Source organism: Aotus nancymaae, unplaced genomic scaffold, assembly GCF_030222135.1.
Source record: "Aotus nancymaae isolate 86718 unplaced genomic scaffold, 86718_ANA_hifiasm-v0.15.2.pri h1tg000200l, whole genome shotgun sequence".
In the NCBI taxonomy this organism is placed as follows: domain Eukaryota; kingdom Metazoa; phylum Chordata; class Mammalia; order Primates; family Aotidae; genus Aotus; species Aotus nancymaae.
The window spans coordinates 99,418-171,506 of NW_026988615.1; the positions used below are offsets into that span (position 1 = coordinate 99,418).

General features: G+C 45.8%; 3 pseudogenes; 2 read left to right on the forward strand and 1 right to left on the reverse strand.

Annotated features, from left to right (window-relative positions):
* Positions 1-9,783: 9,783 nt before the first annotated feature.
* On the reverse strand, positions 9,784-10,298 carry LOC105733684 (myosin regulatory light polypeptide 9-like; annotated as a pseudogene).
* A 503-nt stretch (positions 10,299-10,801) lies between these two features.
* Positions 10,802-30,224, forward strand: LOC105733683 (solute carrier family 2, facilitated glucose transporter member 3-like; annotated as a pseudogene).
* An 18,153-nt stretch (positions 30,225-48,377) lies between these two features.
* Positions 48,378-49,352, forward strand: LOC105733685 (proline-rich nuclear receptor coactivator 1-like; annotated as a pseudogene).
* Positions 49,353-72,089: the final 22,737 nt, after the last annotated feature.

The window sequence follows — 72,089 nt, forward strand, 5'->3', positions numbered from 1 at the left end:
GCATCTAAAACAGAGCAAGCTCAAGATGTAAAGAAGATTGAGAAATTCCACAGTCAACTAATGCGACTGATGGTAGCCAAGGAATCCCGCAATGTTACCATGGAAACTGAGTGAATGGTTTGAAATGAAGACTTCGTCATGTACTTAGGAAGTAAATATCTTTTGAAGTCGAGAAAGTGTTGGGTTGCAGTGAGCTATGATCACACCACTGCACTCCAGTCTGGGTGCCCAAGTGAGACCCTATCTCTTTTTTTAATGTAATTTAAAAAAAATTTTTTTAATAAAATTAAGATGGGATTTCACCATGTTGGTCAGGCTGGTATTGAAATCCTGACCTCAATTGATCCAGCAGTCTTGGCCTCCAAAGTGCTTGGATTACAGGCATGAGCCACCACGCCTGGCCATAAGACCTTATTTCTAAAAAGAAAAGAAAAGAAAAGACCAGGTACAGTGCTCATGCTTGTAATCCCAGCATTTTGGGAGACCAAAGTGGGCAGATCACAAGGTGAGAATTTCTACACTAGCCTGGCCAACGTGGTGAAGCCCCATCTCTACTAAAAATACAAAAATTCATTGGATGTGGAGGCACATGCCTGTAGTCCCAGTTACTTGAGAGTCTGAGGCATAAGAATCGCTTGAATCCAGGAGGTGGAGGTTGCAGTGAGCTGAGATGGTGCCACTGCAGTATTGCCTGGGTGACAGAGCAAGACTCAGTCTGAAAGAAAAAAACAAAACAAAACAAAACAAAAGAGCTATCTGTTGAAATTAATACAATTCCTTGTGGTGTAAGTCAAAAATAAATGACATTGAAATGAATAAATCATGAGATGCAACAAATTCACAACAAACTTCAGAGTGAAATGACAATCAACAGCACCAAAAATTGGTTATTTGATGAAATTAATAAAATCATCTGGAAAGACTGATCAAATAAAAAGAATGCACACATAAATAATATTACCATGAAGGAAATATAAGTTTATTGTACTTTTATCTTTAAAGGACATATTTCTTTTTTTGTTTGTTTGTTTTTGAGATGGAGTCTTGCTCTGTTGCCCAGGCTGGAGTGTAGTGCTGGGGTCTTGGCTCACTGCAACATCCCCCTCCCATGTTTAAGCGATTCTCCTGCCTTAGCCTCCCAAGTAGTTGGGATTATAGATGCCTGTCACCTCCCCGGCTAATGTTTTGTATTTGTAGTAGAGATGGGGTTTCACCATGTTGTCCAGGCTGGTCGGGAACTCCTGACCTCATGATCCACCCACCTTGGCCTCCCAAAGCACTGGGATTACAGGCATGAGCCATTGAGCCCAGCCCTAATGGATATATTTCTAGAATTACACACCTTACCAAAATGGACTCAAGAACTAGAAAGCTTAAATAGTCCTTTACATAGGTGCCTATAGTCCTTTACATAGGTGTCCACATGTTACAGTGTGCCTAGGATAGTTCTGAATATGTCCCTGACCTGGCACAAACATTAGAAATTCCCCCTTGTGGCCAGGTGCAGTGGCTCACGCCTGTAATCCCAGCACTTTGGGAGGCCAAGGCAGGTAGATCACGAGGTCAAGAGATCGAGACCATCCTGGTCAACATGGTGAAACCCTGTCTCTACTAAAAATACAAAAATCAGCTGGGCGTGGTGGTGCATGCCTGTAGTCCCAGCTACTCGGGAGGCTGAGGCAGGAGAATTGCTTGAACCCAGGAGGCGCAGGTTGCAGTGAGCTGAGATCGTGCCATTGCACTCCAGCCTGGGTAACAAGAGCAAAACTCAGTCTCAAAAAAAAAAAAAGAAAAGAAAAAAGAAATACCCCCTTGCACCACATAGTACTCTTATTTAAACCACATATTACATGGTTTCTCTACTTAAGATCTTATAAACAAATCTGGAGACAAGTCACATATCTAAGAAAATACACATAACAGATATAACTGAAAAATTATTGGTATTGGCCAGGTGCAGTGCTTCAGTAATCTTAGCACTTTGGGAGGGGCAGATCATGAGGTCAGGCAATTGAGACCATCCTGGCCAACATGGTGAGAGGTCAAACAGGCAGGTAGATACAGTGTACAGATCTAGAACTGGAAACAGAAGATGTAGGTTGAAGATATAAACAAGAATTATGGGCTGGGCACAGTGGCTCATGCCTGTAATCCCAGCACTTTGGGAGGCCAAGGCAGGTTGATCAATTGAAGTCAGGAGTTTGAGACCAGCCTAGACACATGGTAAAGCCCAATCTCTACTAAAAATACATTAAAAGGTCAGGTATGGTAGTGTGCACCTGTAATTCCAGCTACCCAGGAGGTTGAGGTGGGAGGATTGCTTGAACCCAGAAGGTGGAGGTTGCAGTGAGCTGAGATCTTGGCACTTCACTCCAGCCTGGACAATAGAGTGAGACTCCATTTAAAAATAAATAAGTGAATAAAATAAACAAGAATTATGATATATACAGTAGGCCCCCTTATCCACAGTTCTAAGACCCCCTAGTGGATGCCTGAAAGCACAGATAGTATCAAAACTAATATAAACTGTGTTTCTTCCTGTGCATACATACATACCTCTGATAAAGCTTAATTATTATTTTTTTTAAAGATGAGGTTTCTCCATGATGGCCGGGCTGGTCTTGAACTCCTGACCTCAGGTGATCCACCCACCTCAGTCTCCCAAAGTGCTAGGATTACAGGCATGAGCCACCGTGCCTGGCCTTTAAAGCTTAATTTATAAATTAGATACAGTAAGATGTTAACAATAATGAATAATAATATAGAATAATTATAACAATATACTGTTCACAATTTCATAGGTAGAATCAATCTTTTTTTTTTTTTTTTTTGAGATGGAGACTTGCTTTTGTTGCCCAGGCTGGAGTGCAATGATGTGATCTCAGCTCACTGCAACCTCTACCTCCTGGGTTCAAGTGATTCTCCTGACTCAGCCTCCTGAGTAGGTGAGATTATAGGCACTGGCCACCATGCCCAGCTAATTTTTTTATTTTTAGTAGAGACAGGATTTCACTATGTTGGTCACGCTAGTCTCAAACTCATGACCTCAGGCGATCCACCTGCTTGGGCCTCCCAAAGTGCTGGGATTACAGGCATGAGTCACCACACCTGGCTGATAGACTCATTCATACCACAAATCTTAGCAACCTCAGCATATGATTGATTCTTTCTTTCATTGAGACTTTTTTTTTTTTTTGAGACAGAGTCTCACTCCATCACCAGGAGCCAGACTATAGTGCAGTGGAAGGATGTCAGCTCACTGCAAACTCCGCCTCCTGGGTTCAAGCAATTCTTCTGCCTCAGCCTCCCAAGGAGTTGGGACTACAGGTGTGCTCCACCATGCCCAGCTAATAGTTTTTTTGTATTTTTAGTAGAGACGGGGTTTCACCATGTTGGCCAGGATGGTCTCGATAGCTTGACCTTGTGATCCACCCGCCTCGGCCTCCCAAAGTGCTGGGATTACAGGTGTGAGCCACCGCACCCGGCCATTCATTGAGACTTTTTACCTTTTCATTTAAAGGGAGAACTTCATAGCTTCTCTTTGGAATATGTGAATTACTGGCTGGGCATGGTGGCTCACACCTATAATCCCAGCACTTTGGGATTACAAGGTGGGTGGATCACCTGAGGTCAGGAGTTTGAGACTAGCCAGGCCAACATGGTGAAACCCCATCTCTACTAATAAGACCAAAAACAAAAACCAAAACTGGGCATGGTGACATATCCCTGTAATCGCTTGAACCAGGGAGGTGGAGGTTGCAGTGAGCCAAGATCACACCATTGCACTCCAGCCTGGGCAACAACAACAACAAAAAGGGAATATCTGAATTAGCAACACAACCATTCTTGCACTTTGGGGCTATTTCATAAAATAAGGTTTCCTTGAACACAGGCACTGTGATACCATGCAAATCTGATAACCGAGATGGCAGTGTGTGTGTGTGGGTGTGGGTGTGGGTGTGTGTGTGTGTGTGGGTGTGTATGTGTTTTGAGACAGACTTTTGCTCTTGTTGCCCAGGCTGGAGTGCAATGGGGAGATACCAGTTCACCGCAACCTCCACCTCCCTGGTTTGAGCAATTCTCCTGCCTCAGCTTCCCAAATAGCTGGAATTACAGGCATGTGCCACCACAGCCAGCTAATTTTGTATTTTTAGTAGAGACCTGGTTTCTCCATGTTGGTCAGGCTGGTCTTCAACTTTTAACCTCAGGTGATCTGCCTGACTCAGCCTCCCAAAGTGCTGAAATTAGGCCATGCGCTGGGGCTCACGCCTGTAATCCAAGCACTTTGGGAGGCCAAGGTGGGTGGATCACCTGAGGTCAGGAGTTGAAGACCAGCTTGGCCATCATGGAGAAACCCCTTCTCTACTGAAAATCCAAAAATTAGCTGGGCATTGTAGCAGGTGCCTGTAATCCCAGCTACTCAGGAGGCTGAGGCAGGAGATTCAATTGAACCTGGGAGGCAGAGGTTGCAGTGAGCTGAGCTTGTGCCATTGAACTCCAGCCTGGGTGACAAGAGCAAGACTTCCTCTCAAAGAAAAAATATTTATTTTTAAGAGATGGCAGGGGAGATGGCATGGTAGTTCACCGTGCTGTTGTTTCTCCTGAAATCCTGAGCTCAAGTGATCCCTCTGCCTTGACATCCCAAACTGCTGGGATTATAGGCCTGAGCCACCACACACAGCCAAAAATTTTCTTTTGTTAGAAAAAAATTTCTCTTGAAATCCACATCTTTTTATTCCTATCACTCATCATTTTCTTTTACAGAATGTGATAAAGTGTAAGGAAATTTCTGACATTCCTCTAAAGAGCTCTCTGTATTGGTTCTGTGCCTGTTGGTGATTTTTGTCCCCTCATTCTCTCTCTCTTCCCCACCCCCTCAGGCCATTCCAATGCAAGTCACCTCATTCTCTCTTGACTATTCTCTAATTAGGCTTTCACATCCTACCTCCACACACTCCTCTTCTGAGTCATATGTTAATGACTTTAACATTGCAAAATAATAAAATGGCCATTGGGCATGGTGCTTCTTGCCTGTAATCCCAACATTTTGAAAGGCTGAGATGGGCAGGCCACCTGAGGTCAGGAGTTCAAGATCATCCTGGCCAACACGGTGAAACTTCACCAATACTAAAAATACAAAAGTTAGCCAGGCTTGGTGGTGCACACCTGTAGTCCCATCTACTTGGGAGGCTGAGGCAGAATTGCTTGAATCTAGGAGGCAGAGGTTGCAGTGAGCAGAGATTACCCCACCACTGTGCTCTAGCCTGAGCAACAGAGTGAGACTCCATCTCAAGAAAACAAAACAAAAACAAAAACAAAAAAATGCCGGGCGTGGTAGGAGGCCGAGACAGGCAGATCACTTGAGGTCAGGAGTTCAAGACCAGCCTTGCCAATGTGGTGAAACCCTATCTCTACTAAAAATACAAAAGTTAAAAGGACATGCTTGCTTGAACCTAGGAAGTAGAGGTGTCAGTGAGCACACATGGTACCACTGCAATCCAAACTGGGTGATGGAGCAAAACTCCATCTCAAAAAAAAAGAAAAAGAAAAAGAGAAGAAATCAAATGGCCAATTTCCAATCACCCCCCCCCTTTTTTTTAAGGGTATCATGGTGGTGGGTTAGGGGTTTGGATTCTTTTGGTTTACTTTATTTTTTTGTTTGTTTTGTTTTGATTTGTTTTGTTTGTTTGTTTTGTTTGCTCTGTAGCACAGGCTGGAGTGGCATGATCTAGGCTCATTGCAACCTCTGCCTCTAGGACTCAAATGATCTCCTGCGTCAGCCTCCCAAGTAGCTGGTACTACACTCGTACCTCACTAAGCCCTGCTAATTTTTGCATTTTTGGTAGAGACGAGGTTTCATCATCTTGGCCAGGCTGATCTTTGACTCCTAAGCTCAAGCGATCTGCTTACCTCAGTCTCTGAAAGTGCTGAGATTACAGGCATGAACCACCACACCTCACCTAAATATATTTTAAAATACTCAACTCGGCCGGGCACGGTGGCTCAAGCCTGTAATCCCAGCACTTTGGGAGGCCGAGGTGGGTGGATCACGAGGTCAAGAGATCGAGACCATCCTGGTCAACATGGTGAAACCCCATCTCTACTAAAAATACAAAAAACTAGCTGGGCACAGTGGCGCGTGCCTGTAATCCCAGCTACTTAGGAGGCTGAGGCAGGAGAATTGCCTGAACCCGGGAGGCGGAGGTTGCGGTGAGCCGAGATCGCGCCATTGCACTCCAGCCTGGGTAACAAGAGCGAAACTCCATCTCAAAAAAAAATAAATAAATAAATAAAATAAAATACTCAACTCAAGGACCAGGCTGAGATGAACATTTTAGTACCTACTTTTTTGTGAACATATGCATGCATTTCTGTTGAGTGTATACCTAGGAGTGGAATTGTTGGCTCAGGGGTAGGTATATGTTCTCAGGGGTAGGTATATGTTCTAATAAGTGTTGCCAAACAATTTATCAATTTATTATTATTATTAATTTTTAAGACGGGGTTTCACCATGTTGGTCAGTCTGGTCTTGAACTCCTGACCTCAGGTGATCCACCCGCCTTGGCCTCCAAAGTGCTTGGATTACAGGCGTGAGCCACCACGCCCGGCCTAATTTTTTTATTTTTAGTAGAGACCGGGTTTCGCCATATTGGCCAGGCAGGTCTCGAACTCCTAACCTCAAGTCATCCGCCCTCCTCCGCCTCCAAAAGTGCCGGGATTACAGGTGCGAGGCACAGCGCGCGGCCTGAAAGGACTCTCTAGCCCATCTCACCTAGGGCCTTCCCAGCCCCGCTGGGCCACTTGCGGCGACATCCGGGGTCGGAGGGCGGGGGTCGAGGGGTGAGGGGCTACGGCATCTCTTAAGGCAGAAATGTTCACACCCTCCTAATTGTGGCGCCAAGGGTGGTGGGGCCCGGGACTGTTTCCCCTTAAAGGGTTCCCCCCGCCCCGTCACAGGAGGACGCCAGAGGGGATGCCCTGAGGGACCCCCAGCAGCAGCCCCAGCGGGACTCTGTGGTGCGAAGGTGAGAACCCGGGCGGGGCGGCGTGACCCCGACCGCGAGCGGGACCCTTGCTTGGACTGCAGGTGAGTGCTTGCCGTGCTTACTGAGGGCGCCCGAAGAACCAGTCACGTTTTGCGACCACATTAAAGGACCATTCAAAGTCGAATCCTAGGCTTTTCAAGGTAGTTACTGGGTCCCAACGGCTGCAGGCGCGGCGGCGGCCTGGGGCCAGCGCAGAGGCGCAGCGGCCCGGGAGGCGCGCGGTTGAGTGAAGCCGCGAGGCGCAACCGCAGTCGCGGGTTTTGGGAGGTGGGTTCACCGCGCGATCCCTGCAGCCGGGGGTGGGGGAACCTGGAGTAGAGGTGGGCAGCTACTCGGAGGCGGGCTGGCCTAAGAGGGAAGGGTCCTGCGGCTCTGGAAAACCCGCCTCGGAGCCTTGGAGAGGAGATTCGTGGTTTGCTGAGTACCTACTATGTCCCGGACTCCTCTCTAGGTGCTGGGATCTCATAGCAAATGAAGCCACCGCAGCCCTTGTCTTCCTAGACTGTATATTCTAAGAAAGAGACAGACAAGAAAATGCATAGATATGGCCGGGCACGGTGGTTCAAGCCTGTAATCCAGCACTTTGGGAGGCTGAGGCGGGTGGATCACGAGGTCAGGAGCTCAAGACCAGCCTGGCCAAGATGATGAAACCTCGTCTATACCAAAAATGCAAAAATTTAGCTGGGCACGGTGGTGGGCACCTGTAATCCCAGCTGCTTGGGAGGCTGAGGCAGAGAATTGCTTGAACCCAGTAGGCAGAGGTTGTGGTGAGCCGAGATTGCACCACTGCCCTCCAGCCTGTGGGACAGATCGAGATTCCGCCTAAATAAAATAAAATGCATAGATATGTAACAGAATGCCGTAAATCTGTAGTAGGGCTAGGAAGTGGGAAGGGGACTGTATGTTGGGTTGGAATTGGGGAAGGGGTCAGTTTGAGAGGCCTTTGTAAGGATGTCTTTTGTCTGGTGACCTGAAGGAATTGAGGGAGCCTTGGGAGCACGATTCCGGCGGAGGTAATTGGACCCCGGAGGTGGAACCGCCTTGGACTTGAAAGAAACCTACCAGGAGTTAAAGTGCTGTGGGGGTGGGATCAGCTTTGTAGATTTTTGCAAGTTGACAATTGGAATCGTCTTAGGAAATTACAGATCATTCATTTATTCAGTGCTGGATTCATTCAATGATTTATACCTGAAGTGTGAGAGAATGGGAATAAGGCTAAGTGTCCTTGGCGAAATACTGTTATTAGTTTTGTCCCAGTTTAATACACAGACTAAATTTAGAATTTCCTTTTTTTTTTTTTTTTATTTCGAGACTGAGTCTCACTCTGTCACCCATGCTGGAGAGCAATGGCAGGATCTTGGCTCATCACAACCTCTGCCTCATGGGTTCAAGCAATTCTCCTGCCTCAGCCTCCCGAGTAGCTGGGATTACAGGCAAGGGCCACCACGCCGGGTTAATTTTGTATTTTTTGTACTTTTTTAAATGATTTTTTTAAAGACGGGGTTCACCATGTTGGTCAGGATGGTCTTTAACTCCCTACCTCAGGTGATCCACCTGCCTTGGCCTCCAAAGTGCTTGGATTATAGGTGTGAGCCACCACGACTGGCCTAATTTTGTATTTTTAATAGAGATGGGGGTTTCTCCATGTTGGTCAGGCTGGCTTCAAACTCCCGACCTCAAGTGGTCCACCCAGCTCAGCTTCCCACAGTGCAGGGATTAGAGGCATGAGCCACACTGGCTGAATTTCCATTGGTTTTTTTTTTTTTTTTTTTTTTTGAGACAGAGTCTCACTCTGTCACCAGGCACCACACTGGAGTGCAGTGGCACAATCTTGGCTCACTGCAACCTCCGCCTCCCTGGTTCAGGCAATATGCCTGCCTCAGCCTCCTGAGTAGCTGGGACTACAGGCGCAGGCCACCACACCCAACTACTTTTTGTATTTTTAGTAGAGACAGGGTTTCACCATGTTTGTCAGGATCGTCTTGATCTCTTGACCTCGTGATCTGCCCGCCTCGGCCTCCCAAAGTGCTGGGATTACAATCTTGAGCCACCGTGCCCGGCCTAAATTTCCATTGATTTTTAAGAAGTGTTAATTTCAGTTAATTTTACAGATTAGTAAACACTACCTCACTTTTTTTTTTTTGTTTTCAGTGCTCAGCCCTCTATTGGAGATTCTGCCTCCTCTGGAACAGATGTCTTCTTGAGCACATTCCCAAGGTGGGTGGCCACACTGGGTGGGTGTGCACTGGTGGCCTGACAGGGTGTAGGGGAGGAGTCTGGCATCCTGTCCTCTGAGAGAGGACTTGGGTGAACTTGGGTTTGGGTGGGGATGCATGTGAAGTGGTATTGGATCCCATGACTAAGGGTCCCTTCCTCCTGGAGGCACACAGGACCCCTTCTTCCTTGGGGAGCAGCCTAGGAATGGTCTCTCTTGGGGGCCTTCCCTCAGTGCCACCAGGTCCTGCCCTCCAGCCCATCTTTTCAGAAGGCAGTCTTTCCTTGGAGGGGTCAGAGACTCCAGCCCAGGGCTCTAGGGTCACGGTGTGAACATCTACCTCAGTCCTGCACTTTGCTTCTCTTGGCCTGATTTCTCCATTGGGAGCTGGGACTCTAAGCCCTCAAAGGGAGGATCCTCTGAGAGAGGCCCATGGGCAGGGAGCTGGTACAGAGGATCATGCACTGGGAGGGCTGACCAGTGGGAGTATGGGGCCGGGGCATTGGGAGGGCTGGGGTGTCCTAGTTAGCTTTATCCTTGGAGCCATGTTTAAGGATGCAGGTGAACACTACCAAGTTGAACTTGCCCTTGATATCATTGGGTGCCCCCCAGTACACCTCATCCACTTCCTCATCTGTGAAGCTGTCACCCAAGGTGGCGAGTAGCTCCCAGAGGTGGTCCTCATGGATGAAACCTGAGGCATCCTGGTTGAAGCAGGCAAATGTGTTTTGGATCACATCCTGGGGGTCCCTGCCATTCAGCTCCCAAAACATGGTGAGGAAAGTGGTGAAGTTGATGGGCCTTGCGCCTTGCTTATTATACTCTGCAGGTATTCATTCTTAGGGTTCTTCCCCAGCCAGGCTGGCTTGTCCTTCAGGTCACCCTTGTGAACGAAGCCTTCACAGTTCTGGTCAATCATGTTGAAAGCCTTCTTAAACTCCTGGATGTGGAGCTGGTCAAACATCGCGAAGACATTGGATGTGGCCTGCTGTGCTAGATTCGTGGTGGTCTTGGCTTTGGTCCACTTGCTGGACATTTTGGCTTCAGGTGGGTGGGGGATTCACTGGGTGCTTGGAGCTGGGCTGGTCATAGTACCTTACTTTTTTTGAAAAGTATAAGTGTTTGAGTTAAGAGAGTTGTGAGGTTTTTTGGTTTGACTTTATTTGTTTTTCCCAAGTGAGAATGACCTAGAAGATAAGAACTAGCTGACAGAGGAACAAAAAGAGTGAGTTTGGGAGTGGGGAGGTAGCAGAGAGAAAAGAAAATGAAGTAAGGAGGATGTGGAGCAGTGACAGGGACAGTCTGTCCTAATTCTCCTCCTCCTCCTGATAGACTCAGGAAATAATACAGGTGTTCAACAGAACATATCTCAGCAGACCCTCAGAAGTATCAATCCAAGTCAGGAGAGCTGGTAGAGGAGATTTGATAACTGGTTAAGCAGAATCATGATTTCCAGCTTCACTGCAGCTCACTGAGGCTGTTTAGGCTAAGGTGATGCTATGAGGAGAGGTGGCTTGTTCTAGGTGTTTTAAATTTTATATGACAAGGTAAGCCACATTAAATCACAGAATTTTATGACAGCAAGATGGCCTAATCCAATCCCTGCTCATTTTGCAGATGGGGAAACTGCTGGTGGGTGACAGAGAAATGACTCAAAATATACGAGAGGTGTTTTTACCTCAACTTCAGCTGTCTCTCCTCTTATTTGATAAAGTGTTTCTCACTGGCTACTAGAATCAGCTTTATTGAGGATCCCAAAATTGAGTTTATGTAAAACATCATTGGAATTATGTGAATTTTCACTTTCTTCCATAAGTATTTATTGGAGTGCCCATTGACCAGGGATTAAATCACAGCCTCTTCCCTCAAGGAGCTTAAGTAGATGGAGTGAATGAATAACTAGCCAATTACAATTTACAGAAAGCAGTACCTTGAAGAGAAATTGGAGAGTCAATTCCTAGGATAGCAGAGAGATAGACAACAGACAGAATGTGAGTATTAAAACTGATGTCAGCACTGGGCATGGTGGCTCATGCCTGTAATCCCAGCACTTTGGGAGGCCAAGGTGGGCAGATCACCTGAGGTTAGGAGTTCGAGACCAGCCTGGTCAACATAGTGAAACCCATCTCTACTGAAAATACAAAAAATTAGCTTGCGTGGTGGTGGGCACCTGTAATCCCAGCTGCCTGGGAGGCTGAGGCAGAAGAATCACTTGAACCTGGGAAGTGGAGGTTGCAGTGAGTAGAAATTGTGACACTGCTCTTCAGCCTGGGCAACAGTACAAGACTTCATCTTTAAAAAAAAAAAAAAAAAGAGCCAGGTGCAGTGGCTCATGTCTGTAATCCCAGCATTTTGAGGGGCTGAGGTGGGTGGATTATGAGATCAGGAGTTTGAGACCAGCCTGGCCAACATGGTAAATGCCCATCTTGGGCCGGGCATGGTGGCTCATGCCTGTAATCCCAGCACTTTGGGAGGCTGAAGTGGGCAGATCACCTGAGGTCAGGAGTTCAAGACCAGCCTGGCCAACATGGTGAAACCTCATCTCTTTAAAAAGAAACGCCCCCCACCACCACCATCTCTACTAAAAATACAAAAATTGGCTGGGTGTAGTGGTGCACTCCTGTAATCCTAGCTATTCAGGAGGCTGAGGGAAGAAAATTGCTTGAACCCAGGAGGTGGAGGTTGAAGTGAACTGAGATTCTGCTGGTGCACTCCAGCCTGGGTGTCAGAGTGAGACTCTGTCTCAAAAAAATAACAAAAAAAACTGATGTCAGATATCAAATTGGTTTGTCTTGGTTATGTTGATAATCACAATACCTATCATCTTCCTAAATCTTTCCTGTTTTGCTATTGTGTAATATACATAAATGGTGGTGGGAGAGACTATTCCAGCCAATACACTTGGTACATTCCGCAGTTCTTTTTATTCATAAGTAATTACTCTTTGCCATTTGTGGCCTTTTGTGCTTTAATGTTATCTGAAGAATAAAAATGATAAAATATTGGCTGGGCACGGTGGCTCACGCTTGTAATCCCAGCACTCTGGGAAACCAAGTTTGGTGGGTCACCTGAGGTGAGGAGTTGGAGACCAGCCTGGCCAACATGACATAACCCCGTCTCTACTAAAAAAAAAAAAAAAAAAAGAAAATTTAGCTGGGGGTGGTAGCGGGTGCCTGTAATCTCAGCTATTTGGGAGGCTGAGGCAGAATTTCTTAAACCTGGGAGGCGGAGGTTGCAGTGAGCCAAGATTGGGCCACTGCACTCCAGCCTAGGTGACAGAGCGAGACTGTTTTTTTTTTTTTTTTTTTTTTTTGAGATGGAGTTTCACTCTTGTTACCCAGGCTGGAGTGCAATGGTGTGATCTTGGCTCACTGCAATCTCTGCCTCCTGGGTTCAGGCAATTCTTCTGCCTCAGCCTCCTGAGTAGCTGGGATTACAGGCACGTGCCACCATACCCAGCTAATTTTTGTATTTTTAGTAGAGACGGAGTTTCACCATGTTGACCAGGATGGTCTTGATCTCTTGACCTCGTGATCCACCCACCTCGGCCTCCCAAAGTGCTGGGATTACAGGCTTGAGCCACCACGCCCAGCCTGTGAGACTCTCTTAAAAAAAAACAAAACTAAAACTAAAAAAGGCTCTCAAAGATAGCAAACAACAAGAGGAGAAAGAAGGGATTTTTTTTTTTTTTTTGAGATGGAGTCCCACTCTGGAGTGCAATGGTGAGATCTCGGCTAACTGCAACCTCCACCTCCCGGGTTCAAGTGATTCTCCTGCCTGAGGCTCCTGAGTAGCTGGGATTACAGGTGCTTGCCACCACACCCAGCTAAGTTTTTTGTATTTTTAGTAGAGATGGGGTTTCACCACCTTGGCCAGGATGGTCTCAATCTCTTGAACTTGTGATCCGCCCACCTCAGCCTCCCAAAGTTTGGGGATTACAGGCGTGTGCCACAGCACCTGGCCTTTTTCTTTTTCTTCTATTTCTTTCAAGGATGTCCTATAACTTTTTTTTCTAAGATGGAGTCTCACTTTGTTTCCCAGACTGGAGTGCAGTGGCACAATCTCATCCCACTGCAGCCTCATCCTCCTGAGTAGCTGTGATTACAGGTGCATGCCACCACACCCAGCTAATTTTTGTGTTTTTAGTAGAGATGGGGTTTCACCATGTTAGACTGGTCTTGAACTTCTGACCTCGTGATCCATCTGCCTCAGACTCCCAAAGTGCTGGGATTACAGTTGTGAGCCACGACACCCAGCTGAAAGAAATTTTTACTGAGAGGAAGAAGGTTTAACAGAGAGCATTGTACTGGCAGTGTCCTCCAGGGTACGCATGCTTACTTGTGACTGAGATATCTGAGAGGCTGCAGACAAGGTCAGTTCACCTACTGAAGCTGCCAGCCCGATACCTACCCTATCTGACCTGAAAGGAAAGGAGTTTAAGATAGGAAAGGTTGAAGGGATTGAGGGGTTGGGTTCGGAAAGGGCAAAGGAGATGGCCTCAAGTATAAACATTGAGCTACCTGCCCCAAGGTGGAAATCTAAAATAATATCCACTTGCCCAGCTGAATTATTCCAGGCAAGGTGAAGATGCCAGCCCCCCACCGCACTAAGAAATGTCTCTTATACATTGGGTTTGTAGTGAGCTGAGTGTTCTTTCTTCCCCTGCCCGGGGGTTAGGGATAGCAGAGCACCCACCTCGGCCTCCCAAAGTGTTGATATTACAGGCGTGAACCACCACGACTGGCCAGGAAGGGTTTTAATTTGTCAAATAGATATTCTAGAAATACAAGTGGAATTCACATTTGAAAACTAATAAGGCAACCTATTTAACTTGATAATATTTCCCCCCACACACCTCCCTTCACCCAAGAAGGTGGGTTTTGCTGTGTCACTCAGGCTGGAGTGCAATGGCCCAATCATAGCTCACTAGAGCATCAACCTCCAACCTCCGCTCCCTGAGTAGCTGGGACTACTTGCAGGCTGGCACCATCATGCTGGGCTCCCAACTAGAAATGTTCTGATAATAGAAAGTGAAAAGGAAAAGTTAAACCAAAAAAAAAAAGATGATATGAGCCTGGAGAAGAGCAGAATAATGAAGACAGGAGAGGAGAGATTAGGAGCCTCTCACTTTGCTAACCCCACACCTTGCAGGTGCAATTCAATGCTGATCATCAACCTGCTGGCTGTCACTGGTGGCTGCCTAATGGGACTGTGTAAAGTAGCTGAGTTGGTTGAAATGCTGATCCTGGGCCACTTGGTTATTGGTCTCTTCTGTGGACTGTGCACAGGTTTTGTGCCCATGTACATTGGAGAGATCTCACCTACTGCCCTGCGGGGTGCCTTTGGCACTCTAAACCAGCTAGGCATCATTGTTGGAATTCTGGTGGCCCAGGTACTGTAGAAGTTCTCATACCTGATGAGTGTTCATTTCATGGATCATTAAAAAATTAACATAGTTAAAGCACTGAAGAATACCTGGCACATGTTCGATTATATATGGAAGATTTAGATATTGTTACTATAGCTCATATACTAGCTGAGGAAGCAGGATGAGCAGAGAAAGGAAAAGAAACACCATTTCTTTTTTCTTTTCTGAGATGGAGTTTCACTCTGTCACCCAGGCTGCAGTGCAGTAACTCGATCTCGGCTCATTGCAATGTCCACCTTCCAGGTTCAAGCAATTGTCCTGCCTCAACCTCCCGAGTGGCTGGGATTACAGGTGCACACCATTATGTCAAGCTAATTTTTGTATTTTTAGTAAAGACAGGGTTTCACCATGTTGGCCAGGCTGTTCTCAAACTCCTGACCTCAGGCAATCCACCCACCTTGGCCTCCCAAAGTGCTGGGTTTCAGGCATGAGCCACCATGCTCGGTAATTTATTTTTTCACATGGTAGAAGAATGTATGGTTTTCTGAGCTTTTTTTTTTTTTTTTTTTTTTTTTGAGACGGAGTTTCGCTCATTACCCAGGCTGGAGTGCAATGGCGCGATCTCGGCTCACCGCAACCTCCGCCTCCTGGGTTCAGGCAATTCTCCTGCCTCAGCCTCCTGAGTAGCTGGGATTACAGGCACGCACAACTGTGCCCAGCTAATTTTTTGTATATTTTTTAGTAGAGACGGGGTTTCACCATGTTGACCAGGATGGTCTCGATCTCTTGACCTCGTGATCCACCCGCCTCGGCCTCCCAAAGTGCTGGGATTACAGGCTTGAGCCACCGCGCCCGGACGCTTTTTGTTTTTTAATGAATGTGTAGCCTATAATGTATGGGGTTTATGGCATTATCTTGTGTGGTTTCCAGATCTTTGGTCTGGAATTCATCCTTGGGTCTGAAGAGCTGTGGCCAGTGCTATTGGGCTTTACCATCCTTCCTGCTGTCCTACAAAGTACAGCCCTTCCATTTTGCCCTGAAAGTCCCAGATTTTTACTCATTAACAGAAAAGAAGAGGAGAATGCTACATGGAGTGAATATCATTCACACTTCATTATATGAAGTATATGGTTGTGGCTTGTTTTAAGGATGAAGGTTCTGAACCTATTTTCTGTAATACCCTTTCCCTGACCCCTGGAATCCAAGTGAAGGGGATTCTGATAACTCTTTTTTTTTACCAAGATAGAATCTTGCTCTGTCACACAGGCTGGGGTGCAATAGTGGGATCTCAGCTCACTGCAACCTCTACCTCCCAGGTTCAAGCAATTACCCTGCCTCAGCCTCCCGATTAGCTGGGATTACAGGCACATGTCACCATGCCTGGCTAATTTTTTTGTATTTTCAGTATAGACAGGGTTTCACCATGTTGGCCAGGCTGGTCTCAAACTCCTGACCTCAGGTGATTCACCTACCTTTGCCTTCCAATGTGCTGGTATTAGAGGCATGAGCCACTGGGCCCAGAGGTTTTTTTCTTTTTTTTTAAGATAGAGTCTCACTCTGTTATCCAGGCTGGAGTTCAGTGGTGCGATCTAGGCTCACTGCAACCTCTGCCTCCTGGGTTCAAGTGATTCTCCTGCCTTAGCTTCCAGAGTATCCAGGATTATAGGCATGCACCATGACACCTGGCTAATTTTGTATTTTTGTTAGAGATAGAGTTTTACCATGTTGGTCAGGCTGGTCTTGAACTCCTGACCTTAGGTGATCCATACACCTCGGCCTCCCAACATGCTGGGATTACAGACATGAGCCACCATGCTGAACTCTGATTACCCTTGAGTAAAATTTTCAGCCCCAAAAAATGAGGTGAGAAGGCAGGTACAAGAATGTATGCTATTGATCACCTCATCTCTTGCAGCCCTTTCCTAGCTGCCTTACAGGAAGAATGAATTTGGGACATTAGATTGTCTTTATCCTTTCCTCTTTATTCTTTTTACCAGTCCTCCAGCGGATGTGGGGCACCCAGGATGTATCCCAACACATCCAGGGGATGAAGGATGAGAGTGCAAGGATGTCACAAGAAAAGCAAGTCACCGTGCTGAAGCTCTATAGAGTACCCAGCTATTGACAGCCCATCATCATTTCCATCATGCTCCAGCTCTCTCAGCAGCTCCTTGGTATCAATGCTGTGAGTATGATACCTTAGGTCAAAGGTGTCTTACAATATTTCACTTAAAATGCTGGGTATAGTATTGGTGTGCCTGTGTAGTCCCGGCTACTCAGGCCTCAGGAGGCTGAGGTAAGAGGATCGCTTGAGCCCGGGAGTTTGAGGCTGCAGTCAGCTATAATTATGCCACTACGCTCCAGCATGGGAGACAGAGTGAGACTGTTTCTATGAAATTAAAAAAAAAAACCCTGGCACAGTAGCTCACACCTATAATCCCAGCATTTTGGGAGGCCGAAGAGGGTAGATCACCTGAGATCAGGAGTTTGAGACCAGCCTGGCCAACGTGGTGAAACCCCATCTTTACTAAAAATCCAAAAATTAGCTGGGAGTGCTGGCAGGCACCTGTAGTCACAGATACTTCAGAGGCTGAGGCAGTAGAATTGCTTGAACCCAGGAGATGAAGTTTGCAGTATGCTGAGATCATGCCACTACTCAGGAGGCTGAGGCAGGAGAATCGCTTGAACTCGGGAGGTCGAGGTTACAGTGAGCTGAGATTGCAGCATTGCACTCCAGCTGGGGCAACAAGAGCAAAACTCCTTCTCAAAAAAAAAAAAAAGAAGTCCTGGCATAGTGGCTCACACCTGTAATCTCAGCACTTTGGGAGGCCAATGCAGGTGGTCCATGAGGTAAGGAGTTTGAGACCAGCCTGGCCAAGATGGTGAAAACCCATCTCTACTAATACAAAAATTAGCAAGGCAAAGTGGTGGGTGTCTGTAATACCAGCTACTCGGGAGGTTGAGGCAGGAGAATCGCTTGAACCCAGGAGGTGGAGGTTGCAGTGAGCCGAGATTGTGCCACTGCACTCCAGCTTGGGTGACAGAGCAAAACTGCATTACCAAAAAAAAAAAAAAAGGAAAAGAGCCTGGAAGGACACAGGACACTGGCAACTTCAGACTGAGCTGACTTTACCAGTCTATATATTTTGTTGTTGTTGTTATTGAGATGGAGTCTCACTCTGTTGCCCAGGCTGGAGTGCAGTGGGGTGATCTCGGCTCACTGCAACCTCTGCCTGCTGGGTTCAAGCATTTCTCCTGTCTTAGCCTCCAGAGTAGGTAGGATTACAGGCACCTGCCAGCACACCTGGCTAATTTTTGTATTTTTAGTAGAGATGGTGTTTTACCATGTTGGTTAGGCTGGTTTCAAACTCCTGACCTCGTGATGTGCCGGCCTTGGCCTCCCAAAGTGCTGGGATTACAGGCATGAGCTACACACATGGCCACTAGTCTATATGTTTTTACAACTAGAATAGAGAGCATGATAGTTTAAAGAGTGTGGCAAAATGGAAGCTAGCATTTGGCAGACAGTCCTTGTATCCCATGCGAATATCAGCTTCCTGCTGTTGAGTGTAGAGTGTGGGAAGAGAGTGTTCCTGTAACTTCTAGTCAATTGTGGATAAAATATGGTTATGAAGAGCACTCTGTGCTTCATCCCCTGAGGCTTTTCCATTAGTCTCTGATCAATGAGATTAAGTCTTTTTGTAGCAAAGCATTTTGCAAAACTTACAATTTTGAGCATCATTTTGATGTTCAAAATAGTAAATTGGTTCTTGGCCTTTTCTCCTACCTAACATACCAGGATATTTGTATTTGAAATGGCAGTGCTTCTTGTGATGGGCTAGAGGCTTTTTTATCAGAACATAGGATGAGGCAGGTGTGGTGGCTCTGCATGCTTGTAGTCCCAGCTACTCACTGGGAGGCTGAGGTGGGAATATCACTTAAGCCCAGGAGTCAAGCCTGAGAAATATAACTTGACACTGTCTTTAAAAAGAAAAGAAAAGAAAACTTGGGAGGAAATGCACAGTAGTTTGAAAAAGGCTCCTTGGTGATTCTGATGAATCTCATTCTCAGCTTTCCTCATTTGGAAATGACAATGTAGGCTACACATATTACTACAGAAAAATATGCTCTGAGACTTTCCAGAGCAGCAGAGCTGGGACTAGGCAGGTGAGGTAGCTACTTGCAAATGTAGCCCTAAGAATGAGCACCACTTTAAAGAATGTACCTTGTATTGGTCTGTGCCTATTTAAAAAAGAAAAAAAAGAATGTACCTGAGGCAACTCCAAGCTGTCTCACCACAGTCCTGGCCCACAAAACAGGACCAGGAAAGGATCACCTGTGAGGAATTACAGATGATCCATGAGCACTCTGATAAAAGATCACCTGTGAGGAATTACACATGATCCATGAGCACTCTGATAAAAGATCACCTGTGAGGAATTACAGATGATCCATGAGCACTCTGGTAAAAGATCACCTGTGAAGAATTACAGATGATCCATGAGCACTCTGATAAAAGATCACTTGTGAGAAATTACACATGATCCATGAGCACTCTGATAAAAGATCACCTGTGAGGAATTACACATGATCCATGAGCACTCTGATAAAATATCACCTGTGAGGAATTACAGATGATCCATGAGCACTCTGATAAAAGATCAGTGAGGAATTACAGATGATCCATGAGCACTCTGATCAAAGATCATCTGTGAGGAATTACAGATGATGAGCAATCTAATATAAGATCACCTGTGAGGAATTACAGATGATCCATGAGCACTCTGATAAAAGATCACCTGTGAGGAATTACAGATGATCCATGAGCACTCTGAAAAATGATCATCTGTGTGGAATTACAGATGATGAACACTCTAATAAAAGATAACCTGTGAGGAATTACAGATGATCCATGAGCACTCTGATAAAAGATCACCTGTGAGGAATTACAGATGATGAACACTCTAATAAAAGATCACCTGTGAGGAATTACAGATGATCCATGAGCACTCTGATAAAAGATCACCTGTGAGGAATTACAGATGATCCATGAGCACTCTGATAAAAGATAACCTGTGAGGAATTACAGATGATCCATGAGCACTCTGATAAAAGATCACCTGTGAGGAATTACAGATGATCCATGAGCACTCTGATGAAAAATCACCTGTGAGGAATTACAGATGATCCATTAGCACTCTGAAAAAATATCACCTGTGAGGAATTACAGATGATCAATGAGCAGTCTGATAAACGATCACCTGTGAGGAATTACAGATGGTCCATGAGCACTCTGATGGACAGTCTCCTAACACTTCAGAGTATAGTATGTACATTCTTTATCTCTCTTTTTTTTTTCTTTTCCCCCTGGAGACATAGTTTTGCTCTGTCACCCAGGCTGGAATGCAGTGGTGCAGTCTCAGCTCATGGCAACTTCTACTTCCCAGGTTCAAGTAATTCTCTTGCCTCAGCCTCCCAAGTAGCTGAAATTCCAGGCAGCTGACACCACACCCAGCTAATTTTGTATTTTTAGTAGAGATAAGGTTTCACCATGTTGTCCAGTATGGTCTTAAATGGCTGTCCTCAAGTGATCCACCTGCCTGGGCCTACCAAGGTGCTGGGATTTGTACATTAATTATTGCTGGACTAAGGTGGCTCATAATTTAGTCAGTGAACAGATTTTGCTCCACATATAATCATCATCCAAATCTGGCTACACCAGAATTATGGGGGAGAGAGAGCAGGAATCCATCTACAAATCAGTCAGTGGGCCTGGAGTGGTGGCTCATGCCTGTAATCCCAGCATTTTGGGTGGCCGAGGCAGGTGGATCACCTGAGGTCAGGAGTTTGAGACCAGCTTGGCCAACATGGTAAAACCCTGTCTGTACTAAAATACAAAAAATTAGCTGGGCATGGTAGCACATGCCTGTAATTCCAGCTACTGGGTAGGCTAAGGCAGGAGAATTGCTGGAACCCAGGAGGCAGAGGTTGCAGTGAGCTGAGATGGCACCATTGCACTGTGGCCTGGACAACAAGAGTGAAACTCCATCTTAAAACAGACAAACAAATAAAAAAAAAAAGTCCATAAAAAGTGAATTAATCAATCTGATGCACCGCAGGGTTAGAAATCACTTTTCCAACCTACGTTTGTGCAAACGATGTTTTCTAATTCTCTTACAGACAGATGGGTGAGAGGCTGCACAGTGTTTACCTAGAAGAGTAAACTGTGTTTAGGTCAGATGATTTGGGAGTGAGCTTACCTAGCTTGATGGTACTAGATAGCAAAGTCATTTTACTATGAGAAATTTTATTTTATAATTTTTTTAGTTTTACTTTTTATTTATTTATTTATTTTGAGACAGAGTCTTGCCAAGGCTAGAATACAGTGGCTTGATTTCAGCTTATCACAACCTCTACCTCCCGGGTTCAAGTGATTCTCCTGCCTCATCCTCCCAAGTATCTGAGATTATAGGTGTACACCACCACACCTGGCTAATTTTTGTATTTTTAGTAGAGACGGGGTTTGAGATCAGCCTGGGCTATAACACAGTGAGTTGCTGTTTCAACTTATAAAAAAGAAACCACTTAGTAGGAATTACACTTTCATATAAATTAGTGAAGTGTAATCCCAGCACTCTGGAAAGTCTGTATTCCCATAGTTAAAAGAAACAATGGAAATGAGTAGCTAAAATTGAGAACATTTAAAAAGAGAAAGGAAGGCCAGGTACAGTGGCTCATGTCTATAATCCCAGCACTTTGAGTGGCTGAGGTGTGTGGTCAGGAGTTCAAGACTAACCTGGCCAACAACACAAAACCCCTTCTCTGGTTAAAATACAAAAATTAGCTGGGCATGGTTTTGGGCTGTTGTAGTCCCAGTTACTTGGGAGGCTGCAACAGAAGAATCTGGGAGGTGGAGGTTGCAGTGAGCTGATTTCATGCCACTGCACTCCAGCCTGGGTGACACATCAAGACTTCATCTCAAAAAAAAATAAATAAATAAGAAAGGAAATAAGATAGAGATAATTCATTGGCAGAAGGGGTATCAGGATTGAACAAAAACCCTAGAAAAAGGACTTCTTACTTCCTGGGACTTTTAAGTGTTTTCTTTCATTCTATTTTATGGATACAGAGTCTTATTCTGTCTGGCCTTTCAAATAGCTGGGACTAAAGATGTGCGCCACCCCAAACTGGCTAATTTTTGTTTTTGTGTTTGGTTTGGTTTCTTGGTTTTTTGGTTTGTTTGTTTTTTGTTTTATTTTTTGAGACTGACTTTTGCCGTTGTTGCCCAGACTGGAGTGCAATGGCACAGTCTCAGCTCATTACAAACTCTGCCTCCCAGGTTCAAGTGATTCTCCTGCCTCAGCCTCCCAAGTAGCTGTGATTACAGGCATGCACCACCATGCCCAGCTAATTTTGTGTTTTTAGTAGAGGTGGAGTTTCTCCATCTTTGTCAGTCTGGTCTTGAACTCTGGACCTCAGGTGATCCACCTGCCTCAGCCTCCCAAAGTCCTGGGATTACAGGTGTAAGCTACCACACCCAGCCTAATTTTTGTATTTTTAGTAGAGATGGGGTTTCACCATGTCAGCCAGGCTGGTCTCAAACTTCTACCTTTAAGCAATCCTCCTGCCTAGACCTCTCAAAGTGCTGGAATTACAGGCCTGACCCACTATGCTTGGCCTTAAGTATTTTTTGAAGGTTCCGTTTAACTGGTATGCAGAATTGTAACAAAGTTGCATGTTTTGTTTTCTGCTAGGTGTTCTATTACTCAACAGGAATCTTCAAGGATGCAGATGTTCAAGAACCCATCTATGCCACCATCGGCATGGGTGTGGTTGATACTTTCTTCACTGTAGTTTCTGTAAGTTGTATGGTTTGATAATTTTGAGGGGAGAAAAGAATCCTTACTACAGATGTTCAAAGATGGATTGCATGACTCTACCATCATTTAGTTACGCCTTTTTTGTTGTTTAATTTTTTTTTTTTTTTTGAGACGGAGTTTCGCTCTTGTTGCCCAGATTGGAGTGCAATGGCTTAATCTTGGCTTACCACAACCTCTTCCTCCTGGGTTCAAGTGATTTTCCTTCCTCAGACTCGAGAGTAGCTGGAATTGCAGGCATGTGCCACCACACCCATATAATTTTGTATTAAACTTGTTTTTCCTCTGTTTTTACACTAAAACAACAACAATAATAGAAGGTTTCTGTGACCCCCAAAATATGTGAGGATTTTTCCCCATCAAGTAAGCAATCAGTTCTGTAGTGGACACCATCTAGTTGTCCTCTGATTTAATTCTGACACTGTCTAGTAGCAACGGGGTTTCTCCATGTTGGTCAAGTGGGTCTCGAACTCCTGACCTCAGGTGATCTGCCCATCTCAGCCTCCCAAAGTGCTGAGATTACAGGCATGAGCGCCACGCCTGGCTGGTGCTACCACTTTTTACTTGGCCTGCCCACGTAGCTGGGACTACAGGCATGTGCCACCACACCCAACTAATTTTTGTATTTTTAGCAGTGATGGTTTCACCGTGTTTGCCAAGCTGGTCTTGAATTCCTGACCTCAGGTGATGTGCCCGCCTCAGCTTCCCAAAATATTGAGATTATAGGTGTGAGCCAGTTTGCCCAGTTGGTTTAGTTGTCATTGGGAAAAAAGAGATCTATTCAATGCTGGGTTTAGTCTTCACTCTTAAAGCAAATATGGGTTGGATGGGAAAGGAGGAAACATACAAGGGATTTTATAGTATGCTTTCAATTTGGAATTGGAGAGGTGTTTGGAAAAACTCTCAAACTGTGTTTTTCCTCTGTTTTTACACTAAAACAGCAATAATAATGGAAGATTTCCATGATCCCCAAAATATGTGAGGATTTTTCCCCATCAAGTAAGCAATCAGTTCTGTAGTGGACACCATCTAGGTGTCCTCTGATTTAATTCTGACAGTGTCTCCCTGGAGATAGCATCACATCTCACAGGTTGATGGCCCAGTTCCCAAGACAGCCCCACTCTAATGCCAATCACAGGCTCCAGGCTGTCTGACCTGTGCTTCTGACCCACGAGCTAGAAGCTAGAGATCAGGATTCCCATGATGCCCTCTTTGGCTTTGACTAATTTGCTACAGTGGGTCACAAAACTCAGGGAAATTGTTTCCTAGTTTGTTTTAAAGGATATTTTAAAGGACAGAAATAAACAACCAGATGAAGAGATTCACGGGGGAGGTCCAGAGGGGTCCTGAGCATGGGAGTGTCTGTCTCCACGGAATGGGTGCACTTCTAGCACATAGATGAGTTGTTGACCTTCCTGTCAGCTTCCAGGGGTTCAGCTATCTGGAAGGTCCTCACACCCTGCCTTTTGGGCCTTTTATGCAGACTTCATTGGTTCTCCATGATTGAAGCATGGACAAAGGTTCTGAAATGTGATTGGACAAAAAGGGAATGATCTGAACCTAGCAAGGCCTGTCCGTTTAGATTATTTCTTGGCCTCTGTGTAGCATTTCCTCCTCTAGGGTGTGGGGCAAGAGCCTCTCTGAAATGAGGGTTTTATGACCCACAGTCAGATTAGAGTCCCACCAAGTGGGAGAGCAGGAGAAAGTCAGAGAATTCTATTTTCTGAGGCCGGCTCCTGAGGCCTGATGCATCCCAACATTATAACAAAAGACTGCAGCAGGGGCTGTGGGGATTTTGAGCCAGGACCTGTGGATGGAAAGCGATGTGTTTCTATATAAAATCAAAAGTCACAGGAGGTGTGTGTATAACAAGTGTTCTGTGTTAGTAAGGCAGATTTCAAGTAGCTCAGACACTGTTTTCATGGAAAGGAAAACTGGTTTCATGTCATATTCTTTCTCTTCTAGCTATTTCTGGTGGAAAGGGCAGGAAGAAGGCCTTGGAGGGATGGCTTTTTGTTCCCTACTCATGACTGTGTCTTTGTTACTAAAGGTGAGTGTCCTCTGAGTGAAGAAAAGCAAGGGAGGGGGAGGAGAGGTTACAGTTGACTTCTGTGACACAGCAGGTGGGTTGTTAAGGTTGAAGTTTGTCAGTAAAGTCAGGAGAGAAGCAAGATGCCCAGTTTTTAAGAAAGGTGGGTCATCGGAGAACTGGAGGTTAACTGTTAGAATCCTTACATTTATAGAACATTATTATAGCTTGCAAATTATCTAATTTAATTCTTAAAATAATATCAAGATGACTGGGTGTGGTGGCTCATGCCTGTAATCCTAGCACTTTGAGAGTCTGAGGCAAGTGGATCAGAGGTGAGGAGTTCAAGACCAGCCTGACCAACATGGTGAAACCCCATCTCTACTAAAGATACAAAAAAAAATTTAGCTGGGCATGGTGGCACATGCCTATAATTCCAACTACTTGGGAGGCTGAGGCCGGAGAGTTACTGGAACCCAGAAGGTGGAGTTGCAGTGAGCCAAGATCCTGCCATTACACTCCAGCCTGGGCAGCAGAGCAAAACTCCATCTCAAAATAATAATAATAATAACAATAATAATATGAAGGTAATCACACTTTACTGATAATGACATGATCTCTGCACAAAGTGGCATATATGAGATCACATAGATGGAATTCAAAAATCCAAGTCTGGCTGGATGTAATCATTCATATCTATCATTGCAAAGTTTAAGAGGCCAAGGTGAGAGATTACTTGAGCCCAGAAGTTCAACACCAGCCTGGGCACCATGGCAAGAAACAGTCTCTACAAAACAACAACAACAAAATGTTTTGATTTTGTTGTTGCTGTTGTTTCTTGAGATAGAGTCTTGCTATGTCACCCAGGCTGGAGTTCAGTGATGGGACCTCAGCTCACTGCAAGCTTCTCCTCCTGGGCTTAAGTGATTCTCCTGCCTTAGTCTCTGGGGTAGCTGGGATTACAGGCACACACCACCACACCCAGCTAATTTTTGTATTTTTTAGTAGAGACGGGGTTTCACCATGTTGGCCAGGCTGGTCTCCAACTTCTGACCTCAAATAATACACTTGCCTCACCCTTCCCCAAAGTCCTGGGATTACAGGAGTGAGCCACAGAGCCCAGCCAAAAAACATTTTTTTTTTTTAAGACGGGGTTTCACCATGTTGGTCAGGCTAGTCTTGAACTCCCGACCTCAGGTGATCTGCCTGCCTTGGCCTCCAAAGTGCTTGGATTACAGGCATGAGCCACCATGCCCAGCCTACAATTTGTTTTTTAATTAGGGTATGGTGGCACATGCCTCTAGTCCCAGCTATTTGAGAGGCTGAGGTGGGAGGATCACTTAAGCCCAGGAGATTGATGATACAGTGAGCTGTTACAGCATCATTGCACTCCAGCCTGGGCAAAAGAGCAAGACCCTGTCTCAAAAAATAAAAATAAAAATAAATCCAAGCCTTCCACTTTCTGTACTGTAGGCCAGGACCATAGGAGGTTGCCATTAGTTGCATCTGGGAACCTAGATCCTAGGTCATTCTCCTAGGTAGAAAATGTCAGTAGACATTTTCTCTGTTCTTTACCCTTACAGGATGACCATAATGGCATGAGCTTTGTCTGTATTTGGGCTATCTTGGTCTTTGTGGCCTTCTTTGAAATTGGACCAGGCCCCATTCCCTGGTTTATTGTGGCCAAATTCTTCAGCCAGGGCCCCCACCTAGCTGTGATGGCAGTGGCTGGCTGCTCCAACTGGACCTCCAACTTCCTAGTTGGATTGATCTTCCCCTCTGCTGCTGTAAGTAAACTCACCTTATCTTAAAAGCAGCCTTTGCTGCATGCACAGTGGTTCACGCCTGTAATTCCAGCAATTTGGGAGGCTGAGGCAGGTGGATCACTTGAGGTCAGGATTCGACACTGGCCTGACCATTATGGTGAAACCCCATCTCTACTAAAAATACAAAAATTATCCAGGTGTGGTGGCACATGCCTGTAGTCCTAGCTACTCAGGAGGCTGAGGCAGGAGAATTGCTTTAACCCAGGAGGTGGCGCTCATGGTGAGCCAAGATCACGCCACAGCACTCCAGCCTGGGAGACAGAGTGAGACTCCATCTCAGAATCAAAACAAACAAACAAACAAAAATTTTACTAAGAGAGATAGGGTCTTGCTATGTTGCCCAGGCTGGTCTCAAACTCCTGGGTTCAAGTGATCATCCCACCGCAGCCTCCCAAAGTGGATTACAGGCATGCACCACTGCACTCAGCCTAAGTATGTATCTTTTGTCCATAAAATTATGAAGAAGAAAAAGGATGTGGCCCGGTGCAGTGGCTCACACCTGTAATCCCAGCACTTTGGGAGGCTGAGGTGGGCAGATCACCAGAGGTTAGGAGTTCAAGACAAGCCTGACCAATATGGGGAAACCTCATCTCTACTAAAAATACAAAAATTAGCCAAGGGTGGGGCATATGCCTGTAGTCCTGGCTGCTTGGGAGACTGAGACAAGAGAATCACTTGAACCCAGGAGGTGGAAGTTGCAGTGAACTGAGACTGTGCCATTGCGCTCCAGCCTGGGTGACAGAGGAATACTCTGTATCAAAAGAAGAAAAAGTTTTGCTCATAAGCAATAAAAAGAAAAAGAAAAAGTAAAAAGAAATTTGTGCTAGTTTTGCTGCCATGCCACAAACTGCAAGGATTATAGCCACAGTGCCTGCTAAGTGCTTAGTTAAGATGGAAAAACTGTAAGATTTATAGGTGGAAAACATTATCAGAAACATGTTCTGGTTCACAGCAATGGGGTTCATAGGTGTCTGCAGTTTCAGGCATCCACGGGGTGTCTTGAGACTTATCCCCCATGAATAAGGGAGGTCTAGTTCAGGGGGAATACATTGTTCCAAGACAGCTAGTGGATGTCTGATATCTTGGATTGTACCCAAACCTATACCTCTATATACATCACTGTTTTTTCCTATACATACATACCTTTGATAATGTTGTATTTTTGAGACAGTCTCACTGTGTTCCCTAGGCTGGTGTGCAGTGGTGCAATCTTCACTCACTACAACATCTGCCTCCTGAGTTCAAGCAATTCTCCTGCCTCAGACTCCTGAATAGCTGGGACTACAGGCTTGTGTCACCACTCCTGGATAATTTTTTATATTTGGTAGAGATGGGGTTTCATCCTGTTAGCCAGGATGATCTCAATCTCCCAATCTTGTGAACTGCCCACCTCAGCCTCCCATGTTGGGATTACAGGCATGAACTACTGTACCGGCTGATAATGTTTAATTTATAAGTTACTCACAACCATAGATTTTTTTTGTTTTTTTGAGACAGAGTCATGATCTGTTGCCCAGGCAGTAGAGCAATCTCTGCTCACTGCAACCTCCGTCTCCCATATTTGAGTGATTCTCCTGCCTCAGCCTTTTGAATAGCTGGGATTACAGGCATGCATCACCACACCTGGCTTATTTTTGTATTTTTAGTAGAGACAAGGTTTGGCCATGTTGACCAGGCTGGTCTCAAACTTCTGACCTCAGGTGGTCTGCCTGCCTCAGCCTCCCAAAGTGCTGGGATTACAACTGTTCTCTCACTCACTCTCTTTCTGTCTGTCTGTCTCTGTCTCTCTCTGACTGCTCCCTTTCCCTCTTCTTCTCCCTCTCCTTTGTCCTTTTCCTCTCTCTGTCAAAATATCTTATTGTACTCTATTCACCCTTCTTGTGATCTGTCAATCTAATGACCAAGATGGCTCCAAAGTGACTAACAGGTGGGTAGTATATATGGCATATACGGCATGGACAAAGGGATGATTCATGTCCCATGCAGGTCAGCATTAGATTTCATCATACTACTCTTTTTGGACTGTTGGTAACTAAAACTGTGGACTATAAAGCTGTGGATATTGGCCAGGAACAGTGGCTCAATGCTTGTAATCCCAGCGCTTTGGGTGGCTGATGTGAGCAGATCACAATGTCAGGAGTTTGAGACCAGCCTGGCCAACATTGTGAAACCCTGTCTCTACTAAAAATAAAAACAAATTGGCCAGGCATGGTGGCAGGTGACCGTATATAATCCCAGCTACTCAGGAGGCTGACGCAAGAGAATCATTTGAACCCAGGAGTCGGAGGTTGCAGTTAGCCAAGATCACACTGCTGCACTCCAGCCTGGGCAACAGAGCAAGACTGTCTCAAAAACAAACAAACAAAAAACTGGATAACTGGGGACTACTGTAATTACTGATGCCATGAAAGATCACACATTGATCAGGCATGGTAGCTCTTGCCTGTAATCCCAGCACTTTGGGAGGCCAAGGCAGGTGGATTGCCTGAGTTCAAGACCAGCCTGGCCAGCATGGTCAAACCTTATCTCTACTAAAAATACAAAAATTAGCCAGGCATGGTGGCAGGTGCCTATAATCCTAGCTACTCAGGAAACTGAGGGAGAAGAATTACTTGAACCTGGGAGGTGGAGGTTGCAGTAAGTCAGTATCAAGGGCTATAAACCAGATTTTCCCTACTCATTTTCATTTTCAACAACACAGAGGGAAAAAAATGATGGCAAAAAAGATTGAAATGAGAGGGCAAAACTGGGAACTTTATGTATGTATTTATTTATTTATATTTTATTTTATTTGAGACAGAGTTTCCCTCTTGTCACCCAGGCTGGAGTGCGATGGTGCAATCTTGGCTCACTGCATCCTCTGCCTCCCAGGTTCAAGCAATTCTCCTACCTCAGCCTCCCAGGTAGCTGGGATTACAGGCATGCACCACCATGCCCAGCTAATTTTGTATTTTTGGTAGAGATGGGGTTTCTCCACATTGGTCAGGCTGGTCTCAAACTCCAATCTCAGGTGATCCTCCTGCCTTGGCCTTCCAAAGTGCTGGAATTACACATGTGAGCCACTATGCCTGGCCTATTTATTTATTTTTGAGCCAGAGTCTCGCTCTGTTGCTCACGGTGGAATGCTGCAGCTCAATCTTGGCTCACTGCAACTTCTGCCTCCTGGGATCAAGTGGTTCTCTTGCCTCAGCCTCCTGAGTAGGTGAGATTACAGGCACCACCACTCCCAGCAAAAATTGTTTTTTTGTATTTTTAGTAAAAATGAGGTTTTGCCATGTTGGCCAGGATGGTCTGGAACTCCTGGCCTCAAGTGATCCACCCATCTCAGCCTCTGAAAGTGCCGGGATTACAGGCATGAGCCACCATGCTCAGCTCAGAAACACAGATTTTAAAAATAATACTCAAAAGTCCAAAAATACTCAGTAGACATTTGGAAGCATGTAACTCTAATGAAAAGGAATGACAAAAAGAAAAATACAGAGAAATATAATAAGTTAGCAATGGAATCATAAGTGAATCTCCGAAAAAACCTTTCTGTTTTTATTAAATGTGGAAGGGTTATAGCTTGAAGCCTATTGGAAATATGAATGTGAAGGAAATTGAGTTTGTCAATGACCAGATTTTTATGTCAACCTTCCTCTTTTCTGTCCTTTCACTAGTACTATTTATTATCTCCACTAGCTTCCTTGTTTCCTTCTTGATCTTTACCTTCTTCAAAGTCCCTGAGACCCATGGCAGGACTTTTGAGGATATCACATGGGCCTTTGAAGGGCAAGCACATGGTGCAGATTGATCTGGGAAGGAAGGCATCATGGAGATGAACAGCATCGAGCCTGCTAAGGAGACCACCACCAGTGGCTAAGCCATGCCTCCTTTCACTTCCCTCCTGGCATGGGAAAGCCACCTCTCCCTGAATGTTGGTGAGACCTCATCAGGATGAACCCAGAATGGCTTCTGAATGCTGCTACATTATTCCTTTCTTATCCCATGCACTCCATGAGCACCCCAAGGCTGGGGGTTGTTGGATTTTTAATGGCTTTTAAGATACTTTGTTTCACTTGGTCTCTTCTGCTTAGGAGAGACCAAGTGAACCTACCTTCATTTCAGGAGGGATTGACTGCTTGGTGTGTGACAACTTTGCCAGCTTTTCCTCCCTTGGCTTCTAATATTGCCCCACTAGGGGGTATAGGAAAGGAAAAGTAAGGTGCAGTTCCCCCAGACTCAGACTCATCAGGAAGCAGATGTGTGTGGAAGGCAGAGGGGGTTTATGTAAGAGCAGCTTCTTCACTCCCACACAGCTCTACATGGCAAGTCAACTTGAATTGTATTTATTTTATCTGGTTTCATAACATAAATATTTATTTTTTAAGTGTAATTTTGCCAAATAATAAAAACAGAAGGCAATTGTGGTTAGAGGGAGGAGTTTAAAGAGAGGTTACAGAGTAGAAGATTTGATACTGGAGAGGTTAAGCTGCAATAAGCAGTTAGGGAGAAATGCAGTTCATTATTGGTGCCTGAGGTCTGCACGTTACCTCTTAACAATTTCTGTACCCAGATGGAAACTCTTGAGTTTAACTTTTCATAAAAGCTGTATGCCTATGTATTAAAGCTACTGATTTCCTTGGAACTTTTTTCTTTAATAGTTTACATGTGGTAGTAGCTGAAATCTAGGATTATTAACTAATACGGGCATTGCAGTTAATGGTGGTTGATGGGTTCTAATTTTGGATGGCATCCAGGGAAGGGAAAGTTATTTCTGGAAAACCTATTCCCCTCACTGGACCAAACAACTCCTCATAGCAGACTCATTACATTTGAAGTAATCCCACCCCCTGTGTGGTGGGAGAGCCATCCAAATGAGAAACCTACAGTAAGTGGTTCTTGGTAGGCATTCATCATTTCTCCACTTTGTTCTTTAGGACATTTTGGGTGTTGGTTTTTGTTTTATTTTAACTCAAGCCTTTAAAGGAATTCCCCAAAGAATGTTTATAGCTAACTTGGAATGTGTAACCTCAGCTCTGGGAGAGGATTTTTTCTGAACGACTATTATCTGAAGTGTGTTGTTGCTTTAGGGTCATGGCCTGCTTGTATGTGTCTGTTACCATGTCACTGTGGTCCTGTGCTGAGTGCCCTTAGGGGACTTGAATCTTTCCAGTAGACCGTGTTTGAGATAGTATGAGTCACTGTCTAGAATAGCCCACACTGAGATGATGAATGTAAGTGCACTGTCACCTTGCTCAGGGTGGAAGTAGGTGATTTTGTTGACTTGTTTTCTCTGTGCTTGTTCCTACAGCCCCTTTTCATATGTTGCTCCATCTCCGTTTCCCTTCTTGGTACTTACACATCTCAGACCCTTTGGCCAAACCCTTGCCAATGACAGTATTTTGGTTCTCAGTTCTCACTGTTCCCTCTGGTCATAGAGCCTTTGAATAAAAATGCACGTAGTTATGAAGTGGGGTTTAGCTGGAAAAGGTGACCTTCCAACTCCACGCCAACTTCTGGCTCCTCAAGCAGTAGGCTGGCGATAAGGCAAGGAAGTTGTTCTCCCATTTTTCACTGAGCAGATTGTGAATGTTTCCATATGGATTTTCTATGGTTAATGTTACTCAGATTCTTGGTTTTAAAATAAAAATTCTGAATGTACACAACATCACGGGCTCATTATTTACTATTTGTCCTGCCTGTAACAACAAAATCAGCTTTAAATCCTGAGTTGGCTACTTAGTACCTTTTGGACCTTGAGACTTGCATGAGACCCTCATGCTCCTATGAGATTCTGTTCTTAAGAGTCTTATACATAAGAGAACACCAATATGTGTTTATTATGCAGATTGAGTGAAAAAGCCTTTGTACGTTGCTTTTCATTCTTGATAAATTATGCTGCTTTCTTTCCCTAGTGAGAACTAGTTCTTTTTTTTCTGTATTTTTTTCTTATGTTATTTTTCTAATTCCTTCTTCCTCCAGTCTGCTCTTTAAAATTTATCCCACACTGCTGTCAGGGCATCCATGTGACATACAGTAGTCCCTTGCTGTCCCCAGGGGATTGGTTCCTGGACCCCTTCTTAGATATGAAATCCAGGGATACTCAAGCCCTTTATATAAAATGCATATAATTACTATTGTGATGATTTATGTGCAAATAATTTACACACATCATTTTATGCACTTTAAAACATCTCTAGATTACTTTTAATACCTAATACAATGTATATGCTATGTAAATAATTGTTTAACTGTATATTTTTATTGTTATATTACCTTTTTTTTCCCAAATATTTTCCATCTGTAGTTCTTTGCATCTGCAGATACAGAGGGTGGATTGTATATCACTGTCCCACTTAAAATTCTTCAGTAGCTTCCATTTAACTACATAAAAAACTTAAGGGTAGGCGCGGTGGTCATGCCTGTAATCCCAGCACTTTAGAAGGCTGAGGCAGGCAGATCACTTGAAGTCGGGAGTTCGAGACCAGCCTAGCAACATGGAGAAACTCTGTCTCTACTAAAAATAAAAATTAGCCGGGCATGGTGGCCCATGCCTGTAATCACAGCTACTCGGGAGGTTGAGGCAGTAGAAATGTTTGAACCTAGGAGGCGGAGGTTGTGTGAGCCGAGATCACATCATTGCACTCCAGCCTGGGCAACAAGAGTGAAACTCCATCTCAAAAACAAAATAAAACAAACTTAAGCCCCCTAGTGCATCATGTAATCCCTCTAAGAAAAGATCTCTGCTGCCTCTTCAGTTTGACTTATGCCATTTATTTCTCAGCTCCTATTTATACAGAACAGCTTCTCGGCTGGGTACAGTGGCTCATGCTGGTAATCCCAGTCTTTTGGGAGCCCGAGGTGGGTGGATCACCTGAGGTCAGAAGTTCAAGACCAGCCTGGCAAATATGGTGAAACACTGTCTACTAAAAAAAAATACAAAAAAATTAGCCGGACGTGGTGGCATGTCTGTAATCCTAGCTACTTGGGAGACTGAGGCAGGAGAATTGCTTGAATCTGGGAGGTGGATGTTGCCATGAGCTGAAGTGGCACCATTGCAATCTAGCCTGTGCAGCAAGAGCAAAACTCTGTCTCAAAAAAAAAAACATTTATTCATACCTCCATGCCTTCATTGATAAGTTCTGACATTCCACAGAGTGAATATATTTGAGGAGCCACTTTCTCTATTTCTGTTTACCCCAGTCATGTGCTCAATAAAGCCTTCCATATTCCCAAAATGTTCCTTACACTGTGAAATTGTGTATATTAGAGAGAATGAGGCCGGGTGAGGTGGCTCATGCCTGTAATCCCAGCACTTTGGGAGGCCAAGGTGGGCGGATCACCTGAGGTCGAGAGTTTGAGACCAACCTGACCAACATGGAGAAACCTCATCTCTACTAAACATGCAAAATTAGCTGGGTGTGATGCCCATGCCTTTAATCCCAGCTACTGGAGAGACTGAGGCAGGAGAATCACTTGAACCTGGGAGGCAAAGTTTGCAGTAAGTTGAGATCGTGCCATCGCACTCCAGCCTGGGCAACAAGAGTGAAACTCCATCTCAAAAAAAAAAAAAAGAAAGAATAAAAAGATGAAATACCCTGACTGTCCCAAAGGAGCCTGGTGAGTATACAATTATTATTATTATTTTTGAGACACGGTCTCATTCTATCACTCTGGCTGGAGTACAGTGGCATGATTACAGTTCATACCCATGGCCAGCTAATTTAATTTTTAGTAGATAGAGGTCTTGCTATGCTTCCCAGGCTGGTCTAGAACCACCTGAGCTCAAGTGATCCTCCCACTGGCTTCCCTAAGGGTTGGCATTATATGCATGAGCCACTGTACCTGGCCTCTCCATGATTGTTATAGCTCCCTTTTTTCTACCATTGCTTTCTTTCATATAATTTATTCCTTGTATACCAGATTTTTGTTTTTTTTGAGATGGAATCTAGCTGTGTCACCTAGGCTGGAGTGCAGTGGCAGGATCTTGGCTCACTGCAACCTATGCCACTGGGGTTCAAGTAATTTTCCTGCCTTAGCCTCCTGAATAGCTGGGACTACAGGCATGTGCCACCACACCCTGCTAATTTTTGTATTTTTAGTAGAGATGGGGTTTCACCATGTTGGCCAGGCTGGTCTGGAACTCCTGACCTCAAGTGATCTCCCCATCTCAGCCTCCCAAAGTGCTAGGATTACAGGCATGAGCCTCTTCACTTAGCCCAGAATGATCTTTCAGAATTGAAGCATGTCACTCTCTGCTTAAAGACTTCCAATCACATCTTTACCACTTAAAATCATATCCAGACTCCTTCACCATGACTAACAAGTCTAGTGACCATAGGTCCCACTTTAAATTGCCTTGATTCATTTTCAAAATTGCCCTGTTACAGTTAGCCTACCTAAAGGCTTGCCTCTTCAGTTTCATATCTTTTTATCCTCCTTGTATACCTAAGTCAGCCCCATTGGTCTTTCCCGTTGTCACATACATCAAACTCATTGTCACTTAGGTTATTTTTGCACTGTCCACTAGTGCTTGGAATATTCTACCTCAGTTTTCCCTGAATCTATCTTGGGAGTCAGGTCTTAGTTAACAACTTCTGTAAAATGTAAGCATAAGAAGCATAATTTTTCTGTCTTGTTCATGCCTAGAACACTGCCTAACACTTAATTGACATTTTTTTTTTTGAGACAGTTTTGCTCCTGTTGCCCAGGCAGCAGTAAAATGGTGTGATCTTGGTTCACCACAACCTCTGCCTCCCAGGTTCAAGCAATTCTCCTGCCTCAGCCTCCTGAGTAGCTGGTATTACAGGCATGCACCACTAAGCCCAGCTAATTTTGTGTTTTTAGTAGACACAGGGTTTCTCCAAGCTGCTCAAGCTGGTCTTGAACACCCGACCTCAGGTGCTCCACCCGCCTTGCCTCCCAAAATGCTGCACCTGGCCTAATTGACATTTTTGTGTGTGGTTTTTGTTGTGTTTTTCATTTGGGATTTTTGGGTTTTTTGAGACAAGAGTCTCATTGTGTTGCCCAGGCTGCAGTGCAGTGGCGTGATCTTGGCTCACTGCAACCTTTGCCTCCCAGATTCAAGAAATTCTCCTGCCTTAGCCTCCCGAGTAGCTGAGACTACAGATGCAGCCCATCATGCTTGGGTAATTTTTATATTTTTAGTAGAGAGGGAGTTTCACCATGTTGGCCAGGCTGGTCTCAGGTGATCCACACACCTTGGCCTCCCAAAGTGCTAGGATTACAGGTGTGAGGCACTGCACCTGGCCTGATTCATGTTAATTAAGGGCATCAGTCTGAGTCCTATCAGAAGACAAAAATCTGGCCATCTGGTCAGGTGTGGTGGCTCATGCCTGTAATCCCCGAACTTTGGGAAGCCAAGGTGGGCAGATCACCTGAGGTCTGGAATTCAAGACCAGCCTGAGCAACATGATGAAATCCTGTCTCTACTAAAAATACAAAAATTAGCCAGGCATGGTGGTGTATGCCTGTAATCCCAGCTACTCAGGAGGGTGAGGGAGGAGAATTGCTTGAACCTAGGAGGAGGAGGTTGCAGTGAGCCAAGATCACGCCACTGCACTCCAGCCTGGGCAACAGAACAAGACTCTGTCTCAAAAAAAAAAAAAAGACAAAAATTACACATTTTTTTTTACAGGGAGAGGTTAATATAAAGAATATCAAGCTATAGGCTGGTCTGAGTGCAGTGGTGTTTACAACTAATTGATCACAACCAGTTACAGATTTCTTTGTTCCTTCTCCCCTCCCAATGCTTCACTTGACTAGAAAAAAAAAAGAAAAAAAGAGAGAAAAAAAGAATATCAAGCTATAATAAAAGTAACTGTAAGAAGTAAGAGAAAGTGCTGTTTTCTAAGGCTGAGGGAGATTATCCATGAAAGGACATACTTGGAAGGAGGGCCACTGCCATCTCTTCAAAATAGGTGCACACTGTACTGGAGAATGTAGAGTCGCAGGCCACTGGATAGCAGAAGTTTGGAGGTTTGCCCAGGCCAGTGCTGGTGTGCAGTCCCTGGGCAAGCAGGGAACACACAGCTGGTGACTGGACATGCATATGTGCAGAGGGAGTCTGGGCACAGAGGGGTAGGAGGCCTGGAGTGTGGCATCCCTGTGGAATGTGACCACCAGGCCAGGGCATGGCTGGGGCAGGTCACCACCAAATTTCCTCTCATCCACACTGTTGACCTACGGTGCGGTGTGGCCACTGGAACCAGCACTAGAACCCCACTTCATCCTGCAATACCCTTCTAGACCATCTTCTGAGAAAGCATTGTTCTTACTACTCACAAAAGAAATGCTTAAAGAAATTCCATTCATTTAAAAGGAGGTATTGAGGGATGAATATGAGCTGACAGACAATACATTGATAACTAGCACAATAAGTGTTAGATGGCTGGGTAGATAACAGTGGGTTTTGGTTGACAGATTGTCCCCTTCCAGACCTCCCAAAGCCACCTGGGCTTTCAGAGAAAATTCAAGTTAAAATGTGGCCCCCACCCTGACAAAACCCTCCTTTTTTTTTTTTTTTTTGAGATGGAGTTTCGCTCTTGTTACCCAGGCTGGAGTGCAATGACGCGATCTCGGCTCTCTGCAACCTCCGCCTCCTGGGTTCAGGCAATTCTCCTGCCTCAGCCTCCTGAGTAGCTGGGATTACAGACATGTGCCACCATGCCCAGCTAATTTTTTGTATTTTTAGTAGAGATGGGGTTTCACCATGTTGACCAGGATGGTCTCGATCTCTTGACCTCATGATCCACCTGCCTCGGCCTCCCAAAGTGCTGGGATTACAGGAGTAAGCCACCATGCCCGGCCCTTTTTTTTTTTTTTTTTTTTGAATCAAATGGTGGTGGAAGAAACTTGGCCAAGTTCCCCAAGTGGAGGTTCAGCTAGGGGTCACCTGCTGAGTGGGGGGCAAGTGAGACCAAAAAAAAAAAAGGTGGAGGGAGTGCCTCTGGGCCTGGAGTGTCATGGCTGCAAGATGCTGTTGCAGCCAGACTGCTGGTGAGGCTTGCGTGGCCCTCTCTGGCTTCAGCTCTGTCTCTGCGCTGTGGGCCTTCATCACGCTGTCCTCTATCATCACGAGCTTTGGATACCCAAAGAATGGCACCTATGAATCATCTAGCAACAAATCTGTCTTTTAAATCAGGGGCCTTCTGTGCACTAATGTGGCTGAAACTGCAGGTCTCACCAACCTTCACCCGCTTCCTCCCCTTCACCTCCCTGCCCCCAGTGAGCACTGAGCCCAAACCCAGCAGCCCCAGACTTGGAGACCCTGCAAAAGGCCGGGCCTGGCCAGGCACCATGGCTCACACCCGCAATCCCAGCACTTTGGGAGGCTGTGGCGGGAGTATCAGAAGGCCAGGAGGTCGAGACCAGCCTGGCCAACATGGTGAAACCCCATCTCTATTAAAAATATAAAAATTAGCCAGTTGTGATGGCACATGTCTGCAGTCCCAGCTACTCAGGAGACTCAGGCAGGAGAATCACTTGAACACGGGAGGAAGAGGTTACAGTGAATGGAGATTGCAATGCTGCACTCCAGCCTAGGTGACCCCATCTCAAAAAAAAAAAGAGAGGCTCAGTGGCTTGTCCTGGCACTTGAGGGGGCAAGGCTATGCATTCAAGGCCAGCCTGGGCAACATAAGAACCTCTCATTCATTAAAACAAATAAATAAACAAAAATAAAAAAATAAAATAAAAAGGCAGGGCCTGGGTCTCACTGGCTCCCCGAGAGTCCCCTTCACTGTGCAGGCTTGGGCAGCTGCAGAACCCTGTCATTCTTGCATGGTTTTGCTCATGATTACCAATATTCTTTGCTATGACCCAGGATATACTTGGAACCCAGCGACCTTGACCTACTTTCAAAGGCAGGTTTCAAATGCAGGTCAGTGAATTTAACTGCCCTTTCTGAACTGCTCTAGGCTGTGTTACTTGATAGAGTTGAATGCTGAGTCAGGATACATTTCAGGGATAACATTCAAATTTATTTCTTTTTTTTTTCCTTTTTTTCTTTCTTCCTTTTTTTCTTTCTTTCTTTCTTTTCTTTTTTTTTTTTTTTGAGACGGAGTCTCACTCTGTCTCCAGCCTGGAGTGCAGTGCTACAGTCTCAGCTCACTGCAACCTCCAACTCTCTGGTTCAAGCAATTCTGTATCAGCCTCCTGAGTAGCTGGATTACAGGCATGTGCCACCACACCCAGCTAATTTTTGTATTTTTAGTAGAGACAGGGTTTCACCATGTTAGCCAGGATGGTCTCGATCTCCTGACCTCGTGATGTGCCCGCCTCGGCCTCCCAAAGTGCTGAGATGACAAGCGTGAGCCACTGCTCATGACCAAATTTCTTTTTTTTTTTTAAATTTTGTTTTTTTTTAGTAGAGACGGGGTTTCACCATCTTGGCCAGGCTGGACTTGAATTTCTTTTCTTTTTTTTTTTTTTTTTTTTTTTGAGACGGAGTTTCGCTCTTGATACCCAGGCTGGAGTGCAATGGCGCGATCTCGGCTCACCGCAATCTCCGCCTCCTGGGTTCAGGCAATTCTCCTGCCTCAGCCTCCTGAGTAGCTGGGATTACAGGCACGCGCCACCGTGCCCAGCTAATTTTTTTTTGTATTAGTAGAGACGGGGTTTCACCATGTTGACCAGGATGGTCTCGATCTCTTGACCTCGTGATCCACCCGCCTCGGCCTCCCAAAGTGCTGGGATTACAGGCTTGAGCCACCGCGCCCGGCCTGGACTTGAATTTCTAACCTCATGATCCATCTGCCTTGACCTCCCAAAGTGCTGAGATTACAGGCGTGAGCCACTGCACCAGGCCCAAATTTCATTTTTTAAAATGAGGAAATTGGTCAGGCTTGAGCCTGTCATCCCAGCACTTTGGGAAGCTGAGGAGGGAGAATCACTTGAACCTGGGAGATGGAGGCTGCAGTGGCCCAAGGATCATGCCATTGTACACCGGTCTGGGTGACAGACAGAGATGTCATCTCAAATAAATTAACAAACAATCAAAAAAAAAAAAAAAACAAAGTGAAAGAAGCCAGTCATAAAAGACCACATATTATATTACTCAATTTATGTGAGATTTCCATTATAGGCCATTGTACGGTGAGAAAGGAGATAGATTTAGTGGTGGTCTTGGAAGGGAAGAGGAGGTGGTGAAAACACAGGGAGGGCCAAGTGTGGCAGCTCACGCCTGTAATCCCAGCACTTCAGGAGGCCGAGGCAGGAGTGTCACTTGAACCCAGAAGTTCAAGACCAGCCTAGGCAACATAGGGAGACCCCATCTCTACAAAATATATAAAATTTAGCCAGGTGTGGTGGCACATGCCTGTGGTCCCAGCTACTGGAGAGGCTGAGGCAGGAGGATAGCTTGAGCCCAGGAGGTCGAGGTTGCAGTAAGCTGAGGTCACCCCACTGCACTCTAGCTTGGGTGACAGAAGGAGACCCTATCTCAAAATATAAAAGAAAAGATGTAAAACCAAAATGTCCTCTGATGAGAAACTGGTAAACATAAATTTTTAGTCTTGAACATAAATTTTTAAACGTTCATGTAATGTAGTAGCATGCAGATACTCTGCATAATTAGGTAGATATTTTGTGCTGTTGTGTTATAATATTTATATCACTGAGTGAAGAAAACAAGTTACAGAATAAATGTTGACTATGACCCCATTTGTTAAAATAAAAAAAGAAGGAAGACAAGAAAAGGAATCTTACTTATGGAGGCTTAGGTAAGCCTGGAGAGTTTCTGGAGGGATATTGAATAAATGGTTAATAATGGTTACCTCTGAATAATGCAAAGAAATCTTATTGAGAAGACCTTTACTTTTCAATTTTTCCCATGTTGTGTTTTCTAAATATTATCCATGAGTATATTCTACTTTTGAAAACGTACGTACACACAACAAAAATTTTGAAAATTCTCAATCATCTATTGATTGATTGATTGAGATGGAATCTTGTTCTGTTACCCAGGATGGAGTACAGTGGCACAATCTCAGCTCACTGCAACCTCCGCCTCCTGGGTTCAAACAATTGTCCTGCCCCAGACTCCTGAGTAGCAGGCACACACCACCATGCCCGACTAATTTTTTTGTATTTTTAGTAGAGATGGGCTTTCACCACTCTGGCCAACCTGGTCTCGAACTCCTGACCTTATGATCCACCCACCTCGGTCTCCTACCGTGCTGAGATTACAGGCATGAGCCACCGTGCCCGGCAATTATCTCTCTTTTTAAAACATTGTAGCTTTCTCCTTCTTCACATATTTGGGAAGATTCATTGATCTTGGACTTTCCCCAGGAAGGCTTCACAGAGCATGGAGGCTGAAATATAAAGTCTAAGTAGTCTAAAAGGAGATCCCTGCATGAATGATGAATGAGATATACACATGGTTCAGAAGAAGGCAGCAGTCCTCTTTTGCTTTTTGACTTTGGTGATGAACAGAGGAGGAAAAAAAATTCTCACTAAGAATTCTTTTTTTTTTTTTGAGATGGAGTCTCACTCTGTCACTCAGACTGGAGTGCAGTGGCGTGATCTTGGCCCACGCAACCTCCACCTCAGGGTTCAAGCAATTCTCCTACCTCAGCCTCCTGAGTAATTGGGATTACAGGTGTGTGATACCATGTCTGACTAATGTTTCTTTTTTTTGTATTTTTAGTAGAGTTGGGGTTTCACCATGTTGGTCAGGCTGGTCTCAAACTCCTGACCTCATGATCTGCCCCCCTCAGCCTCACTGTTGTGCAATGGCTCAATCTTGGCTCACTGCAACCTCTGCCTTCAAAGTCCAGGCAATTCTCCTGCCTCAGCCTCTGGAGTAGCTGAGATTATAGGCACCCGCCACCAAGCCAAGCTAATTTTTGTATTTTTAGTGGAGACAGGGTTTCACCATGTTGGCCAGGGTGGTCTCAAACTCTTGACCTCAGGTGATCCACTCACCTCAGCCTCCCAAAGTGCTGGGATTATGGGCATGAGCCACTGTACCCGGCCCAAGAATTCTTAGCAACACATTGGTCCTCATGCAGTTTTGTTGTCTGATTTTATGCTACCTGTGTGACTAAAAAACTACAAATGGAAAATATAACTTAAACCAGTTCTAGGTTAGTACAGGTCCTAAACAACTGAGAAGCAACATCAATCTTTTCTGGAGGAATGCAAGTTCCACTCAGAGTTCAAAGTAGTCAAAATTATGAAATAAGAGGTGAGGTGCAGTAGCTCTTGTCTGGAATCCCAGCACTTTGGGAGGTAGAAGTGGATGGATCACCTGAGGTCAGGAGTACCAGACCAGCCTGGCCAATATGGCAAAACCCATCTCTACTAAAAATACAAAAAATTAGGCTGGGAACGGTGGCTCACGCCTGTAATTCCAACACTTTGGGAGGCTGGGGTGGGTGGATCACCTGATGTCAGGAGTTCGAGACTAGCCTGACCAAATGGAGAAACCCTGTCTCTACTAAAAATACAAAATTAGCCAGGCATGCTGGTACATGACTGCAATCCTGGCTACTGGGGAGGCTGAGGCAGGGGAATCACTTCAAACCTTGAGGCGGAGGTTGCAGTGAGCCGAGATGGATCCATTGCACTCCAACCTGGGCAGCAAGATCTCCATCTCAAAAACACTCCATCTAAAAAAAAAAAGTTGGCCAGGATTGGTAGCTCACATCTGTAATCCCAGAATTTTCGGAGGCCAAAGCAGACAAATCACTTGAGCTCAAGAGCTTGAGACCAACCTGGCCAACATGGCAAAACCACATCTCTACTAAAATACAAAAAATAATTAGCAGGGTGCAGTGGCATACACCTATTGTCCCAGCTACTCAGGAGGCTGAGACAGGAGAATGGCTTGAATCCAGGAGGTGGAGGTTGCAGTGAGCTGAGATCACACACTGCACTCCAGCCCGGATGACAGAGTGAGACTCCATATCAAAACAAACAAGGACGGGCACGGTGGCTCACGCCTGTAATCCCAGCACTTTGGGAGGCCGAGGTGGGTGGATCACGAGGTCAAGAGATCGAGACCATCCTGGTCAACATGGTGAAACCCCATCTCTACTAAAAACACAAAAAAATTAGCTGGGCATTGTGGTGTGCACCTGTAGTCCCAGCTACTTGGGAGGCTGAGGCAGGAGAATTGCTCGAACTCAGGAGGGAGAGGATGCAGTGAGCCGAGATCATGCCATTGCACTCCAGCCTGGGTAACAAGAGCGAAACTCTGACTCAAAAAAAAAATAAATAAATAAATAAATAAAACAAACAAAAAATACAAAAAATTAGCTGGGCATGGTGGCATGCCCCTGTAATCCCAGATACTCAGGAGGCTTAGGCAGGAGAATTGTTTGAACCTGGAAGAAGGAGGTTGCAGTGAGCTGAGATTGCATTTCTGCACTTCAATCTGGGTGAGGGAGATACTGTCTCAAAAAAAAAAATTGTTTTCTGGGTGGCTGAAAAGGAAAAAAATTTTTTAAAAAAACTAGTTGGTCATCGTGGTGTGCACCTATAATTCCAGTTAGGAGGCTGAGACAGGAAAATCACTTGAATTCAATCACTATTAAATGAATAAGCCTTAGAAATGATAAATTCCAACTATTTTACATGGGTGAAAAATGACTATGTAAAGAAAAACAAACCAACCAGCTTTTTGTTTGTTTGTTTGTTAAGAGATGGGGTCTCATAAATCTTTCCTGGTCATGAAAATAATAAATAGGCCAGCTGTGGTGAGTCCTGCCTGTAATCCTAGCACTTTGGGAGGCCGAGGTGGGTGGATCACCTGAGGTCAGGAGTTCAAGACTAGCCTGCCCATCATGGAGAAACCCCATCTTTAAATTAAAAAAAGAAAACAAAAAATAAACAATAAAATAATAAAAAAAGAGACGGGGTCTCACTATGTTGCTAAGGCTGGACTTGAATTCTAAACTCAAGTGATCCTCCTGCCTCAGCCTCTTGAGTAGCTAGAATTACAGGCACACACCACACAGTCAACTACCTTTAAAAGCAGAGAAGGGGTTGGAAAGAGAAGAAAGACAGAAAAAGCAATGCAAAGTAGAAAGCTGACAATACAATGATAGAAACAAATCTTATATAAGCAATAACAAATAATGGAATAAGCTTTTCAAAAAAAAAGATGATCACATTCGATTTTTATTTTATTTATTTATTTACTTTTTAATTTTTTAATTTTAATTTTTTTTTTATAGAGACAGGGTTTCTTCATGTTTGTCAGGCTGGTCTCGATCTCCTGACCTCAGATGATCCACCCACCTCAGCCTCCCAAATTGCTGGGATTATAGGCATAAGCTACCATGCCCAGCCTATTAATTTATTTTTAATTTTTTAATTTTTTTGAGATGGAGTCTCACTTTCTCACTCAGGCTGAAGTGCAATGATGTGATCTCTGCTCACTGCAGCCTCCGCCTCCTGTGATCAAGCAATTCTCCTGCCTTAAGTCCCCAAGCAGTTGGAATAACAAGCACCCACCATCATGCCCTGCTACTTTTCATATTTTTGTAAAGACGGGGTTTCACCACATTGGCCAGGCTGCTCTTGAACACCTGGCCTCAAGTGATTCCAAAGTACTGGAATTAAAGGTGTGAGCCACTGCACCCAGGAAATTGTTTTCTTATTATTGAAAGGTAGGAACACTGAGAAAAGCAGGGAAAGAGTAGGACCTTCGTGGTAGGAGCAGAAACCCATAAATTTAGACAGTGTAAAGCTTCATAAATCCTATAGTCAGGCTGGGCACAGTGCCTTGTGCCTGTAATCCCAGCACTTTGAGAGACCAAAGTGGATTTATCACTTGTGCCCACAAGTTCTAGACCAGCCTGTGTAACACAGAGAAACTCCATCTCTAATAACAATATAAAAATTGGCTAGACTTGGTGGCTCACACCTGTAATCCCTGCACTTTGGGAGGCCAAGGTAGGCAGATCACGCGGTAAGGAGATAGAGACCATCCTGGCCAACAAGGTGAAACCCCATCTCTACTAAAAATACAAAAATTAGCCAGGTGTGGTGGCACGTACATGTAATCCCAGCTACTTGTGAGGCTGAGGCAGGAAAATCACTTATACCCAAGAGGCAGAAGTTGCAGTGAGCTGAGATCACCACACTGCATTCCAGCCTGGGTGACAGTGGGAGACAGAGTCTAGAAAAAAAAAATTAGCTGGGTGTGGTGGTGCATGCCTATAATCCCAACTACTTGGGAGGCTGAGGTTGGAGGATCACTTGAACCCAGGAGTTGGAGGCTGCAGTAAACTATGATAGCATCACTGTACTCCAGTCTGGGAAAGAAAAAGAAAAAAAGAATAGACTAAGTTTGGACCAGCCCATGTCACTCATGCCTATAATCCCAGCTCTTTGGAAGGTCAAGGCAGGACAATAGCTTGAGGCCAAGAGTTTGAGGTCAGCCTGGACAACATAGCAAGACCCCAGTCTCTACAAAATAAATAAATTATTTCATAAAACATCAGTGTAGTGGTGCATGTAATTCTAGCCACTGGAGAGGTTGAGGCAGGAGGATAACTTGAGCCCAGGAGTTTGAGGTTGGGGTGAACTATGATCACACAACTGCACTCCGGCCTGGGTGACAGAGCCAGATCCTGTCTAATAATAATAATAATAGTAATAAAATAAAATTTAACATTCATGTAAATGTAAAATGAAAAAAAAGCAATGATAAAAAATAATATGATTTAGGCCACGCATGGTGGCTCACGCCTGTAATCCCAGCACTTTGGGAGGCTGAGGCAGGTGGATCACCTGAGGTCGGGATTTTGAGAGCAGCCTGACCAACATGGTGAAACCCTGTCTCTAAAAAATAAAAATAAAAATAATAAAATAATAATAATATGATTTAAAAGCTGAATGTATTCCTCACTCCTCCATAGCCTACAGAAAACAGAAATCTTTTTTTCTTTCGGTGGTGGTGCTGAGGAATGAACCCAGGGCCTTGTGCAGAAATCTCAAATTTTATAGCTGGAAGTGCCCAACACCAACAGAGCAGTTTGGAATTAGGAGTGAATCCTACCAAAAACAGCTAAAAAGGTGGTGGTGGGGGGACACAGAGAAAGTCATTCCTAAAAGTCTGATCATACTTTCTGCCAAGATTCCTGGCTGACCAGCGAATTTTGCAGGCACAGGTAAGTCTGCAGGCCAAAAAGCAGCAGAAGAAACCACAGATCAGGATAGAGAGATCAGCTGTTGCACGCTGCTGGGAGGATAGCGTGTATGCCTACTAGAGCAAAAATACAAAATCCCCAGAACGCAACAGAATCCAGAATTTCTACAACGTAGTATTTACAACATCAAGCTTTCAACCTAAAATGGCTAACTCATGTCACACCCACAAGTGTTGGACTGCGAACTACTCCTAAAGACTGGAGGTAGGGCCAGGCATGGTGGCTCACGCCTGTAATCCCAGCACTTTGGGAGGCCGAGGTGGGCGGATCACGAGGTCAAGAGATCAACACCATCCTTGCCAACATGGTGAAACACTGTCTCTACTAAAAATACAAAAGTTAGCTGGACACGGTGGTGTGGGGCCTGTAGTCTCAGCTACTAGGGAGGCTGAGGCAGGAGAATTGCTTGAACCCAGGAGGTGGAGGTTGTGGTGAGCCGAGATCGCGCCATTGCACTCCAGCCTGGGTAACAAGAGCAAAACTCCGTCTCAAATAAATCATTCATATGGCTTTTTGCCTTTCTTCTCTTTTTCTTTTTTTTTTTTTTTTTTTGGTTTTTGAGATGAAGTCTTGCTGTGTTGCCCAGGCTGAGTGTAGTGGTACAATCTCAGCTCACTGCAACCTCCGCCTCTCAGCTTGAAGGGATTCTCCTGCCTCAGCCTCCCAAGTAGCTGGCATTACAGGTGGCCACCATTGCATCCCGCTAAACAAAAGCAAAACTCCATCTGGAAAAAAAAAAAAAAACAACTTGCAGGGCACGGTGGCTCACGCCTGTAATCCCAAGAATTTTGGAAGGTCAAAAGTTCAAAACCAGCCTGGAGTGCAGTGGTACAATCTCAGCTGATTGCAGCCTCTGCCTCCTGGGTTCAAGTGATTCTGCTGACCAAACCTCCCAAATAGCTTGGACTACAGGTGTGTACCACCATACCCAGCTAATTTTTGTATTTTTGGTAGAGATGGGGTTTTGCCATGTTGGCCAGGCTGGACTTAAACTCCTGACCTCATGATCCACCCATCTCGGCCTCCCAAAGTGCTGGAATCACAGGCAAGAGCCACCGCACGGGGCCTGTTTTTCTAACTATTAATATGTGATCTAAACTAAAGCTGGCTATTGATTTTTAAGAGACAGGATCTCCCTCTGTCACCCAGGCTGGGGTGCAGTGGTACAATCATAACTCACTGCAACCTCAAACTCCAGGGCTCAGGCAATCCTCTTGTCTCAGCCTCTTGACTGACTAGGACCAAAGCCACACACTGTCTCACCTGGCTAATTTTATTTATTTAATTTTTTTTTTTGTAAAGACGAGGTTTCACCATGTTGGTCAGGCTGGTCTTGAACTCCAGACCTCAGGTGATCCACCCACCTTGGCCTCCCAGAGTGCTGGGATTACAGGCATGAGCCACCGCACCCAGCCACACCTGGCTAATTTTTAAAACTTTTCTGTAGACATGGAATCTTACTATGTTGACCAAGCTGGTCTTACACTCTTGGCCTCAAGTGATCCTTCTACCTTGGCACCTCAAAATACTGGGACTATAGATGTGTGCCACTATACCCAGCTGTGGGAGATAAATTGCGATGATCTCATTTGCCTTGCCAAATTGTTAGTTTAACCATGGGCTTACATTAATTTTGGATAATACGTGAGGCGAAGTCACAGAGACTTCTGAGATTTTTCTGGCTTTTCAATTTTCTGCACATAAAGCCAATATCTGCAACTGTCCTTAATCATAGCAACACCAGTGATCAGGTTTGATCTGTAAATATCATTCCTTGCTAAAAGTAACCAAGGCTTCTTGGATAAATGGCCAATTCTAGAGGAATGTGTAAAGTGGGCCAACAACCAATTGTACAAAAACAAAATGAGCTGGGCTTGGTGGCAGGCACCTATATTCCCAGCTACTTGGGATTCTGAGGCAGGAGAATAGCTTGAAGCCCAGGAGACAGAGGTTGCAGTGAGCCAAGATCCAGCCACTGTGCACCAGACTGAGTGACAGAGCGAGAAGCTGTCACAAAAAAGAAAAAGAAAAAAAAGACCAGACACGGTGGCTCATGCCTGTAACCCCAGCACTTTGGGAGGATGAAGTGGGTGGATCATGAGGTCAGGAGCTGGAGATCAGACTGGCCAAGATGGTGAAACACTGTCTCTACTAAAAATACAAAAATGAGCGGGGCGTGGTGGCGGCTGTCTGTAATCCCAGCTACTCGGGAGGCTGAGGCAGAGAATTGCTTGCATTGCACTCCAGCCTGGGCAAGAGAGGGAGACTCTATCTCAAAAAAAAAAAAAAAAAAAAAGCCCCAATGAGAGCTTCCATTTTCCAAAGATGGTGGTACCTTCATTTTGAGTAATTTTTTTTTTAAGATTATAATAGGCTGAGTTAGTATAGTGCACAAAAATTAGTTTCGGCCTGGCAAGGTGGCTCACACCTGTAATCCCAGCACTTTGGGAGGCTGAGATGGGTGGATCATGAGGTCAGGAGTTCGAGACCAGCCTGGCCAACATGGTGAAACCCTGTCTCTAGTAAAAGTACAAAAATTAGCTGGTCATGGCGGTACGTGCCTGTAATCCCAGCTACTTGGGAGGCTGAGACCAGAGAATAGATTGAACCTATAATCCCAGCTACTCAGGAGGCAGAGGTTGCAGTGAGCCGAGATCACACGACTGCATTCCAGCCTGGGAACAGAAGTGAAACTCCATCTCAAAAAAAGGATTTGTTGCTGCGCCGCCCGAGTCATGTTCCGCGATCCTCTTGGGCTCTCCTAGCAGCATCCGTTGCCGCTACCCCGTCTTCACACGCTTTACCTTCTCCTTGTCTCCTCGTTGCTGTGCGACAAGCTTCCTAGCGTTATGACCGTCGACTCCGTCCCGCAGCGGGAGCCGCTTGTCCTGGGTGGCCGCCTTGCGCCGCTTGGCTTTTCCTCCCGCAGTTACTTCGGGGCCCTCCCCATGGTGACCACGGCTCTGCCGCCTTTACCCCGGATCCCGGATCCTTGGCACTGCCCCCGACCCTTTTCCTGCCTCACTTCCTAGGGGGAGATGGCCCGTGTCTGAACCCCCAGCCTCGCGCTCCAGTATCTCTGCCCAACCGCAGCCTCCCGCGGCTGGAGGCACCCCTCGGGCAGCGCCGAAGAAGCGGTGAAAGAAGGTGTGGGTCAGCCCTGCAGGGCAGCTGCCCAGCCGCTTCCACCAGTACCAGCAGCACCGGCCGAGTCTGGAGGTCGGCCGGAGCCCGGTGAAGGGCCCGAGCAGAGCGCAGGAGGTCCCGGGCCCGGTCGCCGTCTTGGCCCCAAGTCCTGCAGCCACAACCCGCACAGAAGGAGCCAGCCCCGACCTTGTACCGCTGCGGCCCTCGGCGCCCGACAAAACCCCGCTCAGGAAAGAGATTTTAAAATCAAAGATGGGAAAATTGGAGAAAATTGCCCTTCCCCACGGCCAGCTTGTTCATGGTATACACTTGTATGAAAAACCAAAGATTATAAACAGAAAAGAAAATATAATTTGCCACTAACCAAGATCACCTCTGCAAAAAGAAACAAAACAGCTTTTGGCAGGATTCTGTTTCATCTGACAGAATTCAGAAGCAGGAAAAGAAGTCTTTTAAAAATACCAAGAACATTAAAAATACACATTTGAAGAAATCAGCATTTCTAACTGAAGTTAGCCAAAAGGCAAATTACACTGGGCAAAGTTTAGTGATCCACCTTCTCCTAGTGTTCTTCCAAAGCCTCCTAGTCACTGCATGGGAAGACTGTTGAAAATTCCAACCAAAACAGGGAGCTGATGGCAGTACACTTAAAAACGCTCCTGAAAGTTCAATCTTAGATTTCAGTTTCAGTATGTGTGTAAAACATAAGTTTTCCCATATCCCTGGACTCTTGAGAAAACTGGTAGAAATGGAAATTTGCCTTGTTGCATCATTACAAGTGCAAAAGATGAGTTTGAAAAATCACAAACAGCTTGTATTATATTTTATATTTTGTAAATACTGTGTACCATTTATTATGTGTATATTGTTAATATTTGAGAGGTATATTATAGTTTCATTATGAAAGTATGTATTTTGCCCCGCCCACATTTCAGGTGTTTTGTACATATACAATGGAGAAATTTTAAGTGTGTGCTAAGGCACAGGGAGACTGATTTATTTGCACGAGATACTGAGATTTTTTTCAAGAAACAGCTGTCAAATTTCAAGGTGAAGACCTAAATGTGAACAGTTTACTAATGCACTGTTGGAGTTTAAATCTGTGGCACAATCAATGTAAGCATGGGGTTTGTTGCTCTAAATTGATTTCTAATCTGAAATTACTGGAAAACTCCTATTCCCATTTTTGCCAAACTCATTTTCTGGTTTTTGGTATATATCCATTCCAGCTTAATACCTCTAATTTTAATGCCAACGACATTGGTTGTAATCAAATTTTAAAATAATAATAATTTGGCCCCCCTTAAAAAAAAAAAAAAAGGCTGGGTATGTTTACTGTGGCTCATGTCTATAGTTCCAGCACTTTGGGAGGCCAAGATGGGTAGATTACCTGAGGTCAGGAATTCAAGACCAGCTGACTAACATGGTGAAACTCTGTTTCTACTAAAAATACAATAAATTAGCTGGGCATAGTGGCATGCACCTGTAATCTGAGCTACTCAGGAGGCTAAGGTAGGAGAAGTGCTTGAACCTGGGAGGTGGAGGTTGCATTGAGCCAAGATAACACCGTTGAACTCCGGCTTGGGCAATAAGAGCAAAACTTTATTTCAAAAAATTTTTTTTTCTAAATAGAGATGAGGGTCTTGCCATGTTTCCCAGCCTCTTTGACTCAAAAATCCTCCAACACTGGCCTCCCAAAGAGCTGGGATTACAGGCATGAACCACCACACCCGGCCAATTTCAGTAGACTTTGTGGTCTCATGAAAATGAATTTAAAATTTTTTCAACATGCTTTTGATTCTGATTTTACTGTGTATAAGTATTGTTTGGGTACTTGTAAGAAATTCATATTCTTGGGCCCTGAAACTCAGGGATTTTGATTTTGTATTTACTAATTATGATTTCTTAGAATCTGCATGTAAAGACCAGGTGCCGTGGTTCATACCTGTAATCCCAGCACTCTGGGAGGCCCAGGTGGACGGATCACCTGAGGTCAGTTCAAGACCACCCTGGCCAACATGGCAAACCCCATTTCTACTGAAAATACAAAAAAATTAGCCGGGAATGGTGGCATGTTCCTGTAACCCCAGCTACTCGGGAGGCTGAGGCAAAAGAATCATTTGAATCCAAGAGGCTGAGGTTGCAGTGAGCCGAGATCTCGCCACTGCACTCCAGCCTGGGCAACAGAGCAGGACGTCATCTCAAAAAAAAAAAAAAAAAATGCATTAAAAAAAGAAAAAACTTGCCAGGAAGGTGGCTCACACCTGCAATCGCAGCACTTTAGGAGGTCGAGGCGGGTGGATGATGAGGTCAGGGGTTCGATACCAGCCTGGTCAACATAGTGAAACCCCATCTCTACTAAAAATACAAAAATCAGCTGGGCATGGTGGCAGGCACCTGTACTCCCAGTTACCAGGAGGCGGAGGTTGCGGTGAGCCAAAATCTGGACATTGCACTCCAGCCTGGGCAAGAAGAGCCAAACTCCATCTCAAAAAAGAAAAAAAAAAAAAAAACTTGCTGGACACGGTGGCTCATGCCTGTAATCTCAGAATTTTGGGAGGCCAAGGCGGATGGATCACAACATCAGCAGTTGGAAACCAGCCTGACCAACATAGTGAAACTCCGTTTCTACTAAAAAAACAAAAATTAGCCGGGCATGACGACATGTGCCTGTAGTCCCAGCTACTCAGGAGGCTGAGGCAGGAGAATCTCTTGAATCTGGGAGGTGGAGGTTGCAGTGAGCCAAGATCTCACCACTGCACTCGAGTCCAGGCGAGAGACTCCATCTCAAAATGAAACAAAACTTCAAGATATCTAACATAGTTGTTGAAGAAGAAGAAAAAAAACTTCCAAATATCGTTTTGATTAGGGTGGTATACCTGAGCCAGGCGCAGTGGCTTATATCTGTTATCTCAAAATTTTGGGAGGCCAAGGCAGGTGGATTGATTGAAGCCAGAAGTTTGAGATCAGCTTAGCCAACATGGCAAGACCTGTCTCTACAAAAAATGTAAAAGTTAGCAGGGCATGGTGGTACTTACATCTATGGTTCCAGCTATTTGAGAGGCTGAGGTGTGAGAATCGCTTAAGCCATGTTTGCACCACTGCACTCTAGCCTGGGTGACAGAGAGAGCTCCCCAACCATCTCAAAAAAAAAAGTAAGGGGAGGATGGTATGAGGGTAAACTAGAGAAACACTAAAATAGGAGAGGCAAATGTGAGCCTTTAAAGGCTTTGAGGAGTAACATAATTAAATTTGCATTTTAGATTGCTGTCCCTGTACTATGGGAAGAAATTGGAAGGGAGCAAGACAGGAGATTAGTCTATTGCAATGATTATGCCTATTTATAAAGGCCTAGATTAGGATTCATTGGGAAACAGTGTATTGCAAATGACAGAAATAAAGAGATGATCAAAGTATGATTTCACAGCCAGACCGGTGGTTCATGTCTGTAACCCTATAACTTTGGGAGGTCTAGGCGGGTGAATCACTTGAGGTCAGGAGTTTGAGACCAGCTTGGCAAATAATGTAAAACCCCCATCTCTGCTAAAAATACAAAAAAAATTAGCTGGGCATGGTGATGGGTGCCTGTAATCCCAGGTGCTGAGGGGACTGAGGCAGGAGAATCATTTGAACCTGGGAGGTAGCTGTTGTGGTAAGCAGAGATCCAGCAACTGCACTCCAGCTTGGGCATCAGAGCCAGACTCCATCTCAAAAAAAAAAAAAAAAGTATGATTTCATGAATCATATCCAAAGATAATTTTTTCTTTTCCTTTTTGAGATGGAGTTTTGCTCTGTCTCCAAGGCTGTGGTGCAGTGATGCCATCTCTGCTCACTGCAATCTGTGCCTCTCAGGTTCAAAGGATTCTCCTGCCTCAGCCTCCTGAGTAGCTGGTATTACTTGCAGGTGTGCACCACCACCACCTCACCCCCAGCTAATTTTTTTGGTATTCTTAGTAGAAACGGGGTTTCACCATGTTGACCAGGCTGGTCTCCAAGACCTGACCTCAAATGATCCATCCACCTGCCTCAGCCTCCCAAAATGCTGGGATTTACAGGCATGAGCCACCAAGCCCAGCAAGAAGAGAATTTTTTTCTTAGATTCACAGTGTTTTTAAGGAGGGAGAATAATGTGAACAAACCTGACAGGGAATGTACTCAATAGTCAATTGATGTTGAAGCATTAACTATATTTAAATAGATAAGGTACATTAGTCCCATAGTGAGTGAGTTCCAAAATTATTATCCATTTTCATTCCTTTCTTTTTTTTTTTTTTGAGTTCCAAAATTATTAAAGTTCAGTTGCTCAATTAGGATGGAAGCAGGCCTCTTGTAAAGTCAAGTCTAATCAACGTTTGAGTTGTACCTTAACATGAATGGTCCTAGGGAGAAATTAGCTTGACCACCCCAGTAGAGATTCCAGATGACAAGTGAAGCCCCTTAGTGCAAAGAGCAATGCTCATGTCACAGGCCAGGCTTGATAGATTAGCTTTGGACTAGGCACAGGGGCTCATGCCTATAATCCCAGCACTTTGGGAGGCTGAGATGGGAGGATCACCTGAGCTCAGGAGTTTGAGACCAGCCTGGCCAACGTGGCAAAACCCCATTTCTTTCTTTCTTTTTTTTAATAGAGATGGTATTTTTCCATATTGGTCAGGCTGGTCTCAAACTCCCAACTTTGACTGATCCACCTGCCTCAACCTCCCAAAGTGCTGGGATTACAGGTGTGAGTCACCGTGCCCGGCCAAAACCCCATTTCTACTAAAAATACAAAAATTAGCTGACTGTGTCATGCACTTGTAATCCCAACTACTCAGGAGGCTGAGGTAGGAGAACTGCTTGACCCTGGGAGGCAGAGGTTACAGTGAGCCACTGCACTCCAGCCTGGGAAGACAGAGCAAGACTCCATATCAAAAAAAAAAAAAAAAAAAAAAAAAAAAGGGCCAGGTGCAATGGCTCACATCTGTAATCCCAGTACTTTCTGAGGTTGAGATGGGCAGACCTGAAGGTCAAGAGTTCGAGACCAGCCTGGCCAACATGGTGAAACCGCATCTCTACTAAAAATACAAAAATTAGCCCAGCATGGTGGTGGGAACCTGTAAAATCCCAGCTACTCGGGAGGCTAGGGCAGGAGAATCTCTTGAACCTGGGAGGTGGAGGTTACAGTGAGCTGAGACGTGCCATGGCACTCCAGCCTGGGTGAAAGAGTGAGACTCTGTCTCAAAAAAAAAAAAAGAAAAAAAGAAAAGTTGGGCCCGGTGGCTCAGGCTTGTAATCCCAGCACTTTGTGAGGCAGAATCACGTGGTCAGGAGTTTGAGACTAGCCTGGCCAACATGGTAAAACTATGTACCTGCTAAAAATACAAAAATTAGCCAGGCATGGTGGCATGCACCTGTAATCCCCAGCTTCTCGGGAGGCTGAGGTACAAGAATCTGTTGAACCCGGGAGGCGGAGGTTACAGTGAGCCAAGATCGCACCACTGCACTCCAGCCAAGAGGCTTCCTCTGTGCACAGGCCGGAGTCCAGTGGTGCAATCACAGCTCACTGCAGCCTCCAAATCCTGGGCTCAAGGGATCACCCTGCCTCCGCCTTCAGGGTAGCTAGAACTACAGGTGTGCACAACCACACTTGGCTATATATATATATATATATATATATATGCATTTTTTGTAGAGCTGGGGCCTCACAATGCTGCCCAAACTGGTTTCAAGCAATCCGCCTATCTGGGCCTCCCAAAGTGTTGGGATCACAGGCGTGATCTTCCTCACCCCTCCTATAGCATGCACTTTTTTTTTTGAGACGGAGTTTCACTCTTGTTACCCAGGCTGGAGTGCAATGGCGCGATCTCAGCTCACTGCAACTTCCGCCTCCTGGGTTCAAGCAATTCTCCTGCCTCAGCCTCCTGAGTAGCTGGGACTACAGGCGTTCGCCATCATGCCCAGCTAATTTTTGTATTTTTAGTAGAGACAGGGTTTCACCATGTTGACCAAGATGGTCTCGATCTCTTGACCTCGTGATCCACCCACCTCGGCCTCCCAAAGTGCTGGGATTACAGGCGTGAGCCACCGCGCCCGGCCCAGATCTATGTCAACTTATATATTGGCCTCTGATGAAAACTTTAAATGTTAACATTAATTATATTCATATAGTGAAATAACCCATTATATTTGTAGACTAGCTACAAAGCACAGAAGTGCCCTTAAAAAAAAACTGGCAGATTTATTTGTTTTTAGGAGAGTTTGCTGTTGTTGCCCTGGCTGCAGTGCAATGGCATGATCTTGGCTCACTGCAACCTCCGCCTCCCGGATTCAAGTGATTCTCCTGTCTCAGCCTCACAAGTAGCTGGGACTACAGGCCTGGGCCCCCACACTAAGCTGCTTCTAAGACAGCAGTCTTCTCAGCTAATTTATTCCTTCACACCAACCAAAAATGTAACAAAGACTTAGGTTTACGCTGTATTTGTACTCATTGAAACACTAGGTGAAATCTGGGTAAAGTCAACTAAAGGAAAAATTGTTGTTTCATTCATTTGTACTTAAACCAGCCAAAGTAGTAAGTACTAATGTCATTATGATTCATCAATATAAGACCTCTTTCTATAAATATTAGCATACCAACAATTCAGGGAATATAGTAAAACAGAGCCAAAAAGGGTGAGGAAATCAATAAAGTATGTTACAGCGTAACCCCTTACCTCAGAGTTTAAAATTTTTTTTTTTTTAGACACAGGGTTTCACCAAGTTGGCCAGGCTGACCTCAGGTGATCTGCCTGCCTCGACCTCCCAAAGTGCTGGGATTACAGGCGTGAGCCACTGTGCCCGGCCATACCTGTTTTTAAAAAATAAGTAAAGCCTCCCAATCCCAAAAAACAGGAACATACCTTCATCACACCAATTTGTACTTTCTTTCTTTCTTTTATTTTTCTTTTTTTTTTGAGATGCAGTTTCACTCTTGTTACCTAGGCTGGAGTGTAATGGCACGATCTCGGCTCACCACAACCTCCGCCTCCTGGGTTCAGGCAATTCTCCTGTCTCAGCCTCCTGAGTAGCTGAGATTACAGGCACGCGCCATCATGCCCAGCTAATTTTTTGTATTTTTAGTAGAAATGGGGTTTCACCATTTTGACCAGGATGGTCTCGATCTCTTGACCTCGTGATCCACCTGCCTCGGCCTCCCAAAGTGCTGGGATTATAGGTGTGAGCCACCGCACCCGGCCCCATTCTTCCTTTCTTTCATGTCGGAGAGAAAATTCTGCACCCGACGACTTGGGTGTAGTTTTTTTTCTCTGTTTTAGAGAATCAAACTTTATTAAGAAACTACCAGCCCTCTTTTTCACTTTAGGGATAAAAAAGGAGTAATTGTCTCTTCTGTTAAAAGAAACAGAAACAGGGAGGGAAAGAGGAGAGAGGACAAGAAAGTAGGGGAAGGGAAGAGGAGAGAGGAGACAGAGAAAAGAGAGAGAGGAGACAGAAGAGAGGAGAGAAGAGAAAGAGACAAAGAGAAAAGAAAAAAAAGAAGGAGAGAGATTGGGAGAGAAGAATTTAATGTTTTTTAGGGTCCTTGTGTCAAGGTGACCAAAAGCTGCAGGGTCGGGGAACTCGCAGGTGGCCCAGCAGCTGAGAGCTCAGTTTTAAACTGACACAAAAAGCGTTTTTTTTTTTCCTTTTTCTCCTGGCCACCAGCCCCGCCCATCTTCCAGGCAGGGCACACTGCCTCAGGGTGCAGTATTTGTATCTAAAATCTGGCTTTAAGAAAAGCTTTCTAACTCTTTGTAATGCAAGTGACCTGTTAGCACAGTAGTCAAGGTGTAAGGCCTGCAACTGCAAGGTTGTTGGTTCAAATCCTCAGTGAAGCCAGTCTTAAATTAGTGAAATTTCTTGGGGGGAAATACAAAAACTGAAGAAAAAACCAAATGGGGTCGTCTAGCTGCTGGCCTTGTAACCCGCTCCAATGCACGACGGCCAACTTCAAGGCTGGGTTTTCAGGCCAATAGGGGGTAAAATTGAAGGCTGGAGAACTCTGCTCTTTATCTAAACTAGAATGGCCATCTTTTGGAATTAGGTGGCTTGACACTGGGATCTACGACTCAAAAAAAAAAAAAAATTACCCAGGCTGTATGGAAAATGGTCGCAGGAACTCATGGATACCCTGAACAGTTTCCACACATTAACCGATGGTTGGATTGAGTCCAAACACCCCCCGACCCCACCATGGCTGAAACACTGCATAAAACAGGCTAGAAGACTTCAGGTCACGTTAGCCAGCCCAAAGAAAGCCCCTTCTGGGCCAGTCATTCTCCCCACACCAGTGGAGGATCAGGAATTACCTCCACCCTACTCAAGGCCCTCTGAACCAGGGCCTCAGCACCCACTTCAACAGTACTAGTAACCAAACCTTGTCCCTCCTGCACACCCGCAGTGGGGTCCCACACCCACCAGCAGTCCTTCCTCTGCAAAAGGTGCCCCCAACAGGAGAAGACAATCGGGGTCACCCATTTTTTGTTCACCAACCTTCTTGTCAAGTGACTCATATAACTGGAAGGTGAAAGAAATTAAAGATAGGGCCAAAACACCAAGTGCTGGCACAAGATTTATTAAGAGCAAGGGAAAAGCTGCTGGGCTGCACCCAAAATTGGCACGCAGCACTCGTGTCATGGCAAGGGGGATTTTTATGGCCTGCGAGCCGGCAGATGCATCCAGTGTGAGGCGCTGTGCAGGGGGGAGGTGCTGGGGAACTGCTGAGTTTAATAGTTCCTGGGAGGGGTTCGTTCTGGGGAACTGCTAAGATGGCGAGAGGGGGAGGGTTAGAAACCTGCTGAGATGGGAAGTTCCCCGGGAGGGGGTCGTGCTGGGAGGCTGGGGAACTTAAGGAGGTGGCGGGGTTTTACAATGGAGTAAGTTCTCTCAGAAGGCTCAACATCCCCTATTCTCTGAGAAGCCCCAGGCTTTGACAGGGCTCTTAGAATCTGTACTCTAAACTCATCGCCCCATTTGGGATGACTGCCAACAATTATTACTGATTCTGTTCACCACAGAGGAAAGAGGCAAAATTAGACAGGAAGCCCTGAAAGCCATCATAGGTCCAGGGTAAGGAACAGTAGGGAAAAAAAATGGGGGACCAAATTAAAAAGATTTTTCACTCTACCCGACCCCAATGGGACCCCAACATCTTGGGGGGTCACCAGGCTCTCAACACTTTTCACCAGTATCTTTTAGAAGGGGTTAGGGGAGCAGCCCACAAGCCCACTAACCTCTCCAAGGCAGGGACTCTAACTCAGGGTCCACAGGAGTCGCTGGCTGCCTTCCTTGACCGTCTACAAGACACTTATCACACCTACACTTCTGTTGACCCTGAGGCTCCAGAAAATCAGTGGACCATCAATCTGGCTTTTGTTTCCCAGTCAGCCCCAGATATTAAAAGAAAGTTACAGAAGTTAGAGGGATTCCAGGGAATAAATTTAACCCAATGCACTCCAGCCTGGGTAACAAAAGTGAAACTCCATCTCAAAATAAATAAATAAATAAATAAAATAAAATAAAAATAAATTTAACCCAATTGCTGGAAATTGCCCAGAAAGTTTTTAATAACAGGAATACTCCTGGAGCCGTATGAAACAAAGAAGATTACTAAGGCACAGTAATAGCAGCCCTTCAGAAGACATGAGTCATTCCATGAGGGCAGGGGGCCTTGTAAAAGGGCCCCTGGGGTCCCTGGACCCATTAGGAAGAAACCAATGTGTTTACTGTAAAGAAGAGAAAATTAGAAAGAATGAGTGCCCCAAGAGAAAAAGAGGAGTAATAGCTCAGGAAAATCCACTGAGGGCTATCCTCAATTTAGAAGGTCAGGACTGATGGGGCTGGGGCTCTTATTTACTAAGCCACCAAGGGCTCAGGGTCACATTAAGAGTTGGGGACAAACCTGTCAGCTTCTTACTCAACACCAGGTGGCCCACTCAGTCCTTAGCCTCTGGGACCACTGTGCAGTAAAACAACAAGTATCCAAGGGGCCACAGAGAAAAACACCACAACAAGCCCTTGGACCACTAACCGACTGGTTGATCTAGGGAGTGGCAGCATCATGCACTCCTTATTAGCCATTCCAGAGTGTCTGTACCCACTCCTAGGACAGGACTTACTTCACAAACTTCAAGCAAATATTTCTTTCAGTGAGAGTCAGCCTTGCCTCTGAATTCATCCTTCTTTGGCATCAGGGCCACCTCAGCAAATCCTCATCACCTGTGCTTTGTCAGATGAGTATCTCTTGCAGGAAACTTTATCCTCAGAGACCGATCAACCACCAACATCAGACTTCCTAAGCCAATTCCAAGAGAATGTACCTGGAGTGTAGGCCAAGACAAATTCCCAGGCTTGGCAAGTCACCGTAGCCCAGTCATGGTCCAGCTATTGGCAATGGCAACTCCAGTCCAGATACGACAATATCTCATGAGCCAGGAAGCCAGATGGGGAATTGCTCCATACATAACCAGATTCCTCAAAGGAGAGGTCCCTACTACCTGTAAGTCCTCCTGGAATACCCCCTTGCTCCCCATCTTAAAACCAGGCACAAAGGACTATTGGCCTGTACAGGACTTAAGGGAGGTAAACAAATGAGTGGAAACTCTCCACCCTATGGTTCCAAATCCATACACCCTCCTAAGTCTCTTGGGTGCAGAACACCACCATTACACTATCTTGGATCTCAAAGACACATTCTTTTGCATCCCACTAGCCCCTGTTAGCCAGCCAATACCTGAATTTCAATGGACTGACCCCGATACTAGGGTCTCATGTCAACTCACTTGGACAAGACTGCCTCAGGGGGTTAAAAACTCCCCCATTCTGTTTGATGAGGTACTTAGCCAAGATCTTGCTGCCTTCTGAGCTGAGTTCCCGAATGCACCCTACTCCAATATGTGAATAATTTACTCTTGGCTACAGAAACCCAGGAGACCTGTAAAGAGACCACCCAGTCATTATTAAAAACCCCACAGAAGCCGGGCGTGATGGCTCATGCCTATATTCCCAGCACTTTGGGAGGCCAAGGTGGGTGGATCATGAGGTCAAGTGATCGAGACCATCCTGCTCAACATGGTGAAAACCCATCTCTACTAAAAATACAAAAAATTAGCTGGGCACAGTGGCACGTGCCTGTAATCCCAGCTACTCGGGAGGCTGAAGCAGAATTGCCTGAATCCAGGAGATGGAGGTTGTGGTGAGCCGAGATCACGCCATTGCACTCCAGCCTGGGTAACAAGAATGAAACTCTGTTTAAAAAAAAGAAAGAAAGAAAGAAAAAAAAATGACTATGAGGGCCAGGGCCAGGGTGGTTGAGTTTACCTAAGGAGGGAAGGAGAGAGGGAGGGAGGGAGAGAGGGAGAGAGAGAGAGAGAAAGAAACACAGAAACACAGAGGCCAGGCACGGTGGCTCATGCCTGTCATCCCAGCACTTTGGGAGGCCGAGGCGGGTGGATCACAAGGTCAGGAGCTCAAGACCAGCCTGGTCTAAATGTTGAAACCCTGTCTCTACTAACAATACAACAGAACAGCGAACACATCTTAAGCAACAAGGAGGAAAAGCTTGCACCCACCATATTCAACCGTCCTGGAGGTGTCAGTTACAGATTTTAGTAAGGGTCTGCCATCTGACTTGTGCACCTCAGTCATTGTCACTAGGCTGGATGTGTCTGGTCCCAGACAGTGCAGTAGTTTCCAGTTCAGTGGAGGGATAGGACAGAATCAAAGAGGGGAAAGCCAGGCAAAAATGCCACCGTTACTTCAGCAACCATCGTCAAGTCACTTTGGAAAGCCGGAGAACAGGGATGGGAGCCTCCCAATGGCCCGGTAGCCACCGATGGGCTCTGAAAAGACAGACAGGCTGCATATTCCGGGGCTCCGGGGCCGGTGGACATAAGCAGATTTGGAGGGATGTCTCCAGGGGCAAAAGGAGGAAGAACGGAAGGTAGAGCAACACAGCTAACTTACACGGAACACACCACATCTCCAGGTTCCCCACACGTGTGGAGAGAACCTTGTGTGGAGGACTGAGTTTCAATAGATTGCAGCGAGAGAGCTGCTCTGCTCCATAGAAAACCCTGAATCAGGGCCTGTCGTGGTGACTCAGTCCTGTAATCCCAGCACTTTGGGAGGCCGAGGCAGGTGGATCACCAGCGGTCACAAGAGCCAGACAGCCTGGCCAACATGGGGAAACTAACAGTACAAAAATTAGCCGGGTGTGGTGAGCACCTGTAATCTCAGCTAGTCAGTGGGCTGTGGCAGGAGAATCACTGGAACCCGGGAGGTGGAGGTTGGAGTGAGCTGAGATCGCGCCATTGCACTCCAGTCTGGGTGACAGAGTGAGACTCTGTCTCAAAAAAAAAAAAAAAAAAAGAAAGGAAACACAGAAACAACGAAAGAAACAAAGAAAGAAAGAAAGAACTGGAAAAGGAAATTAGGAAGACAGAAACAAAAGTTTTGTCTGTTTTTTTTTTTTTTTTTTTTTTGAAACGGAGTTTCGCTCTTGTTACCCAGGCTGGAGTGCAATGGCGCGATCTCGGCTCACCACAACCTCCACCTCCTGGGTTCAGGCAATTCTCCTGCCTCAGCCTCCTGAGTAGCTGGGATTACAGGCGCGTGCCACGGTGCCCAGCTAATTTTTTGTATTTTTAGTAGAGACGGGGTTTCAGCATGTTGACCAGGATGGTCTCAATCTCTTGACCCCGTGATCCACCCACCTCGGCCTCCCAAAGTGCTGGGATTACAGGCGTGAGCCACCGTGCCCATCCCTGTTTGTCTGTTTTTTAGGACGGGGTTTCACCATGTTGGTCAGGCTGTTTTTGAACTCCTGACCTCAGGTGACCCACCTGCCTTGGCCTCCAAAGTGCTTGGATTACAGGCGTGACCCACCACGCCCTGCGATTTTTTTTTTTTAATCCTCTAAAAGCATAGTGAGGCCCAGGGAGGGGCTGCGACACACCTTCCACCTTATGAATATGTTGGCCAGGAAAATAAAAATATTACACTTAACGTAACTGTATAAAGTGACTATGAGCCATGTGCAGTGGCTCAGGCCTGTAATCCCAGCACTCTGGTGGGCTGAGGCGGGTGGACCACCTGAGGTCAGGCATTCAAGACCAGGCTGGCCAACATGGTGAAACCCCATCTCTACTAAAAATACAAAAAAAAATCTTCAATTTTAATGTAAAAAAAAGAAAAAATGTCTCCAGGCATGGTAGCACATGTCTGTAACCCCAGCCACTCAGAAGGCTGAGGCAGGAGAATTGCTTGAATCCGGGAGGCAGAGGTTGCAGTGAGCAGAGATCACACCGCTGCATTCTGGCCTGGGCGACAGAGCGAGACTGCATCTTAAAAAAGAAAAAAAATGACTATGAGGGCCCGGGCCAGGGTGGTTGAATTTACCTGGTGAGGGAGGGAGGGAGAGAGAGAGAGGGGAGAGAGAGAGGGAGAGAGAGGGAGAGGATATGCCTGAGTGGAAGGAGAGAAACCGAGGGGAGCAGAAGGGGACAGAAAGAGGAAGGGGAAAGGACGGAAGCACAATAGGTTATTCTAGAATGTTTTCAAGCCTGGGGTGGGGGTGGGCACGGAGGGCAACTCAGGAAACAAGCCGACTCCAGCAATGACACCTGATACACCTGATTCATTATTGCTGGCATCGCTGCCTTGAAAGGGGGGCACCGCATGTTTCTTCCTCCACACTCATTCGATGGCTTCTGGGAAATGCCATTTACTTGCACACTCTTGACATCTACCTGCTTTCACTACGTCTGGGGAGAATCAGGAATGTCCCCACTAACGACAAGGCCTAAAGTGGAGCTGTCATCCATAAAACCCAGGCAGAAGAGTCCATACGGGTTAAAAAGACACGAAGAAAGAAAGAGAAACAACGGATCAAAGAGAAGAATGATCGGGCCCAGCCAGGGTCTCCAGGGGTCGTCTGGGCAACGAGGGAGTGAGGGGGATGGACGGACCAAGGGAAGGCGGGCCTCTAAGGGGAGGTGGGGCGGGGTGGTGAGGCTCAGGGCGTGGGCGGGGCGGCGGGTAGCAAAGAGAAGCCACAATCGCTCCTGACTGCGGGCGGGCGGCCAGAGCGTCCTGTGTGCCACCTAGACCTTCAAAACCGTGACCGCTAGGTGACGCCCAATGGAAACATATGCAATTGCCAGGCCGGCACCCTCCCAGGCATTTCCCCACAACTAATCGAGCGGAGCCCCTGCGGGGGAAGGAAGAACCATGACTCGGCAATACATGCAGAAACACACGCACCCTTGTGGCCGGGCGCAGTGGCTCACCCCTATAATCCCAGCACTTTGGGAGGACGAGGCGGGTGGATCACGAGGTCAAGAGATCAAGACCATCCTCATCAACATGATGAAACCCCATCTCTACTAAAAAATACAAAAATTACCTGGGCATGGTGGCGCAGCCTGTAGTCCCAGCTACTCGGGAGGCTGAGGCAGGAGAATTGCTTGAACCCAGGAGGGGGAGGTTGTGGTGAGCCAAGATCGTGCCATTACACTCCAGCCTGGGTAACAAGAGTGAAACTCTGTCTCAAAGAAAAAAAAGAAAGAAAGAGACAGAGATGTAAAGGGAAGAAAGATGAAAAAGAAAATAGAGAAAACAGAAAGAAAAAGATAATGAGAAATGAGAGAAAGTAGGGAGGAAGAAAGAGAAAAAAAGAAAAAGAATGAAAGAGAGAGAGAGGAGAGAGGGGAGGGAGAGAGAGGGGCAGAGAAAGAGAGAAGAGGAATGAAAGAAATAAAAAAGAGGGCAGTGCACCATGGCTCACGCCTGTAACCCCAACACTTTCGGAGATTTAGGTGGAAGAATCCCTCGAGCACAGGAGTTTGAGACCAGCCCTGGCAACATAGTGAGTCCCTGTTTGTACTAAAAAATAAAAGCAATTAAAAAGTTAGCCGGGCATCGTGATGGCAGGCGCCTGTAGTTCTAGCTTTTTTGGAGCCTGAGATGGGAGGATTGCTTGAGGTCAGGAGCGGAGGCTGCCATGGGCCTTGGACAGACAAATGCACTGCAGCCTGTTGCCCGGACTGGTCTCGAACTCCTCAGCTCTAGCGAAGTACCCGCCTCACCTCCGAACTTGCACCCACCATATTCATCGGTCCCGGAGGTGTCCGGGACAGATTTTAGTAGGGGAGCATTTGTTCGTAAAGACCAGAGCAGATAAACAAGACCATCCACTTGGGACAAACACCATTCTGAATCGCAATGAAGGATTTGTGGATTTCAGAGCAAGACCCTGCTTCTATCTGCAGATAACCACCCTTCTTTTGAGGGACAGGGCTCTCTCAGGTAGCCTCTGGCTGTTAGGGTGGAAACCAAAGGCCCAACCATGGGGCCACAAAGTTACCATGTTAGCCGAGCTGTTCATAACACCCCGGGCATAAGTGGGCGTGAACAGCACATCTGTAATCCCAGCACTTCGGGAGGCTGAGACCACGGGTGGATCACTTGAAGTCAGGAGTTCGAGACCAGTCTGGAGACCAGGGCAAAATCCCATCTCTTCGAAATACACAAAAATTAGCCAGGTGCGGTGGCGCGTGCCTGTAGCCCCAGCTACTCACTCGGGAGGTCGAGGTAGAAGAATCGCTTTGACTCGGGAGGCGGAGGTTGCAGGTTGCAGAGAGCCGCGATCGTGCCACTGCACTCGAGCCTGGGTGACAAAGGAAGACTCTGTCTCAAATAATAACAATAGCAACAACAATAATAATCATAACGTTAAACTAAATGTAGAAAAACAAGAAATTACACATAATTTGTAGCGTCATTGCTGCCTCGAAAGGCGAGAAGCATAGGTTTATGTCACTGTGGGTTTTCTTTTTTTTCTTTGTTCCCGAAAAATCACTCAGTCATTCATTCGTTCAGTCCTGTTTTATTCTGTTCTGTTCTGTTCTATTCTATTCTATTCTAATTTTTTTTTTTTTTTTAAAGATGGGATTTCTCCGTCATGGCCAGGCTGGTCTTGAACTCCTGAACTCAGGTGATCCACCCACCTAGGTCTCCAAAAGTGCTAGGATTACAGGCATGAGCCACCACACCCAGCCCTATTCTAAAGTTTCTGAGAAGCAGTCTTGCTCTGTTGCCCAGGCTCAGTGCAGCCTCCGCCCCCTGCGTTCTAGTGACTCTCCTACCTCAGCCTCCCGAGTGAGTGAGCAGCTCGGACTATACTACAGGCACACACCACCACGGTCCGCTAACATTTTGTATTTTCAGTAGAGGCAGGGGTTTCACTATGTTGGCCAGGCTGGTCTCGAACTCCTAACCTCTGATCCACCAGCCACGACCTCCCAGGCAGGCGTGAGCCACCGCGCTTGTCCTATCTCTTCTTTTTGTCTGAGCAGAGAACAATGAGACCCAGTGGTAAGAATGGCGATTCCCCAGGCAACTTGAGAGGGAAGAACATGCAGATGGGTGTGGGGTGCAGGGGCGGGGGAAGTGGGCAACACACAGTTGCCCCGGGCTGTGCGCAGGCGGCCTGAGCATTCTTCCTCAGTGAGGCCTCGGTTTTCAGAGTAACAGTGGCCGCTAGGTAATGCCCGAAGTTTGCTAATAGAGAGTGTCAACCCAGAATGAATTGGGATCACCCCCAGCGGGATTGGGGGAGGGGAAGAATGGAGCCCTCCCCCCACCACAGCACTGTGGGGCCGCCATGCTCTCCCAGGCAGTTCCCACAAGCAATCGACCAGGGCCCCAGGGAGACACAGCCTAAGTCCCCACCCATCGGATTATCTGAAACTTCCTTCCAGAGAGGAAAGATCAACTGGAAATTCTCTCGGTCAAGGTCAAAACCTAAAAGGATCACTGGCACACCCACCAGGCCTAAGACAATTTTTAAAAGAGTTGTTTCAAAATAGAAGAGCTGTTTCTGTGTTTTGGGTAGATCTGTGTATTTCCGTATAACAAAATTAGCTGTTTTTAAAATGACGATTTAAATTTTGTTTTAACTCCTAATGTGTATAGTCCTGCGATAGACAGACCACGGGACTCATCAGCTCAGAGTCCATGAGGCCAGAAGCTGACATACTGCATATCTGTTTGGAATGAATGAATGAATAAATGGAAGAATGAATTTATTTATTTATTTTGAGATGGATTCTCGCTCTGTCGCCTAGGGTGGAGGGCAATGGCACGATCTAGGCTCACTGCAACCTTTCCATCCCGGGTTCAAGCCATTCTTTTTGCCTCAGCATCCCGAGTAGCTTGGAATACAGGCATGTGCCACCATACCCGGATGATTATTGTATTTTTAGTAGAGACGGGATTTCACCGTGTTAGCCAGAATGGTCTCTATCTCCTGACCTCGTGATCCGCCCATCTCCGAAAGTGCTGGTGTTGATGACACGCGTGAGCCACTGCGCCTGCTCGGGCTAGAATGAATTTAAACAGGGATGGGCACGGTGGCTCATGCCTGTAATCCCAGCACTTTGCGGGGCCGAGGCGGGTGGATCACGAGGTCAAGAGATCGAGACCATCCTGGTCAACATGCTGAAACCCCGTCTCTACTAAAAATACAAAAAATTAGCTGGGCATGGTGGCACGTGCCTGTAATCCCAGCTACTCAGGAGGCTGAGGCAGGAGAATTGCCTGAACCCAGGAGGCAGAGGTTGCCGTGAACCAAGATCGCAACATTGCACTCCGGCCTGGGTAACAAGAACGAAACTCTGTCTCAAAAAAAAAAAATGAATGAATTTAAACAAGCCAGTCAAACGCTCCATACCCGGATGATTTTTGTATTTTTAGTAGAGAGGGGGTTTCACCGTGTTAGCCAGAATGGTCTCTATCTCCTGACCTCATGATCCGCCCATCTCCCAAAGTGCTGGGATTGATTACACACGCGAGCCACCATGCCAGCCCAGGCTAGAATGAATTTAGACAAGCCAGTCAAACACTCTGCCATGAAACTCTCGGGAAGACACGTGATTAAAAACAAGGGACAAATAATAATTATAATTGGTGTCTGTCATCCCCGCACTTTGGGAGGCCAAGGGCGGGTGGGTCCCTTGATCTCAGGCATTTGAGACAAGCCTTGGCAACATGGGGAAACCTCCTCTCCACAAAAATACAAACATTAGCTGGTTTCATAACCTGGGCTCCAAATTAATAAATTTTAAAAAATCAAAATTTAAAATAAAAAAATTAAATGCTGTATTCTGTTAGTTTTGCTTTGTACCCTGAGAAGGACATAATATACCTATTGTCTGTCTGGCCGTCCATCTGTCTGTTTGTGACAGGGTCTTACTCTGTCTGTTACCCAGGATGAAGCACCTCCAAGTAGCCGAGACTACAGGCATGCACCCCGGGGTTTGGCCGTGTAGCCCCAGGTTGGTGTCGAGCTCCGGGGCTCAAGAGATCTTACTGCCTCGGCCTCCCAAAGTGTTGGGGTTACCGGCATGAGCCACCACACCCGGCCTGACTTAATACCAGGAAGGGCCAGGATCTGCCAAGGCCTGTGTTCCAGGGTGGGGACGGTGGATCCCATGGTAGAGGGAGCCATCCATCGGTCCACACTGAGCTCCAGCCAGCCCCAGGCCCCACCGTGCAGACCGAGTCAGAAGGAACAGAGTCCCTCATCATACATGCCACATCCCTCCACTGAACTTGGGAGCAGATCTGTTTTCCAACAATGAGGTGGCTCTCAGTTTGAAATGGATCACAAGGGGCCTGGATTTACTGAGTCTGTAGAATAAAGAAGTCCTTCTGTGACATAGAACAAGGTGTGGCTTGAATCTAGACTCTCCAGTTAAAACCAATGAAGATGGCCAGCCACAGTGGCTCATGCCTGTCATCCCAGCAGTTTGAGAGGCCAGGCCAAGGCAGAAGTCTCCGGAGGTCAGGAGTTTGAGACCAGCCTGGCCAAGATAGTGAAACCCCCGCCTCTACTGAAAACACAGAAAAGTTAGCTGGGTGTGGTGACACGTGCCTGTAATCCTAGCTACTCAGGAGGTTGAGACAGTAGACTCACTTGAATCAGGGAGGCAGAGGTTGCAGTGAGCTGAGATCGTGCCAGTGCCCTCCAGCCAGGGGGACAGAGCGAAACTCTGTCTCAGAGAAAACACAGACACACAAGCAAACAAACCACCAAAGAAAACCAATGAAGGTGTTTAACTCCACGTGTCACGCTCGAGTCCCTTGACAGGATACATCCATCTGGCATCCGGGGAGAAAGTGGGCAAGAGGGAGGGAGGGGGTTGGGGGAGGAGAGAGAGAACCAGAGAGAGACACACAGACAGAGGGAGAGAGAGAGAGAGAAACAGAGACAGAGAGACAGAGACAGAGAGAGATGAGAGAGAGAGACACAGAGAGTAACAGAGAGAGAGAGATGTTATATCCGAGTGAGATAAGGAAAGCACTACACTCTGAAATTAAATTATAAGCCCTTTATTTTAGACGGTGATGGACAGGTGGCTAACATCCAAAATTCTCTCAGCCCTGAAGAAAGAGTTAGGAGGTTTTTTATACCCTAGTTTGAAAAGGGAGGGGGGAAACCCAGCTGAAGCAAATTTTTCACAAAAGCAGAGTAAGCAAAAAGTTAAAAGATAAACTAGTACATGAGAAATAAAACAGAACCAGGCACAAGGGCTAGAGTTGTCATAAAAAGACATCAAACTCATAGATATGAGCGCTCTGGGTACTCAACAGCACCTGCATTCCCAGGCTCTGCTAGTGCCGCTTTACTCAGCCTCTCATCAGCAAATGCACTCCAGGATGAGCCTGCTGTTGTCCTGCCCCAGCTACAGACTACAGTTGCATACTTAATGAGGGGAATAACTAAAATGAAGAAGCTAAGATGGAGTCTGTCTGGCTCAAGAAGCTAACATGAGGCCTGAACAGCTCTTAGCTAAGAAAGAGAGTCAGTTTTGCCAGGTGCAGTGACTCACGCCTGTAATCCCAGCACTTTGGAAGGCCGAGGTGGGTGGATCACCTGAGGTCAGGAGTTTGAGAACAGCCTGGCCAACATGGTGAAACCTCATCTCTAAAAAAAAGAAAAAAAGAGAAAGAGAGTCAGTTTAAGCCAACAGAAATCAGATTATGAGAGAGAGAGAGAAAGAGAGACAGACAGAGAGAGGAGGAAGAAAGGGGTACTCAATATATAGAGAATTACACATATTTTATAATGCTTTTGATACCATAAACAGTGGCCTGGGTGAGCTTTTAAAACAAAAACAACAGCAGCAGCAGCAGCAAAAGACAGACAGACAGACAGAGAGTAAAAGACAGGCTTTCAATAACACGAGGGTGGGTGGGAGAGACAGAGAGAGACAGAGACAGAGAGAGACAGAGACAGAGAGAGAGGAGGGTGGATAACGAGGTCAGGAGATGGAGACCATCCTGGCCAGGTCATCATAGTGAGACCCCATCTCCACTAACAATACAAAAGTATTAGCTGAACAGGAATGTTGTCAGCAGGCTCAGGCCTCATATCTGAAAAGCTAAAACCACCATCTGGGATGATTTCCCAAGTGCCAGTGGTGCCACAAGGGGCCGTGTGTAGTTGTGGAAATGAAGAGGAGTGTTTGGAGTTACATATTTGAGACAGAACAGACAGGGTTCGGTCACAGGTCATTTAGGACACGGGAGATACAGACAGAAAACCCTCCCAGCATCCTAGCTGAACAGAGGTACACGATTTAGTGAGACAGTAATTCTGGGTGACAACCGAGTCAATGGAGAAAGCAAACCCAGATTTTAGGGTTGGATTTTTTTTTCTCTTTCTCTGTCTTCAGTGGGAGTCTCACTCTTTTCACCAGGCTGGAGTGCAGTGATGTGATCTCGGCTCACTCACTACAACCTCTGACTCCCAGGTTCAAGTGAATCTCTGCCTCAGCCTCCCGAGTACCTGGGATTACAGGCAAGCACCACCATACCTGGCTAATTTTTGTCTTTTTTGTAGAGACGGGGTTTCACCATGTCGGCCAGGAGGGTCTTGAACTCCTGACCTCAGCTGATCTGCCCACCTCGGTCTCCCAAAGTGCTGCGATGACAGGCAGGAGCCACTGTGCCAGGCCTGAATCTTTATTAATGTATAACATCTATGAGGTCTCCAATTCCAGAAATTAACTCGCCACTTCTGTACAGGATTCGGTATGGAGATCCAATCTGGGATTCCTAAAGTAAAGAATTGAGGCCTTGGGAATGGATTAGATCAGATCAACCTGAGTTATACGAAAAAGAAGAAGAGGGAGAAGGAGAGGGAGAGAGAGGGAGGGGGGAAGAGACTGCGGGAGGGGGCAGAGAGAGAGAGGAAGAAGAAAAAAGAAGAACAGGAAGGAGGAGAAGAAGAAGGAGGAGAAGAAGAAGAAGAAAGAAGAAGAAGCAGAAGCAGCAGCAGCACTCATGAATTTCTAGAAAATAAGACCTTATGACTTTTGCGTCCATTGGAGACTCTAGGTAGTTTGCCGGGCCGGGTTCTGCGGCCTTGCTTCTGTTTACTTTTGCACTCCAGGCCACGATGCCCCAGTACTAGACCTGGGAGGAGTTCAGCCGCGCTGCCTGCCGAGGGAGAAGTTTTACCTCACTGACCCTATGAAGGCACGTTTGGTTCTCAAACACAGGCATTCTTTTTCTTTTTTTTTTCACATACATATTTTGTTATATACAAGCAAGGAACAACAAAAAGTTTCATCATGTAAACAAAAGAATATAATGTTTAGAAATAATTGGAAGTGTCATAAAGTCCTTAAATCATTGTGATCTTCTCCAAAAGACACAGGTCTTAGAGTATGGGCACAGGGCCATTAGTCAGATCACTGGGTAGTCTCCCATAACAGCAAATTACATTCTAGAGACGTGGGTTTTGTGAACTCTGTCAGGGCAAATCTCTTAGGCCACTTAAATGAATGAAACCCTTTCACATCACGGGAAAACAAATAAAAAATGTTGAGGCTAGGTGCGGTGGGTCAAGCCTGTAATCCCAGCACTTTGGGAGGCAGAGGTGGGTGGATCACGAGGTCAAGAGATCAAGACCATCCTCATCAACATGATGAAACCCCATCTCTACTAAAAATACAAAAAATTAGCTGGGCACAGTGGTGCGTGCCTGTAATCCCAGCTACTCAGGAGGCTGAGGCAGAATTACCTGAACCCAGGAGTCGGAGGTTGCTGTGAGCCGAGATCGCACCATTGCACTCCAGCCTGGGTAACAAGAGTGAAACTCTGTCTAAAAAAAAAAATGTTGAAAGAAGGGATACTTCCAGGGTTAGATTTATTGTTGACAAAAACTGTTAAAAGATTCCTAGGTAAACTTCTGGCTACCAAAAATAAGAAAGGATACCTTCTGCAGCTCTACAAATGGTTTGGTGAAAAATAAAAAGGGAAAAAGTGAGCTGACAAGAAAGTGAAATAAGAATGTCTAGGAAGGAGGCAAGAAAATACATAAGTCATGTGGGGATCCCCCACCAGCGTAGAGGCCCTCCGTGTCTCCGCCATGATGGGGTTTGAGCCCAGACACGTTTCCCTCCACTGGGTGCAGTCGAGTGAGGTGGCTACAGGAAGACGTGGGAAATGTTAAGCTTGCAGAGAGTCACTCTCAGTTCACTGCTTCTAAGGCATGACTGAAGTAATGCCAGATTATTGTTTTTCTCCTGAAGACACCGTTCAGGGCTAGTTCTATGACTCTATTTACCCGTAGTCTCAGAAGCATTGAGATCATTCACTGTATCACTAGAAAATTGCTCCCCTCCTGATTTATTGCTTGCCCACCTGCCTTAATGTCATTTTCTGTAACAATGGATAAGAGGATAAGAATCTTTTGTGACCTTTAGGTAAACTTGTATGTTGCCCCCTTCCTTGGTTATTTTGTACTTTCCTTGGTTACTTTGTAACTTTCTGTTTTCTCCCTGATAATGATTCTGCTTTCCCCCGATAATGATTCTGTACGAAGACTGATGTCACTCACTGTATGTGAAATCATATATAAGATCATGTGCACAAAGAATAAATCGCTGATCTGAGCATAGCTCTTATCAGACCTCCAGACCCATTTCTCTATCTCTCTTCTCTTCCGTGTACTCTCTCTTTCAGGTATTAGGACCCTCTTGCTGGTCAAGAGATCCTTGGCAGAAGTGCCGATCTCACGGCCAACAACAAAGTCATAGCAAAAAAAAAAAAAAAAAAAAAAATGACATGGTCCATTTCTAAGGCCAGGTGTTGGTGATATTCACCTATGTAAACTCAAGCCTAGAAGAACAGTACAGTTCTTATATATTCACTACTTAAGAATATACAAGAAGCTGGGCATGGTGGCTCACACCTGTAATCCCAGCACTCTGGGAGGCCGAGGTGAGTGGATCACCTGAGGTCAGCAGTTCAAGACCAGCTGGACCATCATGGTGAAACCTCATCTTAAAAATAATAATAGGACGGGTGCGGTGGCTTCCCCCCGTAAT